General features: G+C 51.8%; 1 protein-coding gene across 1 annotated transcript; it reads left to right on the top strand.

Annotated features, from left to right (window-relative positions):
- Positions 1 to 6,120: 6,120 nt before the first annotated feature.
- Positions 6,121 to 40,971, top strand: FTCD (formimidoyltransferase cyclodeaminase). Its single transcript, XM_065413681.1, has 14 exons — positions 6,121 to 6,174; positions 11,024 to 11,207; positions 11,990 to 12,118; positions 12,964 to 13,052; positions 23,904 to 24,083; positions 28,093 to 28,230; positions 29,176 to 29,307; positions 31,508 to 31,569; positions 33,441 to 33,570; positions 35,293 to 35,454; positions 36,775 to 36,818; positions 37,375 to 37,513; positions 38,455 to 38,550; positions 40,885 to 40,971. Exons 1-14 carry the CDS (start codon positions 6,121 to 6,123, stop codon positions 40,969 to 40,971), a joined length of 1,626 nt encoding a protein of 541 aa, XP_065269753.1.
- The last annotated feature ends 23,972 nt before the right edge of the window (positions 40,972 to 64,943 follow it).

Genomic DNA, 64,943 nt, shown 5'->3' with positions numbered 1-64,943 from the left:
ATATCCAACCTAGACCTCCCCCCCTTTGTGTGCTTCTCCCGCTCTCTCCCTGTGATGCTTTCTGTGCGTGTCCCTCTCTCTCCGTGTAACCCTGTGTGTGTGCGTGTCCGTCTCCCTCTCTGTGACCCTGTGTGCTTCTCCCTCTCTCTCCCTGTGACCCTGTGTGGGGTGAGGGGTGTGGGCTCTGGGAGGGAGTTTGGGTGCAGGCTCTGGGCTGGGGCAGGGGGTACAGGTGTGGGAGGGGGTGAGGGGTGCAGGCTCTGGGAGGGAGTTTGGGTGAGGGGTGTGGGCTCTGGGCTGGGGCAGGGGGTTGGGGTGTGGGAGGAGGTGCGGGGTGCGGGCTCTTGGAGGGAGTTTGGGTGCGGGGTGTGGGCTCTGGGCTCGGGCAGGGGGTTGGGGTGTGGGAGGGGGTGAGGGCTCTGGGAGGAAGTTTGGGTGTGGGGTGTGGGCTCTGGGCTGGGGCAGGGGGTTAGGGTGTGGGAGGGGGTGAGGGGTGCAGGCTCTGGGAGGAAGTTTGGGGGCGGGGGGCGGGCTCTGGGCTGGGGCAGGGGGTTGGGGTGTGGGAGGGGCTGCACTTACCTCGGGCAGCGCGGCTCCCAAAGCGACTGGCACACACACCCCTCTGGCAGCGGCTCCTAGGCAGGGGGGCCAGGGGGTCTCTGCGTGTCACTGCCCGCAGGCGCCGCCCCTGCAGCTCCCATTGGCCACAGTTCCTGGCCAATGGGAGCTGTGGAGTCAACGCTCGGGGTGGGGGCAATGCGCAGACCCCCCCCCAGGGACCGCAGGGACATGCCGGCCGCTTTCGGGAGTGGCGCGGAGGGAGGGAGGCAACGTGGGCAGGGAGCCACCTTAGCTCTGCTGCTGGCACGTCTCTGCGCGCCCCTTGGGGGGAAGGGGGCAGCGGGTCTCCGTGCGTTGCCTAGGGTGGGGGCAGGGTGCAGAGCCGCTTCTCCCTGCCTGGGGCACACAGAGACGTGCCAGCAGCCGGCCGCTTCCGGGAGCGCGTGGGGCCACTGGGCACGGAATGCAGGCAGCCTGCCTGAGCCCTGCTGCACCGCTGGCTGGGACTCAGGGGCAGGTTTTCAGATGAGATTTGTCCTGCATTTTGGGAGGACATCCCCCTTGTCATTGGGGGCCCCGTGCCACCGCACTGTTCGTTTCATGGTAAATCTGCCTCTGGCCTGAGGCCTGTTAAAGATTTAGCCGGGATTAGGTAATATTTAACGATTAGTGTGTTTGCTCTTGGACAACTAGTGCAGTCAGCCCTGATCCCTGTCTCACATGAGTAGTCTTTACTCATGTGAGCAATCCCATTGGTCTGAATAAGGCTTACCCCATAGATAAGTGGGGGAGGAGGGGAAGCCTGAGCCGTTTACAGATGTGCTTTTTATCTTCTGTAGAGGAGTCAGCGTTAACTCTGTTTCCTCAGTAAGAGCCCTCAGCCTTTGGGGAGAAACACCAGCGCTGAGTTGCTGGGGCCTGGAGCAAGGGTGCTGAGATTCATAGATTCATTCATCAATTCCATGGCCAGAAGGGACCATTGTGACCATCTAGTCCAGGGGTGGGCAAACTTTTTGGCCTGAGGGCCACATCGGGGAATAGAAATTGTATGGCGGGCCATGAATGCTCACAGAATTGGGGTTGGGGTGCGGGAGGGGGTGAGGGCTCTGGTTGGGGGTGCAGGCTCTGGGGTGGGGCAGAGGATGAGGAGTTTGGGGTGTAGGAGGGTGCTCTGGGCTGGGACCGAGGGGTTCAGAGGGCGGGAGGTGGATCAGGGCTGGGGCAGGGGTGCGGGAAGGGATGCTGGGGGTGCGGGCTCTGAGGTGAGGCTGGGGATGAGAGGTTTGGGGTGCAGGAGGGTGCTCCGGTCTGGGATCGAGGGGTTTGGAGAGTGGGAGGGGGATCAGGGCTGGGGCAGGGGGTTGGGGCGTGGGGAGAGGCCCACAGTTGCAGGATCCGAGCAGCGCTTACCTCAAGTGGCTTCCGGAAGCAGTGGCATGTCCCTTCTCCGGTTCCTACAGAGCGCCGGAGGGGGCCATTGGAGCACATGGGAGCCGGAGTGGGGCCATGCCGTGGCTTCTGGGAGACGCATGGAGTGGCCCCCGACCCAGCGCCCCAGCCGGAGCGGGGCTGAGCTGCGTGGTGCGGTCCCCGACCCAGCGCCCCCGCTGGAGCGCCAGAGCAGGGCAAGCCCCAGACCCCGCTCCCCAGCAGGAGCTCGCAGGCCAGCTTAAAACGGCTCACAGGCTGGATCTGGCCCACAGGCCATAGTTTGCCCACCCTGGATCTAGTCAGACCTCCTGTACAGCACAGGCCAGAGACCTGCCCCACAATCATTGCTAGTGTAAGCGGGCGAATGGTCCCATTATTGTGGGGAACTTTCCTGGCTTCTGCACTACCCCGGTGAAATGGGCTAGTGGAAGGATCTGAGTCCTCGCTCCCACTCCCTTTACCCAGAGGCCTGCCTGCCCTCGAGGGCTCCCCTTCCACTCTCCTGGGGGGCAGAGTCCTCGCAACCCCTACAAGGCTAAGCACCGGAAAGCTGAGGGGCTCAGCCCCCAATCTTGTTGTGGTCACTTAGGGCAGGGACTTGGGTGTCCCCACTCCAGGGTGCTCTCTGCACTGGGCACTTCCCTGGCCCACGGATCGTTACATACAGTTCAAAGCAAATACAATTTATTAAACAGCAATCCGTTTTTAAAAAATAAGGAAAACATGGGAAAGGTTAAAGGAAAACCTGTCACCCCGTTCTGTGGCACAGGGACACCACAACCAGCGTCTCTGGAATGTCAGGGCAGTTCACAGTCTGTTCCTCACACGTCCCAGGCCTCCTGCCCAGGCCCCGGCTGTGCTGCAGGTCGGACACTTGCTCTGGCGGTGGCCACACGCCCTCAGGCTCTAGGTGGCAGGACCCTTCTTCCCAGCGTCAGCCCCCCCTGTCGGGGTTACGATCCCCCTCCAAGTCTGGCCTGCAAGGCTTCTTGGCTGAGGGTTTCTTCCTGCACTGGGCCTGCTGCCCAGGGTCCCCTTCGCTCTGCCCAGCTGCTCCCCGCTCCTGGCTCCAGACTGCTCCAGCTCCACTCTGCCTCAGCACTGATGCTGCTGCTCTGCCTCCAGCCCCGGGCTGCTTTTCTGGCCCCTCTGCCTCTGGTTGCTGCACACACACAGCTCTCCTCCCAGCACAGGTCTGCTCTCTGGGCTGCTTCTGTGGCTCTGCTCCCAGCTCTGATCTGCTCCCTGGGCGGCTTCTCTCGTTGTTCTCTCTGGCTGGCACGACTCTGCTCCCCAGCTCAGCTCAGGCCCTGGCCCTGGCCCTGGTCTCTCCTTAGCTCAGCCCCACTCTGTCTGATCCAGGCAATTCCAGCTCACCCGGAGGATGGGACACTCCTGGCCTCCTGACTCCCTCATTGGCCTGCCCGCCATGTCAATCAGGCTGACCTGGGGCATTGGCCTCTCCCCATTCCCCCTGGGGACTGTCAGTCTCAGGGTCCTGATTTCCCATCGACCCTTCCCCTTTCTTTTGGCACTGGGAGCTAGCCAACCAAAAACCCCCACTGAGTTTTAGTAAGGGACCAACATTTCCAGTCTGCCCCGTGGGGCCCAGGGAACAGCTCTGCCTCTCCGCTCGAGCCAGTACTCTAATGAGCACAGCATTCTTCTTAGAGTGCCCATGACGGGTCATCCTCCTGGTTCCTTATCCTGGCAACAGTAGCTCTTTCAGATCACTAATGATGTTCATCCCTAGAATCACTGGGACTCCTCCCATATGGCTTCCTTCAGAGGCTTTGTCTTTCAGGATGAAGTTGCATTTTCCTGGCAGTGTCTGGCCCATGTAGTCTATGTCTGCTTTGAGGCATCCCACCACTGGGATTGCCAGTCCATTAACTGCTGTTAGAGGTACAAACTGTGTGTTGTGCATGGTCAGCTCCTTGTCCTTCAGATATTTTTGAAAATGTGACTCTGTAATGCTGGTGACTTCTGAGCCAGTATCTAACAAACATCTGGTCTTCACCCCTGCTATACATACTTCAGCAGTTGGACAGTCTCCAAATGCTCGCGTACAGAAGTCGCTAGATATGCTGACGCTGCCCACGTTCCTCTCAACACTGTATGCAGAGTGATTTTCCACCAAGGACAGGCCTAGCAATCCTTCTGCCACTGCTTGGCCTTCTACAGTAGATGGACCACTCACTCCTGGTGCTCCATTGGTTTCGAGTGCCTGGGACTCTGCTCTCCTTCTCAGTGGACATTCTCGGCTAGTATGCCCTGGACTTTCACAAGTGTAACAAATGTACCTTCCCAGCTCGTCCTTCAGTGGGGATCTCCGAGATCCTGATGCCCTTGGTATTTTGGCATACTAATGGGATTTTTTTTCTTTCATCAACTAGGTCATCACTTTCAGCATCTTTTCCTGTTGGACCGCCTTTTGGACAGCTTCGCTTAAACTTTCCAATGTTAACTGTGTTTGGGGCAGGGTCTTTTCCCAGCTGTTGCATTCACTAGGCCCCCACTTTGTGTACGGGGGTTAGGCTTGGCTGTCTCTTCCACAGGAACTTCCTGTTCTTCCGACCACATAATGGCAGCCTGCGTGAGTTCATGGAACTTCTCACCACTCTCTTCCTTCAACCTTCTTTTAATTTCAGGGCGGAGGGAATCATCCTGGAGCCCTGGACCAACTGCTCTTTTAGAACCGTATCTGGGTCTGGAACTCGTCGAGGGTTTCGCCGCTCCACTTTGCTCATTCTTTCTTGGAGATCATACGCATATGCAGGGAGTTTCACCGGGCTCCTGCTTTCTCTCAAAGAACTCCTTTAGTTGGGTTCCAATAGGTACCTTGTCTCCATACACTTCTAGGAGGAGTACAAACACCTTTTCCACATCTTTCTTGTCTGTCATTGCCATGAACTTTACTGTGGCCCTGGCCTGGCCCTTGAGGTGTTCCTCTATGAAGTCCACATGATCTTCTTCAGGTACTCTTACATGCAGAGCCGCCTTCACAGACTTGACCCACTCCTCTACCATAATGTCTCCTGGTCTAGTCAGGAAGTCACCAAACTCTGTGATCTTCTGCTCCCGTAGGACATAAATAGTAGGGGGTTTCTTAGCTTCTGATACCTGTTGGTCTATTACTGCCTTAGTCAGCGATAAGGCTTCTCTCTGTTCTGTTCTAGCTTGTTGTAATGCCTCAGCTTGGTCTGATAATCTGCGCTGAAGTTCAGCAAACTGGGCCCGTAGTTCTTCAATTCCAGCCATGGTAGGGTTCTCGACCAGGCCTGGACAGTGCTACTAGAACTCAACCAGTAAACCAATGGGGTGGACCCTATGGATAGGATCCTGTTTGTGACGCCAATTATGTAAGCGGGGGAACGGTCCCGCTATTGTGGGGAACTTTTCTGGCTTATACACTACCCTGGTTAAAAGGGCTAGCGAAAGGATCTGAGTCCTCGCTCCCACTCTATTTACCCAGAGGCCTGCCTGACCTCAAGGGCTCCCCTTCCACTCTCCTGGGGGGCAGAGTCCTCGTAACCCCAACAAGGCTGGGCCCAGGATACAAAAAAAGGGGGGGGGAGAAGAGAGCCTATGAACTGGGGTAGAATTTGTGTCTTTTTCTGTTGTAACAGAAACATATGTTTGTATTTTATTTGTATTTTAGAACTACTGTTACTCGGGTAAATAAGTATTGGCTGCTCTTAATGAAACTGAATCAGACAACAGCCTGACAACAGAGACTGAAGCCCAGGTTATAACAGAGCAAGACTTGCCCATTAACGTTCCAGGTACAAATGATCCGTGAGTGCAGGGGAGTCACTCCTGAGTGACACCAGCGTAACGGACAGTAGACTCAGGCCAGTAACTAGAGGCCAGATGGGCTTCCCTGCCAAAAGTTTCCTCTTATTTGTTTAATTAAGAAACTCTCCTTCTATTGGCTGCAGTTTCGGGTAGTTAATGAGAAACCCTGGAGATTGGGAAAGGTCACTGGCTAGGCCGTATAAGGCTCCTGCTCTTCTAGTTCCATTTCTGCAGCCACACAGGTCAGAGCAAACACCCAGCATTACATAAACTGAACAACCCAGTGCGGCCAGGCCAAGGCACTCCCCTGGCAGGAACGAAACCAGCACGATGTCCAAACTGGTGGAGTGTGTCCCCAACTTTTCCGAGGGCAATAACAAAGAGGTAAGGGGCCGTGTGACTCGCTTTGTGGAGATAAACTGTGTGCAAGGGCCTTGGCTTGTTTGCTTTTCACCTGCCCTGGGTGCTGCTTTGTGTTGATTGCCTCTGGGCCGAAGCGATGGCGTTTGGGCCGGAGTTAATGCTTGTAACTTGTCCTCAGATGACAGCTCCTCCGGCACGTATCAGCGGCAGCTTACAGCATGGCCCCCAGGGTGCATGGCCCAAAGACCTCACCTCCCCCGGCTCCTCTCAAATTCTCCCATGGGAATCCAGGGTGAGACTCCCTGAGCTCCAGGGGTGGGGAGCAGGCCCTGCGGTGTGCATGTCACAGCCATGTGCTCCAGATCACCTCTGGGGAGACTTGCGGCTGTGGCTTGGGTCCCACATCGTCCGAGCTGGGGCTGAGCGAGGATGCCATCCCATACCCCCTCCCCCGGAGCGCTCCTGGCTGGAGCAGGCTAATTTCCCTAGTGCCATGAGACCATCCAGCTCCAGGGGCTTTGGCACTGAGCAGCCTCGCTCCGGTTCTCCAGTGAGGGCAGGCTTGTGCGCTTGCCATGCCCTGCCCTTGCTCCATTGCTGCTGTTAGAGGTTTCCTTCGCCCGGCCAGTGCTTGAAAGGCCCAAGGCCAAGCTCACTGCCCTGCTCTTCCCGAAGAACAGCAGCTGGAATCCCCGCTCCCTCCTGCTGCCCTCTGGTCCCGGCGCAGTGCTGCGCCTCCTCCCTGAAGCTCCCAGCGTTAATTACAGGTGGGCCAGGGAGCACCGGCACTTCCCATTATAAGACCCCGATTCAGTTGCTTATAAGTTTGCCAAACTTTAACCATTTGAGCTGAAATTTTCCATGTTGTCCTCAGCCTGATCTTCAGTTTGACTTTACATTTCACCCCGAACAGTTCAGTCGTTTCTGAGAAAATGGTCAGGGAAAAATACATCGGTTTGCCCATGTTAAAATAGTCTGACCCCCTTTCTTATGAGGAGCTCCAGAGCCCCCGTGTTTGGAGAGGCACTGGAAACGTGACGTTCCCGGCCATTGTGTCCGGAAGGTGCCTCTGCAATACCTCTAAAAATCCACCCCGATTTGGCCACCTCACAAGCTGCTGAAAAATCAGTTTGTGCACATGCAGCCTGAGTTCTAATGCCCTGCCGAGTCTGTCTGCACTGAGCATGCTCCACCCAGCGCTGGGCAGCCGTTTGAGGAGGAGACTGGGACACGGAGCCGGGCAGGGCACTGAGGCGGGATGGGGAAGCCAAGGAGACAGCCTGGGATGGGGAGCCAGCGTGTGTGGAAGTGACTGGAGAGCTAGACAGCTTGCACAACGGGCTGGAAGAGGGAGAGCGGAGGAGTGGAGACTGGAACCGGCAAGGGGAGGAGAATTGGACTGGGATGAGGAGCCAGGTGTGGGGAAGAGGCAGGACTGGGACAAGGACAAGTTTCAGGGGATGGGGAAGAAGGGTCTGTGACCTCTAGAGAACATGTTCCCACCCCACCCCCCGAGCCTGGGATCTCTGAGTCTCACCCTTCCTCTGCTGCCAGCAAAAATCTGTGAAACCCACTGGGTGTCTCGCCCCCCCAGTGCTCCCCTGGGCACCGAAAGAGGCAGGAGTCTGGTGGAAGAAATAGCATGTGATCATGTCATTGAAGGCGGTGCAATCCTGCGTGTTCACCAGGGGGCTCTGTTAATGGTCCACAGGCAACCTTGTTTCTGGCATTTCCGAACTTTTGAATGTTTGCAGCATTAGCATTTTTAGCATAGCTTTTGTGTGTAACTCTCATGTGTATTTGGAGGTGTATAAAAGGGGCATCAGGCCATTGCGCTAGGTGCCCCCACCATAAAGTTCAAAACCAGAAATAAAACTGTCAGCAGAAGACAAAAAAATATTGCTCAGGCATGCAGGAGTGAAATCAGGAAGGCCAAATCACACTTGGAGTTGCAGCTAGCAAGAGATGTTAAGAGTAACAAGAAGGGTTTCTTCAGGTATGTTAGCAACAAGAAGAAAGTCAAGGAAAGTGTGGGCCCCTTAGTGAATGAGGGAGGCAACCTAGTGACCGAGGATGTGGAAAAAGCTAAAGTATTCAATGCTTTTTTTGCCTCTGTCTTCACAAACAAGGTCAGCTCCCAGACTACTGCACTGGGCAGCACAGTATGGGGAGGAGGTGACCAGCCCTCTGTGGAGAAAGAAGTGGTTCAGGACTATTTAGAAAAACTGGACGAGCACAAGTCCATGGGGCCGGATGCGCTGCATCCGAGGGTGCTAAAGGAGTTGGCGGATGTGACTGCAGAGCCATTGGCCATTATCTTTGAAAACTCATGGCGATCGGGGGAGGTCCCAGATGACTGGAAAAAGGCTAATGCAGTTTCCATCTTTAAAAAAGGGAAGAAGGAGGATCCGGGGAACTACAGGCCAGTCAGCCTCACCTCAGTCCCTGGAAAAATCATGGAGCAGGTCCTCAAGGAATCAATTCTGAAGCACTTAGAGGAGTGGAAAGTGATCAGGAACAGTCAGCATGGATTCACCAAGGGCAAGTCATGCCTGACTAACCTAATTGCCTTCTATGACGACATAACTGTCTCTGTGGATGAGGGGAAAGCAGTGGATGTGTTATTCCTTGACTTTAGCAAAGCTTTTGCTACGGTCTCCCATAGTATTCTTGCTGGCAAGTTAAAGACGTATGGGCTTGATGAATGGACTATAAGGTGGATAGAAAGCTGGCTAGATCGTCGGGCTCAACGGCTGACGTTGATCAATGGCTCCATGTCTAGTTGGCAGCCGGTATCAAGTGGAGTGCCCCAAGGGTCGGTCCTGGGGCCGGTGTTGTTCAATATCTTCATTAATGATCTGGAGGATGGCGTGGATTGCACCCTCAGCAAGTTTGCAGATGACACTAAACTGGGAGGAGTGGTAGATACGCTGGAGGGTAGGGATAGGATACAGACCTAGATAAATTAGAGGATTGGGCCAAAAGAAATCTGATGAGGTTCAACAAGGACAAGTGCAGAGTCCTGCACTTAGGACGGAAGAATCCCATGCACTGCTACAGACTAGGGACCGAATGGCTAGGCAGCAGTTCTGCAGAAAAGGACCTAGGGGTTACAGTGGACGAGAAGCTGGATATGAGTCAACAGTGTGCCCTTGTTGCCAAGAAGGCTAACGGCATTTTGGGCTGTATAAGTAGGGGCACTGCCAGCAGATCGAGGGATGTGATCATTCCCCTCTATTCGACATTGGTGAGGCCTCATCTGGAGTACTTTGTCCAGTTTTGGGCCCCACATTACAAGAAGGATGTTGAAAAATTGGGAAGAGTCCAGCAAAGGGCAACAAAAATGATTAGGGGGCTGGAGCACATGACTTATGAGGAGAGGCTGAGGGAACTGGGATTGTTTAGTCTGCAGAAGAGAAGAATGAGGGGGGATTTGATAGCTGCTTTCAACTACCTGAAAGGGGGTTCCAAAGAGGATGGATCTAGATCGTTCTCAGTGGTAGCAGATGACAGAACAAGGAGCAATGGTCTCAAGTTGCAGTGGGGGAGGTTTAGTTTGGATATTAGGGAAAAAAATTTCACTAGGAGGGTGATGAAGCACTGGAAGAGGTTACCTAGGGAGGTGGTGGAATCTCCTTCCTTACAGGTTTTTAAGGTCAGGCTTGACAAAGCCCTGGCTGGGATGATTTAGTTGGGGATTGGTCCTGCTTTGAGCAGGGGTTGGACTAGATGACCTCCTGAGGTCCCTTCCAACCCTGATATTCTATGATTCTATGAGCAGCCAGCGAGCTACTGCTGCTCCTATGTTTATAAAGTGGCCTGCTGGCTTCCTCCACCAGTCCTTCCGGCAGCCTGGCGGGCTCGTTAGGGTGTCAGGAGTACTGAGCAGACGCAGCTGAGAGCCTCACTCCTGACACAAGGCGGAGGAGGTAATTGGACCAATTTCTGTTGGGGAGAGAGCCACGTTTTCAAGCTGACACAGGTTGCATATGACCTACAATCTGATTGTCTTGAGAAAGTCCATAAACAACTTCCCTGAGTAATGCTCGTGCTGTAAAATATTGTTACTCTGTTTCTTTAATGCAGGTGACTGTATACCAGAATTTGTGCTTGATTTGAAAATTATCAGTATATTTCTAAGTGGACAACAACAAGGGTATTGAAAACTGAATTAACTCATACACTGACATAAAAATGTATGTGTCACGGACTCTCAGGCCCGGTGCTCTCTCGGCTCCGTACAGTCCCTGGGAATAACCTCCTTCAGTGTGACATCCTTTCGTGAAGGTTGCACTCTCTGGGGTTAGGCCCTCTGGTCCCGTCGCTTCCCAGGACCGCACCTCTGAGCCTTCAGGACGCCTGTCTCTCACCATGGGCCACCTCCGGGAGTTCACTCGCTCTGGACCCTCAGGGCCTCCACCCCCAGAGGGAGCAATGCCACGTGATCTCTAGCCTGCCTAAATCAGAGGGGTTTATTGTATGTCTGGAACACAGCACAGACAGTTCTCAGGGCCTCGAGCACAGAAAGTCTCAGCACAGTCCTGCCTCAGCGCAGGGGACTGGACTAGATGACCTCTCAAGGTCCCTTCGGGTCCTACATTGCTCTGATTACACTGAGCAGCTACTTTTCAGTCCCCGGTGCAGGCTGTGATTTGGAGCTGGAGGGTGATGTTAGTGCTTTGAACGTGAATGATTCCTCTGCGAGCCAAAGTTTGGCTCTCGGCTCACTTTTGGGGGTGCATGTGAAGCATTAACAAACCCAGCCATGTCTCGGCTCCTTTCTTTAGCAGACTCCATGCTGGGCTGCCTATTGAGAGGAAGCGTTAATGGGCCTGGCGGAGCCCCCTTCTTCGGCTGTGCTCTCTTGCAGGTGATCGATGCCATTGGTGAGGCCATCTCTCAGACACCGGGGTGCGTCCTGCTGGATGTGGATGCCGGCCCGTCCACCAATCGGACGGTCTACACCTTTGTGGGGAGTCCAGATGCTGTCGTCGAGGGGGCTCTGCGTGCAGCCAGAGTGGCTTTTCAGCTCATTGACATGGGCAAGCACAGAGGTGATCAGAGTGGTGGTGGGGCAGGAGTAGGTGCTGCTTGGCGGGGCCCAGGGGAGTGAGCTGTGGCACAGCCTACTGCCGAAGGTCTCAGCTGTCAGGTCCAGCATGGATCTGGCTGAGGTGATTTGCCAAAGTCAACACAGAGCAGCAACTTCAGGCCCATGAGGGCGGGCTGTGCTCGTCGGGTCACGGGGTCTCCCTGGGAGCACTACTCAGATTGCTATTGGACGGCTCTCCCTCTCCGGTCTCATGACGTTAAGGGTTTTTCCTCCCTGTGATGTACAATGGAAGCTGAGCGGCAGCTGTCAGGGGGAGCTGTGCGCTCCCTGCAGCTGGAGCTACATTGCACAATCACAAAGGGCAGTCACTTTTCAAACAGAGCCTCCCCATGTCCTGTGGGAGGCCAACCAATCTACCCGGGCAGGTGCAGGCTGTGATAGGAGCAGAGATTCCACATCTCCCTCTGACGACCCTGAACTTGTGGTCGTTTTCTTTTGGGCTGGAATAAACAAGGCGGACAGTTGAGTAAATACAGTGTAATTGGTTAGTCCTGTGACGTCGATGGCCCTGACGCAGGATGGGGGTTAGTCTAGTCCTGAGATCATAAGGAATGAATAAATAAAGTCCGGCCATATCTAAACTGGCTCATCCTCCCCTCCCCTCCCCTTCCCCCCCCACACCCCCACGCCCCTCCAGGCCTCTGTGCACATCTTTGGAATGTTGCTTTTCCCCTTTAAAAGATTCCGTGTGCTTCTTATAAACATAACACTTTGCTTTCCTAGGAGAACATCCCCGGATGGGTGCCCTGGATGTCTGTCCTTTCATCCCAGTGAGGAATGTCACCATGGAAGAATGCATTCGCTGTGCCAGTCTGTTTGGGCAGCAATTGTCAGTGGAGCTGGGCGTGCCTGGTGAGTTGGTGATGGGGAGGGGAGAGAAGTCTGTCTGTATACACCTCTTTTCTGACTTCTTCAGTAATTCCACCATCTCCCCCTGTGCTCACATAGACACAATACATTGTTCCGCTCCGATTCTGCACTGGGACTGTCCTGCCATGATAAAAACAAATAAACCCCTTTTAAAAGAGTTAATTTAGGCTAAAATGTCTGCCATTAAATTATCCCAGCAAGAGAAGTGTATGAGCTTTGAAATCTGTCACTCATGAGCAAGGAGGGCCAAGGTTTCCCAAAATATCACAAATGATTTGGGGAGCCCAACTTGAGAGACAATTGAGAGAGTCTGATGTAGAGGCGGGCTGCTCAGGCCTTTCAGAAGCTCAGCTCACTCGAAGAGTCTCAGGACTGGAGGCACCCAAAATCACTAGCCGCTTTTCAAATTTTAAGCCCTAATTAGTAGGCACTCTTGGGAGTACTAGTAAAAATGTATAGGCCCTGCTGAGAGCACGTCGTACGTTACCTCTGTTCTTGGTGGCAGGGAAAGTGCCAAATTGCTAACTCGTGACTTGGCTAAGCAAATGAAGGAGAAGCTGGTTTCAGTGTATATTTGTGATTTCCAGGCCTACACAAACATAGTTATTGATTTAGAACCCGAGAACTTTTATTGCTCTCCGTATGTGTGATTTCACTGGGGGCCGAATGTGGTGTTCATTGCCTTGGTGCATTATGTTAGAGCTGGCCTGTATTTGAACACCTTGGGAGCTATCCAGGGCTTTTCCCAGTTTCCGCACCCACACTAACATGCATGTGTTGGATGGCTCCAGGCCAGTGATCCGTCACGTATGAATTTTCTCTTGCAGTGTACCTGTACGGAGAAGCAGCGCGGAAGGAGAGCAGGAAATCTCTGCCAGCAATCCGAGCCGGGGAATACGAAGCCCTCCCTGAAAAGGTTAGAGTCCTCGTGGTGTCTAGGAACGGCGGGGAGGGAGCGGCACGCTGCACATGGAACCAAAGGGGTGCTGCTCACATTAGAGTGAGGGAGCCTCCGTGGATGCTCTGGGCGTTTTCACTGTTACACTTACAGTCTGCCAGCTGCGCGTCAGGTGGGCTTGTGCACTGGACCTGTCTTTGCCTAAAGAGGGGGTTTCGATAGTATCACAGTGTTAGGGACCAGACAGCTGCCTTCAATACACTTTTCATTCCAGGGAAAACACTTTATTAAGGCTGGGAGGAATGGCCGACCTTGGGCCTGGATGGGATGTTGACTAGAGAGTTTGACATCACCACCTGAATGGTGTTTTCCACTTGGCTCTGAAAATGCACAAGCCAAATACTGGTATTGTGACTAGAGGAGACTTTTACCTTAAAAACTTTCAAATTCCTTGGGGAAGGGGAAGGCCTGGGTCTTAGTTTGCATCCTGTACAGCGTCAGCACTCAGTTAGTGATGGTAATCACCTCCTCGATACTTTTCTCTTCTTGCTTCTGCTTTGGAAAGCTGTGGGAAATATGCATGTGCCGTTGTGTGTGAGGAAGTAGGCAGCTTCCCATTGCCTCGCCTGAGCAGAGGAGAGGTGGGGGCTGGCTGGGTGATGTCTACCAGGGCTCTGAGACTCTGGAATTTGCTGCCTGCCTTCGTCCACAATACAGTGTCGCCAACACTTGTGATTTTGCAATGAGTCTCCTGGTATTTGGTGTGTCTGTTAAAGCCCCAGCTCCTGGAAGCATCTGATGAGGTGAGACTCTTGGCTTTCATTTCCTAAACAAAGGAAGTTTCTAGCTCTCTTGGTTACAGAGAAAAACAAACATGTGACCTGAGTGCAGCCGAGGTCTGAGAAGCCAGAGGGCAAATAGAAAGGACCTGACATTTCTTATTCAGTCTTTTTATTTTTAAGTCTCATGATTTTTAAGGCCTCTCACCATTTTGGGGGTCCCGACTCATGACTTTTAAAAGTTTGGGGCTGGCAATACTGACAGTAGCGCCCATATGGTGACTTTCTAGGCGTGCGGCAAAAGGGTGTTTGGAGGGCTGAGGTTGTCCTTCCTAGGCCATGCAGGGGTGGAAAGGAGTTTCTGGAGGTGGCCAGCGGAGCTGCTGCTGAGCTGATCCTGTTAATGCTGCTGAGATTGTGTTGTATTGTTAAGGTGTGTCGGGGCTTCTAGGGCCAGATTTTTACAAGTATTTAGGTGCCTAAAGATGCAGAAGCACCTAATGGGATTTTCAAATGAGCTTAGGTGTCTTTGGTGCCTAAATACATTTAACAAGCTGAGCCCTAGAGCCTTGCAAAGGCAGGTTATTGGTTATTTTAAAAATTGAAATAAATTTAAAAAGTCAGTGAACTTGATAAGCCTGAAGTGCTTGGTCTTTTTGAGCATAAAAGAGGTTCTTAAAAGTGCTGGACCAGCCCTGGAGCAAGTGGAAGATCAGCTATTTCTTGTGATATTTCTAGCACTTTAGACTGCTAAGAAAGGGTGAAATGCCATGCTGAAAGCTGGTGATTGGCTACCTTTTTCAGAGCTGTTTTTGCCTAATTGCAGTACCTGGAATCCCACCTGTTCATGCTCTCTGTATGTGTGTGTATATATATCTCCTCAATATATGGTTCACTCTATATGCATCCGAAGAAGTGGGTTGTAGCCCACGAAAGCTTATGCTCTAATAAATTTGTTAGTCTCTAAGGTGCCACAAGTACTCCTGTTATTTTTGCGGATACAGACTAACACGGCTGCTACTCTGAAACCTGTCATTATGCAAGGCACTGCATTTAGCCGTATGGAGTGGAAATCCATCAACTTCATGAAAAAACTCGTACAGATACAGACAGACATCATCTTCCTTTCCAAATGCAAGCAGATGGACATCATACCAAAAGGACTAAAGGTAAAAAATCCATTACAATCTACATATCACACAGACTATGCTGAGAGACTGTGTCACACACTCTCAAAGAAACTGCGAAACCACCTGATCAGCATCCTATACAACAAACAGGGAAAGATTAAGAATGAGCTCTCAAAACTGGATACTCTCATAAGAAACCAACCTTCCACACAAACTTCCTCATGGATAGACTTTACAAAAACTAGACAAGCCATTTACAAGACAAACTTTGCCTCTCTACAAAGGAAAAAGGACACTAAACTATCTAAACTGCTAAATGCCACAAGGAGCCACAACAGTAGTTCCCTTAACCCACCCAGCAATATTGTTAACCTTTCCAGCTATACTCTTAGCCCAGCAGAAGAGTCTGTCCTATCTCGGGGCCTCTCCTTTTGTCCCTCCAGACCCACGAACATGATACAGTTCTGCGGTGACCTAGAATCCTACTTTCGACGTCTCCGACTCAAAGAATATTTCCAACATACCTCTGAACAGCATACTAACCCACAGAATCCCCCCTACCAGCACTACAAACAAAAGGATTCTGCGTGGACTCCTCCGGACGGTCGAAACAACAGACTGGATTTCTACATAGATTGCTTCCGTCAACGTGCAAAGGCTGAAATTGTGGATAAGCAACATCACTTGCCCCATAACCTCAGCCATGCTGAACACAACGCCATCTACAGCCTCAGAAACAACCCTGACATCATTATCAAAAAGGCTGACAAAGGAGGTGCTGTCGTCATCATGAATAAGTTGGAATATGACCAAGAGGCTGCTAGACAGCTCTCTAACACCACATTCTACAGGCCATTATCCTCTGATCCCACTGAGGATTACCTAAAGAAACTACACCATCTGCTAAAAAAACTCCCTGACAAAGCACAGGAACAAATCTGTACAGACACATGCCTAGAACCCCGACCAGGGACATTCTATTTGCTACCCAAGATCCATAAACCTGGAAATCCTGGACGCCCCATCATCTCAGGCATTGGCACCCTAACATCAGGCTTGTCTGGTTATGTGGACTCTCTCCTCAGACCCTACGCTACCAGCACTCCTAGCTATCTTCGAGATACTACTGACTTCCTGAGGAAACTAGAATCCATCGGTGATCTTCCAGAAAACACCATCCTGGCCACTATGGACGTAGAAGCCCTCTACACCAATATTCCACACACAGATGGACTACAAGCTATCAGGAACAGTATCCCCGATAATGTCACAGCTAACCTGGTGGCTGAACTCTGTGACTTTGTCCTCACCCACAACTATTTCACATTTGGGGACAATATATACCTTCAAGTCAGCGGCACTGCTATGGGTACCCGCATGGCCCCGCAGTATGCCAACATTTTTATGGCTGACTTAGAACAACGCTTCCTTAGCTCTCGTCCCCTAACGCCCCTACTCTACTTGCGCTACATTGATGACATCTTCATCATCTGGACCCATGGAAAAGAAGCCCTTGAGGAATTCCACCATGATTTCAATAATTTCCATCCCACCATCAACCTCAGCCTAGATCAATCCACACAAGCGGTCCATTTCCTGGACACTACTGTGCTAATAAGCGATGGTCACATAAATACCACCCTGTACCGGAAACCTACTGACCGCTACACTTACCTACATGCCTCCAGCTTCCATCCAGGACACACCACACGATCCATTGTCTACAGCCAAGCTCTAAGATATAACCGCATTTGCTCCAATCCCTCAGATAGAGACAAGCACCTACAAGATCTCTATCAAGCATTCTTAAAACTACAATACCCACCTGCTGAAGTGAATAAACAGATTGACAGAGCCAGACGAGTACCCAGAAGTCACCTCCTACAAGACAGGGCCAACAAAGAAAATAACAGAACACCACTAGCTGTCACCTTCAGCCCCCAACTAAAACCTCTCCAGCGCATCATCAGAGATCTACAACCTATCCTGAAAGATGATCCTTTACTCTCACAGATCTTGGGAGACAGACCTGTCCTCGCTTACAGACAACCCCCCAACCTAAAGCAAATACTCACCAGCAACCACACATCACTGAACAAAAACACTGACCCAGGAACCTATCCTTGTAACAAAGCCCGATGCCAACTCTGTCCACATATCTATTCAAGTGACACCATCATAGGGCCTAATCACATCAGCTATACCATCAGTGGCTCGTTCACCTGCACATCTACCAATGTGATATATGCCATCATGTGCCAGCAATGCCCCTCTGCCATGTACATTGGCCAAACCGGACAGTCTCTACGCAAAAGAATTAATGGACACAAATCTGACATCAGGAATCATAATACTCAAAAACCAGTGGGAGAACACTTTAACCTGTCTGGCCATTCTTTGACAGACCTGCGGGTGGCTATCTTAAAACAGAAAAACTTCAAAAACAGACTCCAACGAGAGACTGCTGAGCTGGAATTGATATGCAAACTAGACACAATCAACTCAGGGCTAAATAGGGATTGGGAATGGCTGAACCATTACAAACATTGAATCTATCTCCCCTTGTAAGTATTTTCACACTTGCTTCTTATCAAACTGTCTGTACTGAACCATCTTGATTATCACTTCAAAAGTTTTTTTTTTTTTTTTTTCTCTTACTTAATTGGCCTCTAGAGTTGGTAAGACAACTCCCACCTGTTCATGCTCTCTGTATGTGTGTGTATATATATCTCCTCAATATATGGTTCACTCTATATGCATCCGAAGAAGTGGGTTGTAGCCCACGAAAGCTTATGCTCTAATAAATTTGTTAGTCTCTAAGGTGCCACAAGTACTCCTGTTATTTTTGCGGATACAGACTAACACGGCTGCTACTCTGAAACCTGTCATTAGGGGACAGTGTAACGATTCTCATTAGGGGCTGGCTGTGCTTTGTTGGGACATTTGATACAGTTCTTGAAGCAGTGAAAGCCTAGCTCCCACCCTGTGAGTGGCCATGGCTGTGATATGTACAGTATAACCTTAGTGCAACAGGCATGTAATCGTGCCCTGTGGGTTTGCCGGATTCGGATTACAGCTGTGTGAATAAGGGATTTTTCAGTTTGCCAGCCATTCCAAAAAATTGGGGGGAAAATTGGGTCAGTCCCAAACCAATTTTTAAAAAAAATTATCAATGAATTGAATATATATACACACACATGCGCGCGCACACACACACACAGATCATTTTGGGCCAAACCAAACATTTTGTTCAACCTGAAACAAAACTTTTTGTCTTTGCTCAGTTTCATCTGCTATTAACAAGTGGAGATGAATAAGCCACTTCTCCAAGTGGTGGTACAAGCTCTGAGCCTGATTCTTCGCTCTGACACCCCAGTTTCACCCAGGCATAACTGTCTTCATTCCAGTGGAGTTACATGGAGTAACACCTGGTGACGCATGCCACAGTGACCAAGAGATGTTCTGCCGGCAGTGCCTTCATTACCGCTGTGCAAATAACCATGTTTTTGGTTCGCTGACCAAACTGAAAAACTGGAGGGGAAATTTTGTTGAATTTTAGGTTTTATTCAAAGGTCTTCCACGTGGTACATCAACTCATCTAGATATTTGCCTAGTTTACAACAGGCTACATAAAAAGCACTAATGAAATTAGTAAAAACTAAAATTTCAAACAGACAATGACTTGTTTATACTGTGCTCTATATACTATACACTGACATGTAAATACAATATTTATATTCCCGTCGATTTATTTCATAATGATGTGGTAAAAATGAGAACGTCAGCAATTTGTCCGTAATAGCATGCTGGGTCACTTTTGTATTTTTATGTCTGATTCCGTAAGCAAAGTTTTTAAGTGAGGTGAAACTTGGGGTAGGCAAAACAAATGAGGCTCCTGAAAGGGTACTGTAGTCTGGAAAGGTTGAGAGGCACTGGGCTAGATGGACCAGTGGTCTCACACAGTATAGCCATTCTTCTTAGTATGTTCTTATGAATTTGTTTGTTTTTTTCTATACAAATTCGCTAAATATTTTGGTCAACCCAAATTGGAATTTTTCAATGAAAAATGTATGTCTAACAATTTGTGGTACAATTGGCTTTACAAATCTCGCCCCTCAAGGCTGCGCCCCCTTCTGAGATGAGTCTAGTAAACCCAGGGGAGGAGCCTAACCCTGTGCCCAGTGAAGTCGTTGGCCAAACTCCTCCAGGAGCCAGGCTTGGCCCTGCCCCAGGACAGTGTTTTCCAGGGTGTGAGTGAAGGATTGTCTCTGTGCTGTGATGCTATCGCTGAGGTGCCCATTCATCGCCCAGGGCCAGGGTCTGAGCCCTATGCCCCCACATCCGCACAGCACCTCGCACAGCCAGAGGGCTGCCAGGATGCCTCAGCTCAGGCTCTGCCTCCCTGTGGGGGCATTTCTCCTCTTTTTGCAGTGCCCTCCTGCCTGGCACAGCCAAGCTGGAGCCAGGATGATGGGACGAATGAGCAGGAGCTGGTGGCATCAGTGACTTGTTTCCAGAGAGCTGGGGAAGAAGGGAGACCCTGTGACAGGCCTCATCCCAACAACCCCCTGCCCCTCAGCTGCCACAGGCCTCATCCCAACCCCCTCCCACACTCCAAACCCCTCAGCCCCAGCCCCAGCCCCAGCCCCAGCCCCAGCCCAGATCCCCCTCCTGCACCCAGAACCCCTTATTTCTGGTCCCATCCTGGAGCCCGCACCCCCTCCCACACTCCAACCCCCTGCCGCAACCTGGTGAAAATGAGCAAGTAAGTGAGGGTGGGGGAGAGCGAGCGACAGAGGAAGGGGGAATGGAGTGAAAGGGGGTGGAGCCTCAGAGAAGGGGCGGGGCATCTGGGAAGATCAGGGCAAGCGTGTTCGGTTTTGTGAAATTAGAAAGTTGGCAACCCTAGACAGGCCTCATCCCAACGACCCCCCCTGCCTCCCGGCTGCCACAGGCCTCATCCCAACCACCTCCCTGCCCTGCAGCTGCTACAGGCCTCATCCCAATGACCCCCCTGTCCCCCAGCTGCCACAGGCCTCATTAGGATTGCCAAACCCTTGCCTTGCCCCTTCCCCGAGGCCCTGCCACGCCCCTGCCCTGACCCTTCTCTGAGGCCCCGCGCTTCTGCCTCCCTCCCTCCCCCCTCCCACCATCGTTCGCTGTCTCCCACCCTCACTCACTTTCTCCGGGCTGGGACAGGGGGTTTGGGTGTGGGAAGGGGTGCGGGCTCTGGGCAGGGGCCAAGGAGTTTGGAGTGTGGGAGGGGGCTTCAGACTGAGCCTGGGGCAGGGGTGCGGGGTGCAGGAAGGGGTGCGGGGTGCAAACTCTGGAAGGGAGTTTGGGTGCAGGAGGGGGCTCAGGGCTTAGGCAGGAGGTTGGGGTGCGGGAGGGGGTGAGGGGTGCGGGGTGCCGGCTCCGACTGGGTGGCTCTTACCTTGGGTGGGTCCCAGTCGGCAGCGCAGCTAGGTTAAGGCAGACTCCCTGCCTGTCCTGGCCTGGCAACGCTCCTGGAAGCGGCCGGCACGTCCCTACAGCCCCTGGCGGGTGGGAAGTGGGCTCCGTGCGCTACCCCTGCCTGCAGGCACTTCCCCCACGGATCCCATTGGGGGCAATTCCCGGCCAATGGGAGCTGTGGACTCGGTGCTCGGGGGGTGGGCAGCGCAAGGAGACCCCTGCCCCCCAGGGGCCACAGTGACGTACTGGCCGCTTCCAGGAGCGGCACGGGGCCAGGGCAGACAGGGAGCCTGCCTTAACCCAGCTGCGCCACCATACTTTTAGCACCCTAAAATCTCCCGGTTTGGCTGCAGTAGCCTCCGGGAGATAGAGCCCGATTCCGAGAGACTCCCAGCAAAACTGGGAGGGTTGCCAACCCTAGGCCTCATCCAACAATCACCCTGCCCCCCAGCTACCACAGGCCTCATCCCAACGACCACCTACCCCCAACTGCTACAGGCCTCATGCCAACAACCCCCCTGTCCCCCAGCTGTGACAGGCCTCATCCCAACAACCCTCCTGCCCCCAAGCTGCCCCAGGCCTCATCCCAACGACCCCCTGCCCTCAGATCCCACAGGCCTCATCCCAATGACCCCCCTGAATCCCAGCTGTGACAGGCCTCATCCCAATGACCATCCTGCCCCCCAGCTGACACAGGCCTCATCCCAATGACCCCCTCCCACGGAGCTGCCACAAGCCTCATCCCAATGACCCCCCTGAATCCCAGCTGTGACAGGCCTCATTCCAATGACCCTCCTGCCCCCTAGCTGTGACAGGCCTCATCCCAATGACCCCACTGTCCCCCAGCTGCCACAGGCCTCATCCCAACAACCCTCCTGGCCCCAGCTGCCACAGGCCTCATCCCAACGACCCCCATGGCCCCAGCTGCCACAGGCCTCATGCCGATGACCCCCCAACCCCCTCCCCCGCTGCCACAGGCCTCATCCCAATAAACCCCTGGCCCCCCAGCTGCCAAAAGTCTCATCCCAACGGCCCCCCACCCCCCACTTGTGACAGGCCTCAAGCCAATGACCTCCCCACTCCCCAGCTGCCAGAGGCCTCATCGCAACGACCCCTCTACCCCCCGGTTGCCACAGGCCTCATCCCAACAACCCCCTGCCCCCTAGATGCCACAGGCCTCATCCCTCCCCTCCTCCCCCGCAGCTGCCACAGGCCTCATCCGAACAACCCCCTCCCGCCAGCTGTGACAGGCCTCATCCGAATGATCTCCTGGCCCACAGCTTCTACAGGCCTCATCCCAGAAATGTCTCCTAGTTGTCTCAGGCCCTCCCTCAATCCTTCTCCCGTCTCCAACCAAGCCCCCTGGCTTCCTCCTCCAAAGTCAGTCTCTGACTCCCTGAAATCCCCTGGTCCTCAGTGGGAGAGCTGATATGGGACTCGATCAATACAGCTTTTGAGGACAGGGATATAATTACTGCCACTCAAGGCAGTGTTATGGAAATAGGTCATGTCAAACACACCTATTGTCGTTCTTTAAGGAGCTCACATGTTTGGTTGATGCAGGTAACTGTGTAGCTGTAGTAATACACTTTGACTTTTGGAAGGCCGTTGACTTTGTACCACACAACACTGTTTGAAATTAGCACTCTACAGCATCAATAGCGCCTGGTAGTGGATGAAGGACTGGCTAACGGACAGATCGCACAGGGTAGTTGTCAATGGGGAATCACCATCAAATGGGGCGGTTCCCAGCAGGGTTACATTGGGATCGGCACTAGGCCTGATGCTGCTCAACATTTCCATCATTGAGCTGGAAGTAGATATAAAATCACTGCTGAGCAAATTGGCAGATGACACAAGGATTGGTGGAGTGGTAAATAGTGAGGACAAGGCAGTCATACCGCGTGATCTGGATCACTTGGTAAGCTGGGCCCATTTAAACAAAATGCTTTTTAATACAGTCAAATACAAAGTTATATACATCTATGAAGAAGGGATGCCGACAGGGTGGGGTGCTGTTACCTGGAGAGCCGTGACGCTGAAAAGAGAGTGGAAAGCAACTCAACATGAGCTCCGGTGTGATGGTGATACAGAAAGGGCTAATTCGATCCTGGGATGTGTAGAGAGGGGAGTGTGGAGAAGTAGGGCCGGATTTACCTCTGTACATGGCACTGGTGAGACAATGCTGGAATACTGTGCCCAGTTCTGGGGTCCCCGTTTTAAAAAGGATGTTGGAAAATTGGAGAGGGTGCAGAGAAGAGCCAAAAAATGATCTGAGGCCTGAAGAAAATGCTGTACAGTGGGAGATTAATGAGCTCAGTCTGTTTAGCTTATCAAAAAGAAAACTGGGAGGTGACTTGATACCCAGTATCTTCATTAGGAGAAAATACTGGGTACTAAAGGGCTCTTTAGTCTAGCAGAGCAAGGCAGAGCAAACAGCAATGGCTGGAAGCTAAAACCAGACAAATGCAAAGGAGAAGTGTGGCACCGATTGTTAACAATGAAGGTGATTAGCCATTGGAGCCAACCACCAAGGGAAGTGGTGGATTCTTCATCTCCTGATGTCTTCCACTCCAGACTGGATGCCTGTCGAAGAGATTGGCTTTAGCCAAGCACAAGTCATTGGGCTCAATATAGGGGTAACTGCGGGACTTCTTTGCCCAGGTCACACAAGATGATCTGATGGTCTCTTCTGGCCTTAAGCTCTATGGATCTGTGAATCAATGGCTCCCCATTCACTCTGGCTGCCCCATTCGCCAAGCGCCCCCTGCATCTCCCCAGTCCCCCGTCACTACCTTCTCCATGATGTGAGGGATGGCTTGTACCTCCCCACCAGACCTGTCCCACGGCCCGGGGTGCCCAGAGGGAGTCAGCAATGGTTGGTTGCTGGTAAGACTTGTGGCCCACAGAACTGTACAGAACTTGGCAGCTCTGTGAGCTCCTGTTTTCATTTCCTAATAGTTTCTTAGAGTCTCCCATAGGGGCTGAAATGTCTCTTGTTTGGTGTCAGCCAAGAGGGGGCATTGGGAGAAATTTGAGGAAAGGTTAATAAAGCTGGTTGTGCTGGGTCATGGGGAGAAGAGGGAGCACTTCTGAGTAGTTCAGGAATTTCCCAGATACTTTGTGTGCACTCAGAACATGTTCTTTTGGCTAGGCAGACGGTGTGCTGCGTTGAGGCTGCTGCGGACTGTGCTCAGCATGGTGGTTCCATTGTGACCTTGTCCTTCCTCTCCACCCCAGTCATTTGTTTGAGCCAGACGTTGTTTTGCCTTGTGCTAAGATTGGGGCTCTTGGCTCCAGCGGAACACACACACTAACACACAATACTAGAGACTGGGCGTGGAATAGCTCTGAGTGAGGAATGCACCATGTCTCCTGTGACAGTCTATGAATTCTGAATTAACTTGCAATCAGCTCTCTGGAGTGACAAATAAACCCGACTGACCTTAAACGATGAGGAGTTTCTTTTCAATGGATTTCGTTCCTTTCTTTCACTCTCTTCTAAGCTCACAAAGGCCGAGTGGGTTCCTGATTTTGGCTCTGCGTCCTTTGTTCCAAGATGGGGAGCCACAGTCACTGGTGCGCGTACATTCCTCATTGCGTACAACATCAACCTCCTGTGCACAAAGGAGCTGGCGCATCGGATTGCTCTCAACATCCGGGAGCAGGGCCGCGCGAAGGACCAGGTAAGCCCATTAAGTTCCTTATTCAGAATAATCAGGCTTCAGTGGGAGAGGGCACTGGATAACTAGAGCATTGGCTCAAAAATAAACAAATGAATAAATCCCTCTCCCACCCACTCCTAATTCCACAATTCTCCAGATTTGAGTTGTCCAACTTTGCTGTCCCAAAGTAAGGGACACTGGTGCCAGTTTGTGTTACAGGCTACACTGGAATTGATCTGTACAAAAATTACAAACTGGGCTTGTACAGGTCTACTACCCCTCTCAGCTATTTTCATGCTGCTGAATTATGGTTCAAGGGGAGGAGGAATTTAGGGTCCTTAGATCAGAGTAAGCTGGGTAAATGCAACCTTTATTATAGCAACATTGGCTTGTTTGAGCAGGCAACAAATGACCTTTGAGGTGAAGAGCATATGAGGCTTTGATTAATGTAAGGTGGTTCCTATATTCCTTGACATATCTACCCATTTATAGTATATGATGGTGCTCTCTGGCTAAGGGCAGGCATGATGTCCCTGCAGGTATGTACTTGGTTCCCGTCGGGGTGGTGTCTGTTCTGTTTCATCAAACTCTGTACTTGGGAGTGGAGTATCCCATGTTCTAAGTGTGTCAGTTGAGTCATCCCCCAGGGCCATCCCAGAGCCTTGTCTGAGGACCCATCTACTGGATCTGGGAAAGAAGGGAAGCTGCTTATGACTCTCCCCAGCACCCAGAGCTATTTTGCACTTTATAGAACTGCCTTGTCAATCTCTCATGTGACCCAACAGCCTGAGAGCAGCAGGGGGCACTTGCCAAAGGGGGGGCCCTGCTGAGCTCACAGACAGGAGAGATTTCAGGATGGGCTCCCTTGTCTGACCATGGGAATCACGTGCTCCAAAGGATGGGAGTGTATCTGAGCAGGCGATTAGAGGGATCCATCTGGAAGGAGCTTGAGGGTGGGTTTCTGGGGCTGAGCAATGGAGGCTGGACGCCAAGGCTGTCATCATAAATAAAACAGGATGTATTTGTTTGTTTGTTTGTTTGATGTATTTTTTGTTGGGAGGAACGTTACTGGTTTCTCTGGCCACGTTGCTTTCAGCATAAAACACGTGTTTGCTGGAGCTAGGCTGTGGGTCTGTCTACACTGCAATCAGAGGGGTGACTGCAGCATGTGAGGACAAACCCAAGCTTCCTTTGATCTAGATAGGGTGGGTACCAATAGCAGTGTAGCTGAGCAGCATGGGTTAGTCACTGATATACACACCCAGGGTCCCACATGGCCTTTACAGTCTGTAATGCTGCAACTTCACTGCTATTGTTCGCTAGCAAGATCAAAGCTGCCTCACACTTCCTAGTGCAGTGTGGAAATACCCTCAGTCAGTCTGGCAGGAGAGCGTACGGTCTTTGTTAGCATAGCATGTGAAAATGCACTGCGGAGTATTGTACTGGAATGCATAGTATGGGCAGAGCAGGCATAACATGGAACCACTGACCCCAAATTAAAAAATATAGTGAGAGAACCAAAAAGTGCCACCGTGGCTAAACAACAAAGTAAAAGAAGCAGTGAGAGGTAAATGGCATCCTTTAAAAAGTGGAAGTTAAAGTCTACCGAGGAAAATAGAAAGGAGCATAAACTCTGGCAAATGAAGTGTATAAATATAATTAGGAAGGCCAAAAAAGAATTTGAAGAACAGCTAGCCAAAGACTCAAAAAGTAATAGCAATTTTTTTAAAAAGTAAATGAGAAGTAGGAAGCCTGCTAAACAACCAGTGTGGCCATTGGACGATGGAGATGCTAAAGGAGCATTCAAGGACGATAAGGCCATTGCGGAGAAACTAAATGAATTCTTTGCATCAGTCTTCACGGCTGAGGATATGAGGGAGATTCTCAAACCTGAGCCATTCTGTTTAGGTGACAAATCTGAGGAACTGTCCCAGATTGAGGTATCATTAGAGGAGGTTTTGGACCAAATTGATAAACTAAACAGTAATAAGTCACCAGGACCAGATGGTATTCACCCAAGAGTTCTGAAGGAACTCAAATATGAAATTGCAGAACTACTAACTGTGGTATGTAACCTACCATTTAAATCAGTTTCTGTACCAAATGACTGGAGGATAGCTAATGTGATGCCAATTTTTAAAAAGGGCTCCAGAGATGATCCCGGCAATTACAGGCCGGTAAGCCTGACTTCAGTACTGGGCAAACTGGTTGAAATGATAGTAAAGAACAAAATTGTCAGACACATAGATGAACATAATTTTTTGAGGGAAAGTCAACATGGGTTTTGTAAAGGGAAATCATGCCTCACCAATCTACTAGAATTTTTTGAGTGGGGTCAATAAGCATGTGGACAAAGGAGGATCCAGTGGATATAGTGAACTTAGATTTTCAGAAAGCCTTTGACAAGATCTCTCACCAAAGGCTCTTAAGCAAAGTAAGCTGTCATGGGATACAGGGAAGGTTCTCTTATGGATTGGTAACTGGTTAAAAATAAGAAACAAAGGGTAGGAATAAATGGTCAGTTTCCAGAATGGAGAGGGGTTAGTGGTGTCCCCCAGGGTCTGTACTGGGACCAGTACTGTTCAACATATTCATAAATGATCTGGAAAAAGGGGTAAACAGAGAGTGGCAAAATTTGCAGATGATATAAAACTACTCAAGATAGTTAAGTCCCAGGCAGACTGTGAAGAGCTACAAAAGGATCTCTCAAAACTGGGTGACTGGGCAACAAACTGGCAGATGAAATTCAGTGTTGATATGTGCGAAGTAATGCATATTGGAAAACATAATCCCAACTATAGCTATAAAATGATGGGGTTACCACTGTTACCACTCAAGTAAGAGATCTTGGAATCATTGTGGATAGTTCTCTGAAAACATCCACTCAATGTGAAGTGGCAGTCAAAAAAGTGAACAGAATGTTGAGAATCAGTAAGAAAGGGATAGATAATAAGACAGAAAATATCATATCACTTCTATATAAATCCATGGTATGCCCACATCTTGAATACTGCGTGCAGATGTGGTTGCCCCATCTAAAAAAGATATATTGGACTTGGAAAAGGTTCAGAAAAGGGCAACAAAAATTATTAGGGGTATGGAACGGCTGCCATATGAGGAGAGATTAATAAGACTGGGTCTTTTCAGCTTGGAAAAGAGACGACTAGGAGGAGATGATAGAGGTCTATAAAATCATGACTGGTGTGGAGAAAGTAAATAAGGAAGTGTTATTTACTCTTCATAACACAAGAACTAGGGGTCACCAAATGAAATTAATAGCCAACAGATTTAAAACAAACAAAAGGAAGTATTTTTTCATACAACACACTGTCAACCTGTGGAACTCCTTGCCAGAGGATGTTGTGAAGGCCAAGACCATAACAGGATTCAAAAAAGAACTAGATAAGTTCATGGAGGATAGGCCCATTAATGGCTATTAGCCAGGAGGACATGGATGGTGTCCCTAGCCTCTGTTTGCCAGAAGCTGGGAATGGGCAACAGGGGATGGATCATCTGTTCTGTTCATTCCCTCTGGGACACCTGGCATTGGCTACTGCCGGAAGTCAGGATACTGGGCTAGATGAACCTTTGGTCTGACCCAGTATGGCCATTCTGATGTTGTTATGTTCTTATCTGTGCCCACAGTCTTTAGCCTGTAAGTTCCTCAGGGCAGGGACCTGCCATTTCTATTAGTATGCAAGGCCCCATGCAACGAATGGAGCAGAACAAATAACTAGAGGGGAGTCGGTAAGGGGCATAGTCCCACTCCATTAAATCTGTACAAGTAAATATGAAGGCAACTTTATCCATTATCAGTATGGACTCTTCTTCCTTCACAGTACAATATCTGGCTGCTGCTACTTCTGGGTCATCAGCAAACCCGAATATTTACAGCTGTGGGCTAGTGACCTCCAGTTGTGTATCAGTCAGTTCCCCTCATCTGCAGAATGCTTTCTCTCTTGCAGGCTTATTCCCAGGGTTGAGTTGGCTCATCAGCCAACACAGCTCTGAAGTGTGTTGTTCTTTTCAGCCTGGGCGTTTGAAGAAGGTCCAAGGCATGGGCTGGTACTTGGATGAGGAGAATATTGCCCAGGTTTCTACAAACCTGCTGGACTTTGAAATCACCTCCCTCCACACGGTCTATGAGGAGGTCTGCAAAGATGCCCGGGTGAGTTGCACAGGTGCTATGCAAGTTTGAAGCAGCTTTAACCAGCGCAACCAGCCTCCTTCAGAGAAGTAAAATTACAGTCAAAGTGCCTGTGGCTGGTGGAGCAAGAGAAAGTCCTTATACCTATGCCATAAGAGCTTGTCTTGTAGGAGGTGTGTGTGTGAATACACAGGGAGCCACAACCTACCCTCCATACTTAAGGCATTAAGGGAGCAGGAATGTGTGCCTCATGAGACTTGCCAGCTGCTGCACAGTCCCCTCCGGACTGGCAGTCACGTGGTGTGGGACAGCGGCATGTCCAAGTTTGCTGGCCTAGGCTTAAGATCTATGAGCATATACAGGGAACACCCTGGACGCCAAGGTTATTTGTGGGGTCCCCTCTGCTTCTGTACCCTACCTTCAGTGCCTTTCGGGAGGGAGTCCAGATGGCCTCGTTTGGTGAGTTGCCAGCTATCCTCTCCTCCTCCCATGTTTTCAGGAGGCTGCTAAATGGCATACACCTACTTCTTATCCCTTAGGGAGCCAGCCAGCCAGCCCACTCCCTCCCACCTGTGTACGGCCTTCCATGGCATTTCCCCATAAGCACCAGGCACACTGGGATGTCTACCCCTCAGAGTGAGGGGCATGGTGGCAGCAGGCCCCCGTTGTGACATTAAGGTCCCACTGCTGTAGAACTGGGGGAGGGGAGGCAAGCAGGTGACCAGCTGTGCAGATCCTATGTGCTGCGAATGGAAGTGAGGGGTCAGTGGCTGGGCCCAAACAGCAGCAGGAAGGACCAGCAAAGTGAGATCTCTGACTGTGAGTCCCAACCCCTAGAATGGGAAGGTCCTGCTCGAGTCCGGTGCACCCCTTGGCGCAGAGCAGGAGTTGGGGGCAGTGGGAGAGGTGGCCAGGCAGTGGGACTGTAATGCTAGAGGCCTGTTAAATGCTAGTCCTTGTTTGCAGGAGTTGAGCCTGCCCGTGGTGGGCTCCCAGCTGGTGGGGCTTGTCCCCAAGAAGGCCATGCTTGATGCAGCGGAGTATTACATTCAGAAAGAAAACCTCTTCATTCTGGAGGAGGAACAGAAAATCAGACTGGTAAGGCCAGCGTCCATTGACATCCCTGCTCAGAAATCTTTCCCTGGAGGGAACTGCAAATAATAGCAGCTGAGCTGGCAGCTTCTTGCCTGTGGAAGGGTGTGACGGGTTTCCCCAGGGTGCAACCTGGAACTGGGGTATTGCTGAGCCCTCTGACATACCAATCCGGGCCCCTTCTCACACTGTGAGGCTGTGAAAAGCTTCAGACCGCTCCCGGTCCTGCAGTCCCAGAAACATCTACACAGGCAGGGACACACCCAGCTGCAGTTACATGAATGCTTCTCCTCAGCCATTCATGAATTAACAATAGAGAGGTTCCAGACAGCTCCCCACCAGCTCCACCGCCTAGGACCCCAGAGCTGTACCGTCTTGCCCTGGTCAAAGGCCTGACCAGTATAAGTTTATTACTCAGTCCTCCCCTCTCTCAGTGTGGAGAGGACCATGCACCAGTTTCTGTTCCTGAGCAGATTCCCCAAGCACTTCTAGCAAAACACACTGTTTTAGGTAAAAAAATATAAAACAAACTTATTAACTACAGAAAGATACATTTTAAGTGATTATAAGTACTGAGTGTACAGATCAAAGCAGGTTACCTAAGAAATAAAACAAAACCGCAATCTAAGCTTTATAAACTAGATAGGATTTGAATCAAGCAGTGTCTCACCCTGTTAGCTAGTACAAGCAGGTTACAGCTTTTACATACACAGGCTGGAATTCTTCTGTCCCATGTGGGGCCTCCTTTCCCAGTTCAGTCTTTGTTCCTAAGGTGTTTCCAGGTGTTCAGGTGCAAGGGGAGTGAGGCCAAGTGATGATGTCACTTCCCCTCTTTTATAGCTTCTTCCAGCTTGCTGGGAAGATCTTTGCTCATGACATGGGGGTCTGCTCCCCTCTCCCCCTGCCCCTGGTCAAGCATCTTCCATTGCCCACGTGATCCCTCTGGGAAATCTCCATTGTAAACAATTCCTGAGATAGTCCCTGGGTGTGTAGATTCCCCTTAATGGGGCCATTAGTACTGTGTAGCTTCTTCATTGTTGTACCTGAAAGGCTGGTTGTGGGTGTTCCCAGCCTCATAACATATTTCAGCAACACACACATAGCAAAACTTCATAACTTCACATACAATGACAGCACATACAACCAAACAGGATATTAAAGTTCAACAGATCAAGACTTTTAGAATGATACCTCACAAGACATACTTTGTACAAAACATAGCCTAATTGTATGACAGTGGTGAATATGGGGGTGCCAGGGTGTTGTTTTGGGGCACAGAGGGTCACAGAGGGTCAGGCAAAAAGCAATGGAGCAAAATCAGATCTGTCTTGTCCTTTCCCACCAGAGAATATGAAAGATTTGGAAGTTCCTATTTATTCCCTTGCTCAGAAACCAAACCAAGGCCCTGAGGCAGATAAAACTCCCAATGACATTCTGAAGAAGGACTTATTCCTGCGAATGAGACAGCATTCATTGGGTTAGGTTCCAAAGGGATGTTCAGTGACTTGAGAGGTTGGAGAAGTGCTGTGTGGGAAGGCAACCTGCTTAATGCCCTTAAGGAAACGATTTCTGTGTGTATTGGGTTCATTAAAACTCTACAGGAGTTTCCCAGAGCCTTACCCAAGAGGGGACTGTTTCCTTGGCCCAGGGGATAATTCATTTCCCACGTGGTAGGTATGATGATGTATGGGTGCCCCTCAAAAATAATATACAAAGGGAAAATGAATCAGCTTTGAGGGTTTTAAAGACACGATGCTGTATTTCAAATGCCATGCCACGCTTCGTTAGAACCAAAAAGGACCAGTTTTGTTTAGCTTGATATCACACTTAGGGTTAATGTTTTGCTAAGGCATTTTGAATAGGATGGGTGAAAAGCCCTAGATAAGAGTTAGTTAATTACGATGATGATGATGATGGTGACGGACAGGGTGGATGGATATCAGAACATACTCATGGCTGGAACCAATTGTAGGTTACTAGCTTTGATACTGTTCCTTGTAAAAACATAACATTGATTTGTAGAAACGTGTACATGACCCAAGTGTCCCAAGTGAGGCCAGTCTTTTCTGGCTGGATATTTACATCAAATCACTTGCTCAGAATTCCTGGCCATCCGATGAGCCTTGGAACTGAATATTCTCCCCCAGAAGTGAACAAGGCTAATATGTCGACTCTGCCTTAATGAATTTGTCTTTCTTCATTTCAGGTAGTCAGCCGCCTGGGCCTGGATTCCTTGTCTCCATTTAACCCCCAGGAGCGCATTATTGAGTATGGCACCTTGTCCATTTTCTTTGTCACTCTCCTTGTTTGTACCACGCACGATTGAGGGAGCCCGGGTGCCTGCTCATGAGTCTCTGAGAATAGCTGTTGACTCAATTTGCTGTTGCTCTGTCAGACCCCAAAGTAGCACATTCTTCCTGGGATGCCATTAGGAACTCATTTGTATTCCTACAGAGTTTAAAATGCTCCTGCCCAATGAAACGTTGATTTCAACAACATTTTTGATGGGAAAAAGTCGAAAAGAATCGCTTTGATTGTCTCATTTTGTTTCAATAACCCTGAAGTGTTTAATTTAGATAAGGTAAAAATGTTTTGGTTCAACTTTATCACTTCAATTTTGTTTTGACTTTAAGATTTTAATAAAATATAATGTATGTTACAGTTAATATTTGACATATTTATATATAACATATATTAAAAATAAAATGAAACACTGTCAAAATGACACATTTTTACCTTATCGAAACAAAACAATCTGACTTTATTGAAATGAAACTTTTCATTTCCTAAACCAAACTTTTTCAGAATTTTGAGTTCATGGGAAATTTCAAAATTTTGGCTTTTTGTTCCAATTCAGAACATTTCCCCCTCAAAATGTCAGAATTTCCCACGGAACAGAAATTCCAGTTTCTGCCCAGTTCTAGTACTGGACAATGAACTGCTGGGTTTAAACTGCACCATCAGGAGCACCCAGGGTTTGCTTAGTAATCAGCATACCTGGTTTAACATGCCACTGCATATCCAGCTGCTCTCCCACCTGCCGATCGCAGTGCAGACACACCTGCAGGGTTGTATACTGCTTCCCTTCACCATAGTATCTAGCACCTTCCATGTAAAGTCATTAGCAAGAGCAAAGTTCCTAGAGGACTTCCTGGAGTCTCTGGCTCATTGTGGAAGGGCTGTTTCCAAGATGAAGGGTTTGCAGTGTTTCCTAGAGCTGGTCAGACTCTGGAGGACTGTTCTGTAGCTGGATACCCTCCACTGGCCTCCCTCCCACCCTCACCCACCACTGGCCATTGCAGGCTGAGCCCAGCTGGTGGCTCTCCTCTGAGACGAGCAGCATGGCCATTCCCTGTGGGGTTGGGGAGGATGCCCTGGCAAGTGGCAGTGCCCAGTCCCTTCTCTGCCCCTGAGAGCAGCTCCTCTCATTCCACGACACTGCTGCCAGCTCCAGGACGCCTCTGCTCAGAGCAGTGGAGGGCATTTTTAAAGGGGAAGAGTAGGATTTTTGTGTGGATGGTTCATGCATTGCAGGAGAGAGGAACGATCCCTTCCTGCCAGAAATGTCCCCACTAAGGCAGGGGTTCTCAAACTTTTGTACTGGTGACCCTTTTCATACAGAGAGCCTCTGAGTGCGACCCCCCTTAGAAATTAAAAACACGTGTTTATATATTTAACACCATTATGAATGCTGGAGGTGAAGCGGGGTTTGGGGTGGAGGCTGACAGCTCATGACCCCCCCATGTAATAACCTCGCAACCCCCTGAGGGGTCATGACCCCAGTTTGAGAACCTCTGCACTAAGGGCTCCCCCACGCAGGCCCTGGAATAAGCAGCTCTTCTTCAGGACAGGTTGCTGCTGGTTTCGATTTCCCAAACTGGGGTGGAGTTTCTCTCAGCAGATACAGCCCCCAAAGGCCCAGTGAATTCAGTGCGGCTCCTGGCTGTGATGGTCTAGGCCTGAGGGTGCCACGCGGGACCCGGTTCAGGTTTCTGGTAAAGGAATTATCGGGGGCATGCTGGGAAGAGCCATGGGAGCATGGTTGGGGCTGCTCAGAGAGCCTGGGTTCCCTGCATTTGCTTGACACTAGCGGCCTGGAGCGGGACAGGGCTGAGCTCATCCTGATTTGCTGTTGGCAGATACCTGGTGCAGAGTGGCCAGGCAGACGGAGACTTGGTGTCCAAGTCACTCCACGCGTTCGTGCGTGCCGTTGGTGCGAGGTCAGCAGCTCCCGGGGGAGGATCGGTGTCTGCAGCAATGTCTGCTCTGGTAGGTTCACGCTTGGCTCTCCTGTGATACAGCAGGGCGACGGCTTCGCAGCGGGGTGGAGAGCCTGTGCTGGATGGGGTGGGAGCCCACTCTGAGTCAAACCCTGACATTGTCCACAAGTGAGTAGTAGGAGAAACTGTAGCCCATCTGCCAGGGGGCATTGGCAGCAACAGGGGTTTCTCTTAACAATGCACACCAGAGCTGGCTCGAGCCCCCATCCAGAAAACTGCACACCGCCCCGGGTGACTCAAAGAGGCCATACCTCCCCTCTCGCAAGCCCCGAGTCTTTCCCCTCGACACACGTTTTCTAGTGTTATACGGCGGGATCACAGCACTAATTTAGGAAAACTCAGCAACAATGATTCAAAAGGATGCAAACAATGAGTAAACACCCACCTGCATACCCTGGGCTGTGTATTTTGCCTCAGTTCCCATCCCTGCAGTGTGAAAGTCCAATGGATGAATGCCCCTTTAACACACTGCTGCCCTTTCCCCTCCACCGCACCCCCTTCCAGCTAGTTGTCTGAGGTCAGCAAAGTCCCAGAATTCTGGGGCGTGGTCACACGGTTCATCTCCCCCCCCAGAAGGGGGATCGAGTACAGCCTCTGCTGCTGCTCACTTGCTGCTACTGTTGTCTCTGCTGCTTGCTGCCGCCTTTGCCACTGTTCACCGCTGTCTCTGCTGCCTCCACCCCTGCAGCTTGCCCCTCGCTGCTCCCTCGAGCTGCTATGCCATGTTCTGCGGTTCCATCCCTTGGCCTGCTGCTTAGGGACTTCACCAGCTAGTGGGGAACCGCTCTCCACCTGCAGCCCCTGCGTTGTCTTTCACCACACCACTGTCCCCACATCGGGTCAAAGGCTCCGCCCCTAAACCTGCTCATCAAGGATTTCAGCTCTTCTGATCATCTGTTCCCACCGCCCTCTGACTTGGCTTTGGCATCACTACCTGTGCTTAGCATGTGAGGGTGACCCCCCCTCAAGTAGGGCATATTAACTGCTGTTTTGCTGCCCTTTACTCATACAATAAGGAGAACAACATTTCATTACCCCATGCCCAACACTAAATCCAAAACAGCCAAAATCAATCACTTTGGCAAAGCAGCTCCATCTGCCGAGCACCTTGGCTAGAGTAGGCGTGTCTATGCAAACGTGGCCTGCTCCTGAGGTCTTTTCCCCAGTCCATCACTAGATGGCAGGGGAGAGCTCATTCAGACCCTGGTGTTCATCGTCTTTGACAAATAATCCCTTTGCATTTGGGCCAGTGTAGCCACCTGGCTGAGGTCACTGAGGAAGCCCCACAAGCCAGGCGCCCCCTTCCAGCAGCTGTGGGGCAGTGCGGAGTGCACTCTGGGCTGGTGGGCTGCTTGGCAATGCCACGTGGCAAATCAGCCTCCTCGGTGGCCCAGTGAAAGTGATACGTGGCAACTGTTGGACTCACTCGCCTTTACTTCCCCTCTGCTCCTGGGATGGTCTCACTGCTGGCTTCACATTCAGCTCTCTTCCGAGTAGCACTTCCTGGCTGGTTCTTTAGTCCCCAAGTATCCTCGTCCTTTCTGGGAGTGTCTCGCTGCACTCTCCCTGGGCAGGTCGGGGCTCTTTGCCCAGTGGCGGGCATGGTGGCATGTGTGCCGCGGGAGGAATGGCAATGGCAATCCACTTGGGTTAATGTCTCTTGTGCTGGAGGAGAGCACGCGCATGGAGCTTTCGCCATGTCTCCTTGCAGGGGGCAGCTCTGGGCTGCATGGTGGGGCTGATGTCCTACGGGAAGCGTCAGTTTGAGGCGCTGGAATTGGTCATGAGGAAGCTGATCCCTCCGTTCCATCAGGCCATGAATGAGCTGATTGTCATGGTGGACACGGACTCGCTTGCTTTCAGCAGTTACATGGTGAGTGAGGTTTGTAAGCACTGCACAAGCTGCACGTCTCTCCATTTCTCACCCCTTTGTGTCTGCGGACTGCTCGCAAGCCTGCTCTCTCTGGTCGTTCCCATAGCGTGTAATACTAATCACTGATGCTCTGGGTAAAGCTAAGGAGGTATGCTGGGACTCTCGGCAAAATGTTGGCTGCCTTGATAGTTGCCTGTGGTAGATTTCCTACTTAGCCCTGCTTAGGTGGAGGGCTGAGCTTGCCAATGTCTTTTGTGCATAGACACGATGACAGGTAGATCCTCAGCTAATGTGAATCCCTGCAGCTCCATTGAGATCGGTGAGCCTGGGCAGATTTCAACCAGCTGAGGGCCTGGCCCCGAATTCTGAAATCAAACAATGCGATAAGCCAGAGTTCTGGAAAGGTGCATTGTATCTAACTAAGAACAGCCCCAAAGCCAAATGAATACAATAAACTGAATCCATCCGGATGCCATTCCAGTGACCTTACAGGATACATCAAAGGCGGATCCTAAAATCTCTCCCGATGTAGCTGTCCTGTCTGTGCCGAGAGATCAGCTCCACGGATCAGGCTGTGAGGAGAGAGGCAAGCAAAGGACCCCTCCTGCACAGAGATCCGTCCAGGGCATACCAGGGTAGAGACCCACGACAGAACGAACGAGCACAAACCAGTTGAATGGAAGGGTGACGTGGGCCGGGACGAGGGGCAGAGAAAGCACCGCACAGCATTTGAGCCTGCCCCTTACAGATCCACAGCGTGCTTGAGCTCCGGTGCCCAGGGCTGCTCCCGGGGCCCTGCCCCCCTGGTTTTGCACTCTGGCTCCCCAGGATGGCATCGCAGGATCGCACTGTGCCATCCGTTCCCACGGGTGCTAGGCTGAGAGTCACAGCAAAGAGTGACCGGAAGGGGGACACACCAAGGAATGTCCTCACACGCCCAGTGGGACAGATTCGCTCTGGCACCAGCACTTGGCAGGCAGAAGAGCAAGGAGAAGGCGGCACCAGGGAGGCAGTTCTGTCTCCTTCATTCCAACACCGAGGGGCTGCCCCAGCCTTGATGTGACTAAGCAACCGCTGGGCAACTTTATTGTGCACCACAGGGCAGCGTCCTCAGTGGAGGGTGTCTGGCGTGTCACTTCCACCAGCGGTGTGATATGAACACACCGCCCTGATGGGAACATTCCCCCTTCGGGCAGACAGGCCCATGCTGGGGTCAGGCAATAGGGAAGGGTGAAGGCTCAAGGAGCTGAACTTTATCTGGAATAGTTCTTCCATCTCCAGCATCCTCGGTCTGATGCCTGCTTGTTTGTTTCTCAACAGGACGCAATGAAGCTGCCTAAGAACACGCCTGAAGAGAAAGAAAAGTTTGTATTGTGTGAAGAGCTGAAACACTAACACTGGTGTTGATCCCCTGGGGTAGCCCATGATATCGCTGGAATGAGCTGAAGGCCAATGGCCTGACCCAGAGCTACTGAAGTCAATGGACGGGCTCTCATTGGCTTCAGTGGGCTATGGCTCAGGCCCTAATTTTGTGTGTGTGTGTGAGAGAGAGAGAGAGAGAGAGATCTTCACACCATACTGCAAAGCTAAAGTTTGGTTTTCCTCAGGCTTCTTATGGGAGCAGCAGGCTCAGTGTGTTGCCCTGAGTGGCGGGCGTTTGGGTGGATTTTTTTGGACATTTGTCCTACTTTCAGTGTTTGTTAATCATTCTTTGTGTGTGCCCCATATGCTTTGGAAAGGCATATTGTTAACTCATCACAGAGTGGATCACTTCTGGATGAGCAAATAGAACCTAAAACCAATGTATTTGCACGGCGGTTTGGCCAGCCCAGTGTCTATGGTGCGATATCACCCCTTCCCACAATGGTTTCCTTGCTTGCCTTTTGCAGTCAGGTTGACTGTGTGTCTTGCCTTTTGCAGGCGCACAGCTGCTATGCAGCAGGGGCTGAAGAAGGCTGTAGGTGTCCCCTTCTCACTGGCAGAGAAAGTGAACGCCTTGTGGCCCATGTTAAAAGAGATGGCTCAGTACGGGAACGTCGCCTGCAAATCAGATCTCCAGGTACTGGCCTAGGTGCTGGCAGCGGGCTCAGAGTCTTTCGCAGCTCTTTAAGAAGTTTGGCCCTGGAGTGCAGAATGGAAGAAATCTGCCTTTGAGCACTGGGAGGACTTGTACAGATTCTCATTTATGTTGTTAGGAAGCAAAAGGTCTGTCGATCGCAGGTACTTGTATGACTCCCCTCACCAGACTGTCTGAGCACTTACAATCCTTACCTCCCCCCTGGAAGGTTTACCACCATGGTTCAGGTGGGGAACTCAGGTCTAGAGAGACTAAGTGACCTGCCCAAGAAATCTGTGGCTGAGCAGGGAACCGAGTCTAGGTCTCCCAAGTCCCAGGCAAGCGCCCTGACCATTGGCCTATCCACTTCTCTGCCCAAGCAGTGGAAAAATCCTGGTGGTGGCCGTAACTTTTCTGACTTGCCATAGAAGTGCAGTGCCCCAGAGTCTGTCCCACATCCCCTGCTGTCTTGCACCAGCAAGGTCCAGTGGACAGGCTGCTGGAATGAGAGGTGGAGGAGCTGCCAGTGACTCATTGTGTGAGTTTGGGCAAGTCACTTCAGCCAACGGGTTCAAAGTTACCCACTGATTTTAGCTGCCTACATTTTTGGCAGGTTCTGATGGCCAAAACCAGTGGCACCTTTAGAAAATGTTGACTGTAGCGCTCTTTGCCTCAGTTTCCCCAGCTGTCAGAAGGGGACAATAAGCTTCCCCTCCTTTGAGATCTACAGGTGACAAGTGCCACCTCATGGGAAGTTTGGAGTGTTGGTCTGAGAATCAGTATCTGGACACGATCCACTTCCTGGGCCAGGTCTTTGCGGGTGTAAAGGCCTCAGGCTGTTGAGGTTGGAGGAGCCGTGCCACTTTACAGCAAGGAAGGGGCAGCCAGGCATACGTAAGCTATACAGGTAGCTCCTCACACATCCCTTTAACACTTGCATTCAGGTGGCGGCTAAAGCGCTGGAAGCAGGAGTGTTTGGTGCCTATTTCAACGTGGTGACCAACCTGAAAGATGTAACGGATGAAGCCTTCAGGAAGGAGGTAGGTTGGGGTGCGGGGGTTAGGGTTCCAGCTGGGGGTGCGGGCTCTGGGGTGGGGGCAGGGTCTGGGGTGGGGCCGGAAATGAGGGGTTCAGGGTGCAGGAGGGGGCTCCGGGCTGGGGCAGGGGGTTGGGGTGCAGGGCTGAGGACTCCAGCTGGGGGTGCGGGCTCTGGGGTGGGGACAGGGTCTGGGGTGCAGGAGGGGGCTTAGGGCTGGGGCAGGGGGTTGGGGTGCAGGGCTGAGGACTCCAGCTGGGGGTGCGGGCTCTGGGGTGGGGGCAGGCTCTGGGGTGGGGCCGGAAATGAGGGGTTCAGGGTGCAGGAGGGGGCTCCGGGCTGGGGCAGGGGGTTGGGGTGCAGGGCTGAGGACTCCAGCTGGGGGTGCGGGCTCTGGGGTGGGGGCAGGGTCTGGGGTGCAGGAGGGGGCTCAGGGCTGGGGCAGGGAGTTGGGGTGTAGGCTCCAGGCAGCGCTTACCTCAGGTGGCTCCCAGGAAGCTGCCAACATCTCCCTCCGGCTCCTAAGCAGAGGCGCGATCACGTGGCTCTCTGCACTGCCCGCGCCTTCAGGCACTGCCCCCTGAGCTCCCATTGGACGTGGTTCCTGGCCAATGGGAGCAGCTGAGCTGGCGCTGGGGGCAGGGGCAGCGCATAGAGCCCCCGTAGCTGTCCCTCCGTCTAGGAGCCAGAGGGAGATGCTGGCAGCTTCCTGGGAGTTGTACAGACCCGGGTAGGGAGCCTGCCTTAGCCCCACTGCGCCGACTGGACTTTTAACAGCCCGGTCAGTGGTGCTGACCGGAGCCGCCAGGGTCCCTTTTCGACCGGGCGTTCCAGTCGAAAACCGGACACCTGGCAACCCTACACGTAACTGACATCACTGCTTAGGGTTACCATATTTCAGCAAGCAAAAAAGAGGATGGGAGGAGCCCCGCCCCAGTCCTGCCCTAGCCCCGCCCCAGTCCTGCCCTAGCCCCGCCCCTGCCCCTTCCACTCCCTCCCACTTCCCGCCCCCCTCAGGACCCCCAACCCTCCCCCTGCTCCTTGTCCCCTGACTGCCCCCTCCTGGGACCTCTGCCCCTAACTGCCCCCCAGGACTCCACCCCCTACCTAAGCCTCCCTGCTCCTTGTTCCCTGACTGCCCCCTCCTGAGACCCTCCCCCCATCCTAACTGGCCCCCTAGGACCCTACCCCCTACCTGCCCCCTGACTGCCCCAACCCTTATCCACACCCTCACCCCCAGACAGACCCCCGGGACTCCCACGCCCCATCCAACCACTCCCCACCCCCTGACAGCCCCCCCCAGAACTCCCGACCCATCTAAACCCCTCTGCTCCCTGTCCCCTGACTGCTCCGATCCTTCTCCCCACCCCTGCCCCCTGACAGCCCCCCCGCTCCTTGTCCCCTGACTACCCCTCCTAGGACCCCTGCTCCTAACTGCCCTCCAGAACCCCACCCCCTACCTAAGCCTCCCTGTTCCTTGTCCCCTAACTGCCCCCTCCTGAGACCCCCCCACCCTAACTGCTCCCCCCCAGGATCCTACCCCCTACCTGTACCCTGACTGCCCAAAACCTTATCCACACCCCCACCCCCAGAAAGCCCCCCCCGAACTCCCGACCCCCCCGTCTCTTGACTGCCCCCTCCAGAACCTCCCTGCCCCTTCTCCGACCCCCTGGCCCCCTTACTCTGCCGCTCAGACCAGCGTGCCGGGGAGGAGGAGCAGGGGGAGGAGCTCCAGACTGCCCGTGCGAACGGCCGGCTGGTGATCTGCGAATGCAGGGAGGGAGGGAGTGCTCTCAGTTGCAGGGGAGAGGAGGGGGAAGCGGAGGAGGGGCTCTCTCTGGCTGTCGGAGCCCCATGTAAGTGGCACCATCCGTCCGGCTGCCCTGTCAGCAGCGCGTGCTCTGCGGGGGGGAAGTCCGGACATTTACAAATTCCCCCCGGACGCTATTTTTAACTCTAAAAGCCGGACATGTCCGGGGGAATCCGGACGAATGGTAACCCTATCACTGCTGAGCTTGTCCTAAAGCACGACCATTAACTGCCAGGGGAGCCTGCTGGGAGAGGCTGCTGGCCCATTCAGCTGTTACAGTGGATTGGGCGGGAAGCTCCTCTTTGGCCTGTGGGCTCTCACTCCTCAGGCTGGGAGCGCGGGGCAGGCGCTGGAAATGTCGCTCACCTGGTGCCGCATCCACATCTGACAAGGGACCCCGCAGGGGACGAGGGGCCCTACGGGTAGATACACAGTGTAAGGGGGGACCCCCGGGCCGGGGGCCGGGGAAGAGGAAATGCTTCCGCTGGCCTTTCAGTGGGAAATGATTCGCTTTCTTTTTACACACAGATGCACGGCAGAGTCTCCAGCTTCTTGGCGGAGGCCCAGCAGAGCGCGGCGTTGGTGCTGGAGCTGCTGGAGAGCCGGGGGCGGTGAGAGAGGGGGGCGCTCGTCGGCAGTGTTAGCACTGAGACCTGGCTTGCCTGGGCCCTGCTGCCCAGAATACAAACCTGAAATGTTCTCGCTCCTCTTGTGGTCTCGTTAGGAGGTAGCTGCCCTTGCTCAGACAGACCGTGCTGTCTGGTCCCATAACGGGACCACGGCTGCGGCCATCCGGCTCCGGTGCTGCCGCACCCAGTGCAGACTTCACCTATGGCCGGTGGCCAGTACTCTGGGTCAGTGCTTGTGGTGCGAAGGGACGTCATCCATGGAGGGGAGCAGATCAGTGGGGAACTCGAAGCTGCCCTGAGGCTCCCTGTGGGGTGCCTTTCCCTCTGCCTACTGCCTGCCCTGCCCATCCCAACAGCATGGCTCCTATGCAGCGGCATTGCCCTGGGTGCTCCCTGCAGCACCAGCCTTCCCCCTGCTGCAGCTGTGGGGTGGATTTCCACCCGTTCCCCCATGGAGCAGGCAGCACAGAGTGGCTGTCCCCTGCCCTGCCCCTTCCCACCCCATCCCGCACCCCAAAGCTGTGGAGTCTCCGTCATCTGCACAGGTGAGGGCTTGGAGGGCCAAAGAGATGGGACTGGGCAATGGCGCCACAGCTCTCCCCCTCCCTGCCTGGGGCCCGTCGGCCTGGTTTGCCTTCTGGAGGGGGAGGGGCTGCAGCAGTGAGGCTGGGCTCCGGGGGAATAGGCTCATTTCTCCCCCTGTGACCTCATAGGCTGCATTTTAGGGCTTTTCCGGGGGGGAGAGTCTCCCATGCAGCACGTGGGCTCTGCCGTGCCAGGGCAGCGGCTCTAGCATTGGCAGAGGCCAGGTGGTAACTCTGGCTGTTCCCGTACACATGGGGCACCACCACCAGTGTGGCCGGGATCCTCCTGCGCGGGGCGACCTTGGGTGCTCGGCTGGTGGGGAAAGGCCTGGCAGCACAACTCCAAAGAGCCAGACTGCCAGCGAGCCAGGGGCGACCAGCACCCAGAACCTCCACAGACGGGCTGATGCAACTCCCGGGGAACTGCTGGCTTTGCAGACAGGCCCTGTGGTCTGTTTGTGGGGCAAATCCATCCCACCATTGGAGCAATTTGGAAGGAAAACCTCATGCCCCCCCTCCCTCCTTACCCCTTCCATCAGGGCTTTCCACAGGAGAGAGTGATCCGGCTCAGCACTTCCTGTCCCGGACAGCCCATGGCACCGGATCTCAGTGAGGACAAAGATAACACAGCCAGCCCTTGCCAATTGGGCATGGTCCGGTGACTGGTAGGAAGTTTTACAAAGAATGAAACGCCTCCTTTCTTCTTTCAGCTTCTTGTAACTCAGAGCTGCCCTGTTGTCTGACAACAGCCAACTTCCCCCAAAGTTTGGGGAGGTGTTTTGAAGAAGGAAGAGCTGGGGACAATAACCACGCATCCAATGGTTACTCTTTCACTGCCTTAGCGATTTGGTTTCACTTTACTTTCCATAGACCCCTCGCTTTCATGGAGTTCGTCATGGTTGCAGATAACTTTGAAAAGAATGACCCAGTGCACCATTGTGCTATAATGTAAGGCACTTACTTCAGACCGGCCATACGGGGTCAGATCACTGATCCATCTAGCCCAGTATCCTGTCTTCTGGCAATGGCCAATGCCAGGTGCTTCAGAGGGAATGAACAGAACAGGGAATTTATCGAGTGATCCACCCCCTATCGTCCACTCCCAACTTCTGGCAGTCAGAGGTTTAGGGACACCCAGCGCATGGGGTTGTGTCTCTGCTGCCCATCCTGGCTAGTAGCCATTGATGGACCCAACCTCTATGAACTTATCTAATTCTTTTTTGAACCCCATTATAGTTCTGGCCTTCACAACATCCCCTGGCAACTGGTTCCACAGATTGACTGTGCACTGTGTGAAGAAATACTTCCTTGTGTTTGTTTTAAATCTCCTGCCTATTAATTTCATTGGGTGGCCCCTAGTTCTTTTGTTATGAGAAGGAGTAAATAACCCTCCTTATTCACTTTCTCCACACTAGTCACAATTTTATAGACCTCTATCATATTCCCTCTTACTCATCTCTTTTTCAACCTGAAATGTCACAGGCTTATTAATCTCTTCTCATATGGAAGCTGTTTATATCCCTAGTCATTTTTGTTGCCCTTCTCTGTACCTTTACCAATTCCAATAGATATTTTTTTGAGATGGGGTGACCAAAACTACACGCAGTATTCAAGATGTGGGCATACCATGGATTTATATAGCGGCAATATGATATTTTCTGTCTTATTATCTATCACTGTCTTTATGATTCCCAACATTCTGTTTTGACTGCTGCTGCATATTGAGTGAATGTTTTCAGAGAACTATCCACAATGACTCCAAAAGCTCTTTCTGGAGTGGTAACAGCTAACTTAGACCCCATCATTTTATATGTAGAGTTTAGAAAACATAATCCCATGTGCATTACGTTGTATTTTTTAAGAGTGAATTTCACTTGCCATTTTGTTGCCCAGACCCATGGGTCCGATACATGCCTATCACAACCCATGGTGTACCTCTTCCAGTGCCCTAACTGCCCCAGTAACAACGGTGTAGGTGCAACCAGACAATCACTGCACTCTTGGATGACCTCTCCCATCACCTGTGGGTGAACACTTCTCACAAAGCGATCACTAGATCCATCCTCTGAGTCCTCATCCTCAAAGGAAACCTGTACAGCACTTTCCAAAGGCGTGCCTGGAACTTACATTCATCATTTTGCTAGACTCTAAAAACCATGGTCTTAATAAAGACACTGGGGGGGATAGCTCAGTGGTTTGAGCATTGGCCTGCTAAACCCAGGGTTGGGAGTTCAATCCTTGAGGGGGCCATTTGGGGAATTAGTTAGGGATTGGTCCTGCTTTGAGCAGGGGGTTGGACTAGATGACCTCCTCAGGTCCCTTCCAACCCTGATATTCTATGATTTATGGCTTATTACAACAATCTGTAACCCCTAACACCCTCTTTTTGTCCTATGACTACTGGGGTGTTAACGTGTTACTCCACCTCAAACGGTCCTTTAGAATATGTGCTATCTACTTATGCTAAACTATCTGTTCCACCTTCTGCTTAGCTGTGACACTGGGAACCCCTTTCCCAGACCTGAAGAAGAGCTCCGTGTAGCTTGAAAGTGTGTCTCTCTCACCAGCAGAAGTTGGTCCAATAAAAGATATTCCCTCACCCACCTTGTCTCTCTAATATCCGGGGATCAACATGGCTACAACAACACTGAATACATGTTGTTGCCCAGTCACCCAGGTTAGTGAGATCCCTTTGTAGCTCTGCACAGTCAGTTTTGGACTTAACTATCTTGAGTAGTTTTGTATCATCTACAAACTTTGCCACCTCACTGCTTACCCCTTTTTCCAGATCATTTATGAATATGTTGAATAGGAATGGGCCCAGTCCAGACCCCTGGGGGACAGCACTATTTACCTCTCTCCATTCTGAAAACTGACTATGTATTCCTACCCTGTGTTTCCTGTCTTTTAACCAGTTACCAATCCATGAGAGGACCTTCCCTCTTATCCCATGACAGCTTCTTTTGCTTAAGAGCCTCTGGTGAGGGACCTTGTCAAAGGCTTTCTGAAAGTCCAAGTACACAATACACTGGCTCACCCTTATCCACATTTGCTGACCCCCTCAAAGAATTCTAATAGATTGGTGAGACGTGATTTCCCTTTACAAAACACCATGTGAGGCCTTGGAGGGCCAAAGAGATGGGACTGGACATGATCACCTATGTGTGAAGAAAAATGCGTTCATCTATGTGTCTGATAATTCTGTTCTTTACTATAGTTTCAGCCAATTTGTCTGGTACTGAAGTTACTCTTACTGGCCTTTAATTGTCGGGATCGCCTCTGGAGCCTTTTTAAAAAATTGGCATCACATTAGCTATCCTCAAGTCATCTGGTACAGGAGCTGATTTAAGGTTACATACCACAGTTAGTAGTTCTGCAATTTCCCATTTGCATTCCTTCAGAATTCTCGGGTGAATACCATCTGGTCCTGGTGACTTTTCGCTGTTTAATGTATCAATTGTTCCCAAACCTCCTTTACTGATATCTTTGTCTGGGACAGTTCCTCAGATTTGTCACCTGAAAAGAATGGCTCAGGTGTGGGAGTATCAGAGGGGGAGCCGTGTTAGTCTGGATCTGTAAAAAGCAACAGAGAGTCCTGTGGCACCTTTAGGACTAACAGATGTATTGGAGCATAAGCTTTCGTGGGTGAATGCCCACTTCGTCGGATGCATGGTGTGGGAATCTCCCTCACATTCTCTGCAATGAAGACTAATGCAAAGAAATCATTTAACTTCTCTGCAATGGCCTTATCTTCCTTGAATGATTCTTTAGCACCTCTATTGACCAGTGGCCTCACTGATTGTTTGACAGGCTTCCTGCTTCGGATGTACTTAATTTTTTTTCTTTTATTAGTTTCTGATTCTTTGTCTAGTTGCTCTTTAAATTCTTTTTTGGCCTGCCTAATTATACTTTTACTCTTGAATTGCCAGAGTTTATGCTCCTTTCTATTTTCCTCAGTAGGCTTTGATTTACAGCTATTAAAGATGCCTTTTTTGCTTCTAACCACTTCTTTTATTTTGTTGTTCAGCCATGATGGCATTTTTTGGCCATTTTACTAATTTTTCTAAATTTGGGGTATGCAGTTAATTTGCGTCTCTATTATGGTGTTTTTAAAAAGTTTCCATGCAGCTTGCAGGCATTTCACTCTTGTGATTGTTCCTTTTAATTTCCATTTATCTAGTTTCCTTGCTGTTATGTAGCTCCCCTTTTTGAAATTAAATGTTACTGTGCTGAGCTTCTTTGGTATCTCCCCCACCCCCACCCCAGGGTGTTAAATTTAATTACATTATGGGTGCTATTGCCAAGTGGTTAGGCTATATTCACCTCTTGGACCAGACCCTGTGCTCCACTTAGGGCTAGAGCAATAATTGCCTCTCCCCTTGTGGATTCCAGTACTAGCTGCTCCAAGAAGCAGTCATTTAATGTGTCTAGAAATTGTATCTCTGCATCACATCCTGAGGTGACATGTACCCAGTCAATATGGGGTTAGTTGTAATCGCCCATTATTATTGAGGTTTCTATTTTTATGACCTCGCTAGTCTCACTGAGCATTTCACAGTCACTACCACCATCCTGGTCGGGTGGTCGGTAGTATATTCTTACTTCTATTCTCTCATTATTCGAGCATGGAATTTCTATCCATAGAGATTCTGTGGTACAGTTTGAGTAACTTAAGATTTTTTACTATATTTCCTCTATGCTTTCTTTTATGTAGAGTGCCACTTCCCCAGCAGCGTGACCTACTCTGTCATTCCGATATATTTTGACTCCTGGTATTACTGTCTCCCACTGATTGTGAATTACTATGTCCCGTTGATTATCAGTCTGTTTGCACAATGTTGTTTTTGAGTAGAGGTGAGCACTAAACAACGAAGACTTCAAGATTGGTAGGGGTTTTTTGATATATTTTCTTCAGAAATCTCCTAACTCAAAAACAGTTTGTCAGACAACCCCCCAAATCCACTGCTGGCCTTGAGTAAGCAGGTGAAGGATCATGCAGAAAGGAGCTTGAATCAGAAAGTTGGTGGGAAGGGTGTTCAAAACAAGGCTTGTCATGGAAACTTTTGCAAAACTTTAGAATGGATTGACTCTGGCTGGAGATTGTCAGACACTGTACTGCTGTATACTGCCCGGCATTAGAACACTGTCTGCCCAGCTGGCACCTGTGAACTCCACCTGACCTTCGGGAGGACCCATGCAGGAGCGATCAGTGCAATGATCTCAACCACAGCAGTTAGGCACCGAGCCTCTGACTGATTGGTGGGGTGTTTGAAAATCCATTTTATATTGCAGCTGAAAAATCAGTTTCATCCCCTTCCTTCTACTCAGATAAGAGATTATTGTATAACCTGGGCTAACCCAATTTATTATAGAAAAGAAGAGGGTTTGTTGTACTGTAGTGACCCCAGGTAACAGTAGTTTGTACATATTCACCAGCTGTAACTGGCTAGAATCACTCTGGCAGGATAGATCAGTGGGGGTGTGTGCATGTGTGTGTATTAATTTTGATGGAATAAAGGGGTCCAAGGGTGTTAACATAACCCAGTCACGGTCCAATGTTAAAGAGTTTTTAACAACATTCCCGGTTTGGGACACAGAGACCATCAGCCTTCTTAGCATCCTGGATGACTGGAAAAAGGCTAATGTAGTGCCCATCTTTAAAAAAGGGAAGGAAGAGGATCCGGGGAACTACAGGCCAGTCAGCCTCACCTCAGTCCAGAGCCGGCTCTAGCGTTTTTGCCGCCCCAAGCAGCAAAAAAAAAAAAAAAAGAAAAGAAAAGAATAAAAAGCAGCGATCGCGATTGGCAGCAATTCAGCGGCAGCTCTACCGCCGCTTCATTCTACGGCAGCAATTCGGTGGCAGGTCATTCGCTCCAAGAGGGAGTGAAGGGCCCGCTGCTGAATTGCCTCCGAAGAGCCGGACGTGCCGCCCCTCTTCATTAGCCGCCCCAGGCACCTGCTTGCTACGCTGGTGCCTGGAGCCGGCCCTGCCTCAGTCCCTGGAAAAATCATGGAGCAGGTCCTCAAGGAATCAATTCTGAAGCACTTAGAGGAAAGGAAAATGATCAGGAACAGTCAGCATGGATTCACCAAGGGCAAGTCATGTCTGACTAACATAATTGCCTTCTATGAGGAGATAACTGGCTCTGTGGATTAGGGGAAAGCAGTGGATGTGTTATTCCTTGACTTTAGCAAAGCTTTTGATATGGTCTCCCACAGTATTCTTGCCGGGAAGTTAAAGAAGTATGGGCTGGATGAATGGACTATAAGGTGGATAGAAAGCTTGCAAGATCGTCGGGCTCAACGGGTAGTGATCAATGGCTCCATGTCTAGTTGGCAGCCGGTATCAAGCGGAGTGCCCCAAGGGTTGGTCCTGGGGCCGGTTTGGTTCAATATCTTCATTAATGATCTGGAGGATGGCGTAGATTGCACCCTCAGCAAGTTTGCAGATGACACTAAACTGGGAGGAGTGGTAGATACGCTGGAGGGTAGGGATAGGATACTGAGGGACCTAGACAAATTAGAGGATTGGGCCAAAAGAAATCTGATGAGGTTCAACAAGGACAAGTGCAGAGTCCTGCACTTAGGACGGAAGAATCCCATTCACTGTTACAGACTAGGGACCGAATGGCTAGGCAGCAGTTCCACAGAAAAGGACCTAGGGGTTACAGTGGATGAGAAGCCGGATATGAATCATAGAATCATAGAATATCAGGGTTGGAAGGGACCTCAGGAGGTCATCTAGTCCAACCCCCTGCTCAAAGCAGGACCAATTCCCAACTAAATCATCCCAGCCAGGGCTTTGTCAAGCCTGACCTTAAAAACCTGTAAGGAAGGAGATTCCACCACCTCCCTAGGCAACCCATTCCAGTCGACAGTGTGCCCTTGTTGCCAAGAAGGCTTACGGCATTTTGGGCTGTATAAGTAGGGGCATTGCCAGCAGATCGAGGGACGTGTCATTGGTGAGGCCTCATCTGGAGTACTGTGTCCAGTTTTGGGCCCCACACTACAAGAAGGATGTGGAAAAATTGGAAAGAGTCCAGCAGAGGGCAACAAAAATGATTAGGGGGCTGGAGCACATGATTTATGAGGAGAGGCTGAGGGAACTGGGATTGTTTAGTCTGCAGAAGAGAAGAATGAGTGGGGATTTGATAGCTGCTTTCAACTACCTGAAAGGGGGTTCCAAAGAGGATGGATCTAGACTGTTCTCAGTGGTACCAGATGACAGAACAAGGAGTAATGGTTTCAAGTTGCAGTGGGGGAGGTTTAGGTTGGATATTAGGAAACACTTTGTCACTAGGAGGGTGATGAAGCACTGGAACAGGTTACCTAGGGAGGTGGTGGAATCGCCTTCCTTAGTGATTTTTAAGGTCAGGCTTGACAAAGCCCTGGCTGGGATGATTTAGTTGGGAATTGGTCCTGCTTTGAGCAGGGGGTTGGACTAGATGACCTCCTGAGGTCCCTTCCAACCCTGATATTCTATGAGTCTATGATTCTATGATCGTGGAGAAGCTAAATGAATCCTTTGCATCGGTCTTCACTGCTGAGGATATGAGGGAGATTCCCAAACCTGAACCATTGGTTTTAGGTGACAAATCTGAGGAACTGCCCCAGATTGAGGTGTCATTAAAGGAGGTTTTGGAACAAGTTGATAAATTAAACAGTAATAAGTCACCAGGATCAGATGGGATTCAGCCATGAGTTCTGAAGGCACTCACATGTGAAATTGCAGAACTGCTAACTCTAGTATGTAACCTATCACTTAAATCAGCTTCTGTACCAGATAACTGGAGGGTAGCTAATGTGACACCAATTTTAAAAAAAGGCTCCAGAGGCGGTCCTGTCAATTACAAGCCTAACTTCAGTACTGGGCAAATTGGTTGAAACTATAATAAAGAACTGAATTATCAGATACATAGATTAACACAATTTGTTGGGGAAGAGTCAACATGGTGTTTTGTAAAGGACAATCATGCCTCACCACTCTACTAGAATTCATTGAGGGGGTCAACAAGCATATGGACAAGGGTGATCCAGTGGATATAGTGTACGTGGACTTTCAGAAAGCCTTTGATAATGTCCCTCGCCAAAGGCTTTTAAGCAAAGTGAGCTGTCATGGGATAAGAGGGACAGTCCTCTCCTGGCTCAGTAACTGGTTAAAAGACAGGAAGCAAAGAGTAGGACTAAATGGTCAGTTTTCAGAACGGAGAGAAGTAAACAGTGCTTTCCTCCAGGGGTCTGTACTGGGACCAGTGCTGTTCAATGTATTCATAAATGATCTGGACAAAGAGGTAAACAGTGAGGTGACAAAATCTGCAGATGATATAAAACTACTCAAGATAGTAAAGTCTAAAGCAGACTGCAAAGAGCTACAAAGGGATCTCACAAAACTGGGTGACTGGGCAACAAAATGGCAGATGAAATTCAATGTTGATAAATGCAAAGTAATGCACATTGGAAAGCATAACCCCAACTATACATATAAAATGATGGGGTCTAAATTAGCTGTTACCACTCAAGAAAGATCTTGGCATCATTGTGGACAGTTCTCTGAAAACATCCACTCAATGTGCAGCGTCAGTCAAAAAAGCTAACAGAGTGTTAAGAATCATTAGGAAAAGGATACATAATAAAACAGAAAAAATATATATATATCTATATAAATCCACAGTACTCCCACATCTTGAATACTGCGTGCAGATCTGGTTGCCCCATCTCAAAAAAATATATTGGAATTGGAAAAGGTACAGAAAAGGGCAACAAAAATGTCTAGGGGTATGGAACAGCTTTTATATGAGGAGAGATTAATAAGATTGGGACTTTTCAGCTTGGAAAAGAGCCAACTAAGGGAGGATATGATAGAGGTCTATAAAATCATGACTGGTGCGGAGAAAGTAAATAAGGAAGTGTTATTTACTCATTCTCATAACACAAGATGGGCGGGGATGGTGTCTATAGCCTCTGTTTGCCAGATGCTGTGAGTGGACAACAGAGGATGGATCACTTGATGATTACCTGTTTTGTTCATTCCCTCTGAAGCACCTGGCATTGGCCACTGTTGGAAGACAGGATACTGGGCTAGATGACCTTTGGTCTGACCCAGTATGGCTGCTCTTATGTTCTTACCAAGTTTGGTTCATACATTTTCAGTCTCACACTTCTGGTTTACCCAGCATGATCTTAATACACTCTTTGAATGACAGCTGTAGGCCACTTTGGTCTAATTCAGTCTGTCTCCCTTTCGTACCTTTTCCCATAAACATTGATTGTTGTAGGTTATTGCGACTTGTTACGTCTCGAGTGGCTCACAGTCAGGGCACAAATCCCAAATTGGTTGTGTGTTCTAGACTTAGATTTCTCCAACCAAGTATCAAGTGTGAACTCAAGCACTAGAGCAGACTTACCATGGAGTCACAGACAGCCCCCTCGGGCAATCCGGTCTATCTTGCTACCCAGCTGAGCCTGCTGTTGTGACAGATGGTCCCTTACACCAAAAGTCACAACAATAGTCTGGTTACTCCCACTCACAAAGGACCAGTCACTTACCCCAGCCCAATTGTACCTCAGATCCCTCCCCAAAGACAACGCTTGTACCCAATCCTATAATAAAGTAACTAAAGATTTATTAGCTGAGAAAAAGAACTGAGAGTTATTAACTAGGTTAAAGCAGGTAAACACACACACACAAATGAGCTACAGTCTTAAGTTCCAAAAGACAATAGAAACTGCTGTGATGTGCAAGCTTTCTATGGCTTCTAGAGCGAACCCAAGCTACGCAGTGTGGGGATCCCTGGCTTATGCTTAGAAATATTGCCCCCTCCGAATTCCACGCAGCATTGTGAGATCCAGTGTGTTGTCAGGCATTTTAATTCCTTCCCCCAGAGTTCCAGCTGATGGGACGAGCTCACACGCAGGTCCCCTCTTCATGGGTGCCGGGGGGGGGGGAGCAATTCACAGTCGTCCTTTGATGTTTCACAATGGCTCATTTGGTTTCAATGAGCATTCCTGTGGGCAGGAGCAGCTCGTTACACTAATTTAATGCTGCTGTCCTGTTGGGAGAGTTACACAGTTACAGAGCTTTACAATGCAAACACTCATTATAACTTTACACCATGGGCTACAGAGGTCACTACATGCAGCAGCCAACAAGTGTTTCCACACGTCTAAACACAAAACATGTTTTTAGCAACATAACATCTGTTTTAACAATGCTAACACACAGGTGAGCCAGACTGGCTCCGGCTACGCGCATGTCAGCAGTTGGTGAGGCCTGGGGCTTGGCATGAACTGGCACCTGGTCTGCCAGCGTCACATTATGAACTGACACTCACTTGTTACACCTGAGCTCACTTAGGGTAGCAGTTAGCACACCAGTGTAGGTGCAGTTAGCACACCAGTGTCCCATGGCTTGTCAGCAGGGCCTCGCACAGGAACAACATCAGAGGAAAAAATACCCCCTCACCCAGTGTCTAGCACAAGCCCACATGAGTCATACACCCGTAGGGTTACCAGATAGCAACTGTGAAAAAAACGGGACGGGGGTGGGGGGGTAATAGGTGCCTATATAAGAAAAAGTCCCAAAAAACTGGACTGTCCCTTTAAAAATGGGACATCTGGTCACCCTATACACCCGGCATGTCTTCCCAGTCAGTGTCACAGTGCAGTCATCTGACTCTGGACACGTTCCCGGTGACACACCTGACAGGAGCGTGCTGAGAGCCATGTCTGCTGCTTTTAGTCACCCGCCTGGTAATATCGCACCCCTGGATTTCTTCGCCTCGCTAGGGGCACTGCACTGAGCTAGCCTCGCTGAGCACCACAGGGGCACCCTGCCCGCGGACTCAGCTCACTGCGGAGTGCTGCTCACACTCTGCCCCCATAGGTGCTGGCCATAGAGGGGCTGGCGGGGCTGCGGCAGCCCCTGGCTTGAAGTGGTTTCCACCATGTCCAGGGTTTACAGTTTGGTTCAAGGGCTCTCATCCCCACACTGTACAAACTGTTCCAGCGCCCCTGCCACCCCCCCTGAGCAGCTGCCCTTTCCCCAAGCAACGATTGGCACCACTGCCCCTGCCCCACATACCCCCAGCACCCCTCCCTCGTGCCCCCCAGTCCCTCAGGACTTACACCTTTAAACTCAGGAGATTTAAATACCCTCTATTTTGCTGTGACCTTTGACACAGCCTCCCGGCCAGGGGAGGGTGGAGGTGTGTGTGTGACAGTCACCGTGCTGCCAGCTCGCTGGGTTTGCACAGGGAGGTGACTGTGGCCCCTGCAGGGACTCTCCTGGCTGCTGGACAGGACAGAGCTTCCAGCTTCACCCTGTGCCGCATCCTTAGTCATTAACTCTGTGCCCCCCCACACCCGCCCCTCCCTCACCCAGCAGGAACTAAGCACCTTCCCAGCCCCTCAGCAGTTCTGCCCATGAGCCCCACACCTGCCCCTCCAGGGGCTCTTCACCCCTCCCCCCACCCCAGGGCTGGTGCTGCATGGCGGGGGAGAGTAGGGGCAGAACTGAGGGAGCAGCTCGACCCAATGCTCATGGGGGGGGGGAAACGGGGTCAGACTGACCCATTGGGCACAGGAGGGAGCAGACTGTCAGGAAGGGGGGGAGGGGTGGGGCTGCCCTGAGGAGCTCCCCGTCCCCCAAATTCCTCTGGATCCTGGGTGGAGGGGGTGCTGCCTGCCTCCTGCAGCAGCGCTGATTGGCTGCCATCCCCACTGCCCCACCTCCTGGGGAAGAGCAGCCAATCAGAGGGGGTATCCCAGACAGGGCTGTAAGTTCAGTCATGTCAGAAGGGTGGGAGTCTCGTGTGGCGATGATGTCATGGCAACTGGGGGGAGCCTGCCTTGGCAATGATGTCATGGCAGACGGGATGAAGTCCATGGAGGTGATGATGTCATTGTGAGAGCTGGCTGTCCTGCCCCTCCCCCTCTGCAAAGACTCTCCAGGCTCCTCCCCATGGTCAGCCCCCTGCCCTGTGTGCCCCAGGCCCTGCCCCTCTGTAGGCAGGGGGGAGATGCTGTGGGGTCCCCTGGCCTGTCGGGGCCTTGCCCTCCCCTCCAGGCCCTGCCGGTAGGGGAGGGCTGGTACCTGCTGTCTGGAGAGAGCAGCTGCAGCACCTCCTCCCTGGGCCATGCCCTGCGGGAGGGGCAGGGGGGGCCTGGTTCTGTTCGCCATCTGCAGGCCCCAGGGGCAGAATGCACAGTCTCGGGAGCCCATCCGCAGGCCCCTGGGGCTGCACGCACGTTCCCAACCCCACATCATATTTACCCTTACGCCCAGTTTAGGGGGCCAGAGCAGAAAGGAGAGCCTGCCCCTAAGGTCCAGGCCTATGCCCATGGCAGTCACGGGGGTTGGCACTGATGACAGTGGGGGTGCGGGAAAGGCCCATGCCCAAGAGCAATCGGAATAAGTAGGACTCATGTCACTCAGCTGATCACTTATCATTGCTGAGCCGTGAGAGGAAGTGACCACGCCACCCCTCCAGCCTCGGCACCTACCTAGAGCCCTGCGCGGGACTAGTGTAGAGCACTGCAGCGGGATTAAACAAAGTCCCACGCAGGGCTCTGCGCCAGCCCTTCTCAGCCCAGTGCGACCTTCGCGCTTCACCTGGGAGTGGAGTATTGACGTCATGTTCGTACACAGCGCCAGGGCCTGGCAACAAGGGAGGCAAGAGGTGAGAAGCCAGTTACGCTGCTTTATTGTACTCAGCCCTGCCCACAGCATCTCCGGTGCTCTGCGCGCCCCGCCTGCTCACTGGCTCAGCCGACGATGGGCGGGGGGGGGAGGGGGAGCGTATTTAAGGGCCTCGTGGTCTGTTCTGTCAGCACATTTTAGCCGGACCGGCGAGAGCAGCCACAGGGAGCGGTGTCTGTGTAACCGTCTCGTGCTGGTATCGTAGGCAGTTTTGTTTCGTAGCTATAGTCTGCTTGCTAGGCTTGAAATAGTATTGCTCCTTGCAACACTTTCCCCATGCATGGTGTGAATGTGTGTGTCTCAGTGTGGGAGTCTGTGAGTGTGGGTGTGTGGGGGTATGTGTGAGAGTGCATGCACCTGATACAATTATATAATTTAAAGATTCTAACGAAGACAGTAAAAGTGCTAATTGTATTGGAAGTTTGGAAGTTGCTGTTTTTAGCAAAGGGCGGGGGTGGGGGAATTTTTTTTTAATTTTGAGGCAAATAAAATAGTTTTGTTTGATTTCGGGGTGTTTTTTAATAAAAGCAAAGGAAATTGGGAAATGGGGGGCACCTAGATGCCATTCATGCACCCGAGGAGTTAGCGCTGCCCCCTTTGTGTCCCTAGCCCAGTGGTTAGGGTACCCACCTGGGAGACTTGCATTTGTTGTGGGTCTCTCCCCTCCCAGGTAGGGGCCGTAACCCAGAGACTACTGGGCATAAGGGGACACCAGCCTGCCTCACTTTTGTGAAAGGCACCTCGGTCACCTTGTTAACGGAGATCAAAAAATCGAACGCTTTTGTTTTGCGCATGTCCAAATGAACCGTATCGACATTTCCAAGATGTTTTTTTCATCCGGAACAATTAGTCAGAATTGACAAATTCACTAATGTTCCCGTCAACCGGAATCTGCATTTTTCAATGGAAAAACAGTTTTTGCTGAAACATTTTGCCCAGCTCTAGGCCTGAGATCCGTACGTGCCACAGCTACTGAAATCAAAGGCAGCTGCACGCACAGAGGGGCTTAAACGAAACGAAAAATGGTGGAACTTTGCCACTTTCCCTTTATTCCCACAGCTCATATGTTCGATCCCTTTCTCCCAGCCTTTGTCTGTCTAGTCTGTTTAGACCCTAAACTCTTTGGGGCAAACATGGTCTCTTAGACTGGGTCTGTGCAGTGCCTGGCACGGGCGGGGCACTCTTGGCACTGCTGAAATGCCAAATGACAATCATATCTCACCTATTCCATGTCTACAGCAGGAGAACCATTTCTGCCAGAGCCAGCCATGCAGTCAGATTTCTGAGATTAGTTCAGAGGGGCGTTGGAGTGACAGTGGTCCTGGGGCAGTGCCACGTATGCACCAGCCAGCACCCACGGCTATGCACAAACCACAATCTATCCCAGAGCTGCTGGCTGTGGCGAGGCCGGTCTGGAGACGGCAGGGCTGCTAGCTGCTGCGCTGTAAAGAGCCTGGGGCACATCCTGCAAACGGGCAATAGGAATGCCAGGCTGGCAGAGTGCGGTGGGCATTGCGTGGCAGCAGTGCCAGGCTGCACGGGATTGGCAGCAGGGGCATTAACTGCATGACGCCAAGAGGGCTGGACACACGGCGCTGCTCAGGTGGCTCCAGGCTGGTAGCTCGGAGCCAATCCCCGGTTCCAAAAGGCAGAGAAGTACACGGCCCTGCTCCTGGGCGTTCCCGCAGCCGCTGTGTGAGTGGGCACAGGACAGGGCAGAATGGGACCCCACCCCATTACAGACAGGCACGTGCTGTCCGAGCTGCCCCTGCCCCTTTGGAGCCAATGGCAGTTTTGCTGCGGGGCCGTGGGTGCAGCTGGCTTTGCGGGTTTGCTGCTCCTGTTCCTTGCGCTGTGTATTCCAGCAGCCCCACGAGGCCCCAGCTGAGCTGAGTCCCTGGTGCTGGGCGCTACAGACGCACTGGGACAGGACCTGCTCTGAAGAGCTGCTGCCAAGGCAGACCAAGGTGGCAGGGGAAGTGCCCAAGGTCACCCAGCAGCTTGTGGCAGAGACAGGACGGGAGCCCAGGCTGCTGGCGCAGGGCACGTGGGCGCGGTGCCATCTCACGCTGGCCGCACCTCCCCTCGTCGTGCAGGTGGGGGTAGGGTGACTACCCATCCTGAATTGGGCGGGACAGTCCCGAAATGCAGAGATCTAGTCCCGGTCCCGGGCTGAATGACTCCAGGACAGCATTTGTCCTGGATTCCCTGCAGCGCCGCTCCGTAGCTGCCTGAGGCTCAGGGGTGGTGCCAGCCTCTTCCTGCGGGGAGAGAAGAAGGGGCTGAGGTGGGCCTTTGCCCCCCTTCCCCTGGAGGCCCTGCCCCCTGCCCAGGAGCCGAGGACCTGCCACCTGTCCTGGGCAGCATGCCCCCAGGGGTGGGCACATGGGCCGGGGGCTGCTCTTGTGCCCCTCGCCCAGGGCAGGTGGAGGGTCCAGGGCTCCTCACAGTGGCCCAGGTTTCCAAGGTGGCTCTTCCCACTCCCCAGCTCTGGCTTCTGGCCTGAGCAGGGGGCAGGGCTTTGGGGAAGAGGAGGAGCAGGGGCGGGGCCACAGAGGGGGCGGGGCTTCTGTATGTGTCCCGCTTTTGCCTTTTGAAAAAGTGATCACCCTAGGTGCAGGCTGCGGGCGGGGACCGTTCTGCCTCCCTGCTGCGGGTGCTTTTCCGTGGTTTGCGGCGCTGGTGCAGAGAGCGGCTCCAGGGGCGGGAGGCAGGTGACTGGAGGGCGGGCGGGGGGGAGAAACCTTCTGACCAGGACTCTCCTTCCCTTGCAGGTGCTGATGGACACTCCCGGCATGTGGAGTGCGAATGCAGGTGAGATCCTGGCTCAGCACAGGCTGGCCGGCCGGGGGGAGCCGGGACGGGCTGTTTCCGGCTGCTTTGCTTAAAGCTGGGGAACTCGAGGGCTGTTTCCTGGGCCGAAGGCTAAGGCCAGTTCCTCTGTTCTCTGGGGACACAGACGGGTTTCAGGACTCTCTGTGTGGGGCCATGGCTAAGGTGGGGATTGGCTGGGAGCCAGACAGCGTGGCTGTCTCTGGGAGATTTGCCTGTGTAAGGACTGCAGCACCCAGCCCTCCAGTAGCGTGACGTGTTTACATATACGTGTGTAGTATTCATGGCCCGGTTTGAAAGTTACTCCACATGCTGGCCCCATTCTGCCTCCTCGCCTCCCCCAGCCTAGGGTTACCATACGTCCGGATTTTCCCGGACATGTCCGGCTTTTTGGCCCTCAAATCCCCGTCCAGGGGGAATTGCCAAAAAGCCATCCACGTCCGGGAAAATACCAGTCCCCTGCTTACCTTAGAGCGGCTCCGGCAGGCTGCGAGCTGTAGGCGGATTCCCCCGCGGCGGCGGCGGCTGCTGCTCCCCCCAGACACCTCAGCTCTGTGCAGCTGAAGAGCCGAGCTGCCCGAGCGCTACCGGCTTCACGGTTTGCTGGGCAGCCCCCAGACCTCCAGACCCTGCGCCCCCGGCCGGGCGCTTCCCCAGCGCAGCCGGAGCGCTCGGGCAGCTGTTTCGTGTGGCTGGGAGGGAGGAGGGGGAATGCGGGGCACTCAGGGGAGCGGGCGGAGTTGGGGCGGGGACTTTGGGGAAGGGGCAGAGTTGGGGTGGGGAAGGGGCGGAGTTGGGGCAGGGCCGGGTGGGGAAGGGGCGGGGTTGGGGCGGGGCCCCGTGGAGTGTCCTCTTTTTTTAATTTTTAAATATGGTAACCCTACCCCAGCCCCCTTACTCCGGAGCTGGCAGGCCACTGAAATCAGGCAATGCCCTACTCAGCGGGAGTCGTCTGGCCGAAGCGACTGCACCATGGACTAGGTCACTGTTCCCTGCCTTCCTGGGGGCATTTCCCTTCGAATGCACAGTGCCAGGGGGTATCACCTGGGGTTCCCCACTGCTAACAATGCAGATCCCTCCGGGTGGCAATACAGTGAGCCAAGGGAAGCCAGGGGAGACCAGCTCCTGCAGGCAGCGTCCAAGCGTCAGGGCAGACTGGGAGGATGGAGGCCGTGCGAGAGGAGTCTGGGAGCCTCCAGCACAGGGAAGCCATGCTTGGGGCCAGTGGTGTGTCAGCATTGCCCGCACTGCAGGGAACCCCGGGGAGGAGGATGGGTGAAGGGGCCTTGCCATGGGCTCTAACACGTCACCTCTGCTTTCCCTTTGTCTGGCAGGATCCCCTGGTGGGAGACCACCACCGAACGCGCCACATTGCCACCCTCACCCGAGTCCTTGCCTCCCTGTTGTCTGTCCTCCTCCCCCTCCTGTATGCCCTGGGCCTGGTGGGTCTCATTCCCCTGGACACCACCCGCATGGACACCACCCGCATGGACCTGGATGCCCTCCCCATCCTGGGTGTCATCCCCCAGGCGGCCCTCATGGGCATCATCACAAACACTAGAAGCATGGCCATGGTCACCATGGACACAAGGTACGGAGCCCTGGTCACTGAGGTGTGGGGGCCACGTTGCAGAAGAAGATGCACGATTAGCGTCAGCTCTGTGCTGGGATGCCGTGCAGGGCCCACAGCCCAAGGCCTAGCTGGGCTAGGGACTGCTCTGTTCCCAACCCGTACGTGGGGTTGTGGGGACATGAGAACCCACCCTCTCTGCTCCCTGCAGCCAGGGGACATTACACCAGTCCCTGGAAACATTTTCCTTTCCCCTTAAGTGTCGGCTGTTTTCACCAGGTCCCTGGATTCCGGATTAGGGTTTGTACTGGCCAGGGCATCACTGGTTCATGTATTCAAACCCCAAACCAAACCCGCCTGCACCTACAGGCTGCTGCATCGCACCTTGTGCAGCCAAACCAGTGCAGGACTGGCCCAGCTCTGCTGGGAACCCAGGTGTTCCTACAGTCAGCGTCAGGAAATGAAACAGAGGGAGCAGGACTAGCACGCAGCCACAGCTCAGGGCACTCGGGTGGGACGGAGAACTCAGCTCAGCACAGAATGTCAGAGCCGTGACATGGCACCTTGACACACCTCACAAAGGCAGGCTGGGTTCCCAGGGACCTCTCCAGCACGTTGCCCAGTGCCGCGCCCACCTGCATTCTGTGGCCAGCCTCACTCATGTACCGGGACACGTGGCTGCAACAAACCAACCCAGCTTGCTGGGTGTGACGCCTTTGTACAAACCCGTCATCCAGCCAGAATATCCCTCTGCCACAGAGCCCGGCGCTGGGAGCCCTTGCAGGGACTGACTCCCTGCCTGAGGCCCCGAGTCTGCACAGACGTGTGCACATGCTCAGCCTTAGCTCGTAAGCAGCACCTGGAAATCAGTGCTGCTAAGTCCGAGGTACCGTCAGGCACATATACACGTCTTCGCCAGGCGGGGCCTTAGCATCCTGCTCGGGACGTAGTACCGCACGTGCTGCCGCAGCCCCTGGGGTTGCTGTGGTGCAGTTAGTGGCAATTCTACTTGGCTGGGCTCAGGAGCGGGGACCTGCCCCTGGAATCACCTGGCGGGTGTCGAGAAGCCCAGCAGCATGGGGGGGTGCAGAGGTTCGGGGCTGAGAACTGGACTCAAAGCCCGGCCTCCCCCCGCAGTGCCAGGGGTTGCAGGTCAGGCCGTTTCAGTGTCTCCCTGCGCAGCCCGTCTCTGCAGGGCGATTCCTTTCCAAGGTGAAGCAGCCTCTGGTTGGCAACAAATATTGTGCAGTGAGCTCGTTGTTTAGCGTTGTGAGGTGCCCGTCTGCCCGCTGGGCCTGGCCACTGCTTTCTCTGTGCCCAGGGCCTTCTCATCACACTGGGCATGCTCGGGGGCCAGGGCTGCAGCCCTCCTGCCTCCTTCCTGCTGGCTCGGCCTGGCCGGGAGTCCCCAAGCCTGCCAGGGCTGTTCCTGAAGGGTAGCTCATGGGCTTGCGCTTCCCTCGAAGGTCGAATTTTCCATCTTCACTCCCCTGCCCATTCCTCAATGCCTGAGCAGTCCTGGCTCCCCCCATGCCTGCTGCAGGCCTGGCTAGGAGAGCTGCCATCATCATCCCTAGCTCTGTGCTACGGGCGAGCAGAGAAACCAGTTACTAGCCCCGGCCGTCCCTCCCAGGAGCCACCGGAAAATGATGCCAAAGTCTGGGTCAGGAAGTGAAGGGCACCACTTACAGGTAACACGGAAGCAGCTGGAGCGTAACTGGCTCAGCACGAGGGCCAGCTCCCGTCTTGTGACACAGGCTGCAGGATGATAACTGCTGTGAATGCAGACAGCCGTGGGAGAGGGCTATTCTCACGGTATCTAATACACGTCAATCCTTGTCCCTTTCAGCATGGAAGTGGGTCGAGCAGCAGTTCTGACTCGGATTAAGAAAGCGCCTCCCACCGGCCTGGCTCACATCGGTGGCACAGCAGCAGCAGCCGCCAAATACAATTTAAGAACATCTGTTAGTTCACTCCAGTTCGCTCTTCTGCTGCCCTTTGCTCCCTCTTCTAAATGAATGTCGTATAACCTTGTGGCTAGTGATTCTCTTTTATTTGGTTGGTTCAATTTCTGTCTGGAAGCATTTTAAGCTCATAACGTGGCTCGTTTCCCCTCTGTCACTGAAGAGATTTCCCCCTCTTATGTAGCCCCTCTGCCGGGTGGTATTGGCTGCAACCAGGGCCATGGTCGATACCTGGGGGTTCCTCTTCACAATGCACACCAGAACCGGCGCAAGCCCCAAGCCAGAAATCTAGGTAAACTAGACATCACCAGTTCTCTGGCTCTCAATCAGCACCTAGGTCAGGTATAGTGAGAAGTTATTTAAAAACTTTGCTCACTATACAAAATGTTCTCCTGACCCCAAAGGGTCAGCCATGTTACCAGGTCAAAATACCACGCTGCCAGATAGTCCGTTAGCATCTAAAAATAAAGGTTTATTATAAAGACAAAAGGCAGAACAAGAAGAGAATTGTTAAATGGTAAAACAGTTACATACATACAAAGACTTCAAAGTCCATATATCAGGTTCTTAGCAGTATTGGTGAGTTTGCTGGCTTGAAAGTCCCTCTGGAACACATCCACAGCTTGGATGGGTCATGCAATCCTTTGTTCGGAGCTTCAGTTTGTAGAAGAGTCACTCCAGAGGTAAGAAGCAGAAATGAAGACAAAATGAAGAAGATGCAGCTGCCTTTTATATCCTTTGCCATGTGGCTTGTACTTCCTTTATCCCAAACACAAGCTGCCCTGCACATGGCATGGAAAAGCCTTAGAGTTCTCTGTCCGCAGGCATACCACATGCCTTGCTGACTCATAAGGTATCTTCCCTGGTTCCTTTCAATGGATTCTTTGTACAGCTGATGACCCCTGATGGGCCATCGAACAGGCTAGGCAGTGCTGATGCCAATCTGTCTGGGGGTCACCCAGAAACACAGCACTAGTTTGGAAATACAGATATACCCCACATATCTATGGCCTGGTCCACACTAACCCCCCACTTTGAACTAAGATACGCAACTTCAGCTACGTGAATAACGTAGCTGAAGTTGAAGTACCTTAGTTTGAACTTACCGCGGGTCCAGACGCGGCAGGCAGGCTCCCCCGTCGATGCCGCGTACTCCTCTCGCCGAGCTGGAGTACCGGCGTCGACGGCGAGCACTTCCGGGATCGATTTATCGCATCTAGACAAGACGCAATAAATCCATCCCAGAAGATCGATTGCTTACCGCCGGACCCGGAAGTAAGTATAGACCTACCCTTAAACTCATCATACAAAGGTGATACGAACATATAAACAAGAATAAAAAAAGAACAAGTTAAAAATCACTTAGAAAAGTTAGATGCCTGCAAGTCACCAGGGCCTGATGAAATGCATCCTAGAATACTCAAGGAGCTAATAGAGGAGGTATCTGAGCCTCTAGCTATTATCTTTGGAAAATCATGGGAGACGGGAGAGATTCCAGAAGACTGGAAAAGGGCAAATATAGTGCCCATCTATAAAAAGGGAAATAAAAACAACCCAGGAAACTACAGACCAGTTAGTTTAACTTCTGTGCCAGGGAAGATAATGGAGCAAGTGGTTAAGGAAATCATCTGCAAACACTTGGAAGGTGGAAAGGTGATAGGGAATAGCCAGCATGTTATAAGGAGGAGGGAGAAAACTTGTTCACCTTAGTCTCTAAGGATAGAACAAGAAGCAATGGGCTTAAACTGCAGCAAGGGAGGTTTAGGTTGGACATTAGGAAAAAGTTCCTGACTGTCAGGGTGGTTAAACACTGGAATAAATTGCCTAGGGAGGTTGTGGAATCTCCATCTCTGGAGATATTTAAGAGTAGGTTAGATAAATGTCTATCAGGGATGGTCTAGACAGTATTTGGTCCTGCCATGAGGGCAGGGGACTGGACTCGATGACCTCTCGAGGTCCCTTCCAGTCCTAGAATCTATGAATCTATATCATACTTGGCAAATTATAACATTTCTGCAGATACCTCACACAGCATATCTGGTTAGACTCATTGCAGTTTTATAACATTGGTGTCAACAATATTATTAATGTTCTCCCCTATTCCATGCAGCGTCACACTTTGTATGAAATATACCATATGACAGGGTGGCTATGGGGGTTCCAGGGTGCTGCTTTGAGGCACAGAGTGCCACAGTTGCCAAGGGCTGCTTTGTGGCCAAGACGTCACTGCAGTCTGCCCTGGAAATTACAGACACTTTGGCCAGGATGATGGCCTCTGCGGTTACTATGATGCAGGCCTCCTGGGGGGCGGGGTAGCTCAGTGGTTTGAGCATTGGTCTACTAAACCCAGAGTTGTTAGTTCAATCCTTGAGGGGGCCATTTAGGGATCTGGGGCAAAAGTCTGTCTGGGGATTGGCCCTGCTTTGAGCAGGGGGTTGGACTAGATGACCTCCTGAGGTCCCTTTTAACCCTGTGATATTCTATGAAAACTCAGGGATCACTTTGTATGTCCTTGCTAACTAGACTTTGTTTTCAGATAAGAGAGATGACACCCTGCATTCCTTTAAGGATTTCTGGATTACCTTAAGATCCTTCTGGGTGTACACGCTGCCCAGGCAGAGATTCCATTATGGGGCATGGCAACAACAACAGTATAGGCCACAGCATCCCTTCGTGCAGCCCTTTCGTCCGAGACAGCAAGACTATCCCAGGAAAAGGAAACACTCAATTTTGGGGCTCGGCCGATCCTCTCGCCCTCCTCTGGTGCCTGCTAAGATCCCATTTTGACTCCTTGGTCCAGAGCACCATTCCAGTTGCTGTTCTTCTGCCCTTGTTGTACTTCCATTCCTTTGGGGACAAGCAGGTTCATTTTTACAATGCCTGGGTCTCGATCATCTGCAACAGGTGGGTCCTAGACACTCTTAGATCAGGCCACTCCATCCAGTTTCTCTCCACATCTCCTCCGCATCCAATCTCCCCATCCCTCTTCAGGGACCCTCTCACGAGACACTGCTCATTGAGCAGGTCAGCTCTCTCTTGACGTTGGGAGTGGTGGAGGAAGTCTTGCCAGCTTTTACTCCCGGTACTTCCTGATACCAAAATCCTAGGGCAGGATGAGACCCATCCTCAACCTTCATGGCCTCAACAAATTCATCAAGTACATGAGGTTCCATATGGTCACTCTATCGGCTGTCATCCCTGCACTGTCTCAGAACGACTGGTTTGCTGCTCTGGACCTTCAGGACGCTTATTTCCATGTGGCGATTCTACTGATTCATGGGAAGTTTCTTTGTTTCCTGGTAGGAGAATGCCATTTTCAGTGCACAGTTCTCCCTTTTGACCTTTCTTCTGCCCCCTGAGTTTTCACCAAATGCATGGCAGTGGTCATATCTCAGGAGGAAAGGAATCCACATCTTCCCGTACCTCAATATCTGGTTGCTGAAGGGTGGCTCCAGAGAGGAGGTTCTTGCATATGTCAACACTATATTGCATTTGCTCAACCATCTGGGAATCATTTTAAACACCAAAAAGTCAACCTTGGTTCCCGCTCAAAAAATCGAGTTCATTGGGGCACTGTAAGATTCCATGAGGTCGGGAGCATCCCTACCGACTGACTGCTTCAAGGCAATTCGACAGCTTTTCCTCAGTCTGCAATTTCAGCCCTCCAAAACTGTCTGAGTGTGCCTGAGCCTGTCCGCTTGTACACGGGGGGTCCAGGTCACCAGTCTGCACCTTTGCCCCCTTCACATGTAGCTTGGGATGGTTATGGCCCTGCCCTGCACTCCCTGGACAGATTGGTGCACCTCCCACTGTTCGTCCTGGACTCCTGGTGCTGGTGGACGTTTCTGCACAATGTGTGTCAAGGAGACTCATTCATTCAGCTCTCTCCAACCAAGACAGTGCTCATCGACACCTGCCTTCTGGTTTGGGGGGCGCGTCTGGACTCACTGAAGTACAGGGCCTGTGGACGGAACAGGAAGCCTCACTCCATATCAATGTGCTGGAACTTCGGGCCATGCACAATGCATGTCGTGCCTTCTGGGACTGTATCAGGCATTCAGCAGTTCACATACTCACCAACAATACCACCGCGATGTACTATGTGAACAAACAAGGGGGAGGCCACTCCAGATTACTCTGCCTAGAGGCGATCCACCTGTGGCAGTTCTGTATTGAAGAGGACATCACCCTGGTAGCTGCCCACTTACCAGGTGTGCAGAATCGTCTTGCCGACCATCTCAGCAGGATCTTCTCCCTGAGCCACGAGTTGTCACTGAAGGCAAGTGCCCTTTGGATCATCTTCGCAAGGTT

Source organism: Emys orbicularis, chromosome 11, assembly GCF_028017835.1.
Source record: "Emys orbicularis isolate rEmyOrb1 chromosome 11, rEmyOrb1.hap1, whole genome shotgun sequence".
Classification (NCBI taxonomy): Eukaryota; Metazoa; Chordata; order Testudines; family Emydidae; genus Emys; species Emys orbicularis.
The sequence above is the reverse complement of the archived record's forward strand: the minus strand, read 5'-3'. Positions and strand labels throughout refer to the sequence as shown.

Bases quoted from the DNA above. Each gene is read 5' to 3' on its own strand.
- FTCD (XM_065413681.1), top strand. From the start codon at position 6,121: ATGTCCAAACTGGTGGAGTGTGTCCCCAACTTTTCCGAGGGCAATAAC. The intron at 35,455-36,774 runs GTGAGTGAGGTT...GTTTCTCAACAG, and splicing joins TTGCTTTCAGCAGTTACATG to GACGCAATGAAGCTGCCTAA. The intron at 37,514-38,454 runs GTACTGGCCTAG...ACTTGCATTCAG, and splicing joins CCTGCAAATCAGATCTCCAG to GTGGCGGCTAAAGCGCTGGA.